General features: G+C 38.6%; 1 protein-coding gene across 1 annotated transcript; it reads left to right on the forward strand.

Moving 5' to 3' along the window:
- The first annotated feature begins 14537 nt into the window (after positions 1-14537).
- LOC149841428 (cold-regulated protein 27-like) lies at positions 14538-49344 on the forward strand. The gene is made up of 5 exons (XM_090005260.1): positions 14538-14699; positions 15373-15573; positions 15653-15962; positions 48273-48385; positions 48901-49344. The coding sequence occupies exons 1-5, from the start codon at positions 14538-14540 to the stop codon at positions 48979-48981; spliced, it is 867 nt and encodes a 288-aa protein (XP_089861386.1). The 3' UTR covers positions 48982-49344.
- The last annotated feature ends 16133 nt before the right edge of the window (positions 49345-65477 follow it).

Here is a 65477-nt window from a genome sequence, read left to right on the forward strand (position 1 = left end):
ATTTCCCCACCTGATCACCCACCAACTTTGGGATACAGATTGTCAGTTGTGGAGCCTAACATGGTGGGTGATGAGGTGTAGCGGCACGCTTAAAGTGTGCAATCACATTGCACCTGATCTCAATTCCTGCGATCAACCGCTTGAGTTCATCCAGTACAGATGACAATGGTGCTCATGTAAACATGCTTCTTTTTTGTTTTAACAATTATCACAGGGAATGTGCGATTCCTGTTGGGAAAGAGAGGAGCATTCATGGAGTTTTATACAGTAGAGACCAAACACAGCCATGGTCAACATGGCACCTCTTGGCTCATAACCACACATCCAAATTATAACTTAATAGAACGTCTAAACCAATGAGTTCTCTAACAAGCAAACCATGCCGATTGCATTTAGATCGACTAGACAAAGCTTGCATTTCTTATGTCTAACTAGATAGTAATGGCATAGTAGATAGTGGTAAAACCCTTGAAATCTCTCTCTCTCTCTCTGAAATTAAAAGCGGTTAAAACTCAGCCATCCCTTTGCCTACGTGAAAATATCAGGTGCAATATGATATTTATTTGTGCATTAAGCATGATCACCCTCCATCTTGGGGGAGTTGTGGGGCACAAGACCTGATGGAGGGCAATCAGGTGCTTAATGCACAAATTTTGTGCCATGTGATTGCACCTGAACCGGATCCTTGCCTATGACAGTGCTGCTTTGGCGTTGTGTCTAAGGGTGTCAATGGGTCGGGTTTGATCGAGTCCTAACCGGTGACAAACCTTATAGGGTTAGGGTTTGGTAATAAATAAGAGGGTCTGATTAGAATCCGTGTCAGATCCGAATGGTCTGATTAATATATATATATATATATATATATATATATATATATATATATATATATATATATATATATATTGACCCGGATATGGTTTGTGAAATTTTACACCAGACCTGGGCCTGACCAAGTTCTGACTTAGATCCGCAAATTTTCAATGTAAGAAAGATAAAAAAATATTATTTTACTCGGTATGGTTCAGGTTTGGTTCATGTAATACTTATACGATCCAGGTGTGGTTTCTCTTATGGTGGCTCCTATTGAACCCATGTCTGGATATGGTACCATCATCTCAAATCAGTTATGGGTCTGGTTCTACCTACCTGGATCAGAAATCAAACCCGAACCATTGACACCCCTACTTGAGGCTAGGGTGGGTAAACCAGTCAAACGAACCAAACCAAGCATGCTCGGGCTTGGCTCATGTACCAGTGTAAACTCGTGGCTTGGCTCATGTTTTTATTTAGCCGAGCCGACCTTGAGCTCGGCTCGTGTAAAAACATTCCATGCTATATATATATATATATATTACTCTCAAAATATATATGTTTTTTACATATTACACTTACTAGTTCATATTTTATGTCTATACTTTTCATTCATCCTTCTCTTATAGATATATTTTATGCATTATTTTTTTTTTATATTACACTTAAAACACATATTGCATAAAAATATATATTTTATCTATACGAGCTGCTCATGGCTATCTGCTATACAAACCGATCACAAATAAGTTTGTAACAAGCTGAACCGAGCGAGTCACAAGCTGTTTGGTTCATTTACCAGCCCTACTAGCTTGAGGCTAGGGCGGTCAACGGGTTAGGTAAGTGACCCATTAGGGTTTACCTGAACCAGCTGGCCAAATGATTATGTTTCAGATTCAGGTTTTGCCAGGTCACAAAAATGAAATCTAATAACCCGATCTGCCTGCATACTGAGAAGTTTACTTCTACTTAAAATACATATAGAACACTAGAATCGGGTCGGGTACTTAGAAAAAATCATATTTCAAACTTGGCCCTCGTTGGGTTGGGTCGACCTGAATATTATTTGAGTCTGTACTTTTTATGCCCATACCCGAGAATTTGGGCTCAAATCGGGTCAGGTACCCCCATGCAAACCCGACCTATAGACAGCCTTGCTTGTGGCAAGGGATCAATGCACATCCCAGTTATCAAACTCTTGTCATCCTTTTGCTTATACCCCTTGGAGAGCATTTGGTATTTCTCTATAACTTCTTATTAACTCATGTTAAAAGATGCTCATAAAATGCATAAAAATATTGTTTTTTCAACACCATAAATAGGGATGACAGTGGACCGGGGCGGGGGCAGGGGACAAGGTTTTCATCCCTGCCCTGTCTCAAAATAGTGACCTTCATCCCCGTGACGGGGGGTGGGGAGGAGATTTTGGACCTCCATGCCCCGTCTCCATCCCCACCCGTCCTGCATCTCACCAAATTTATCATCCTCGTTTCTTACCATTGTATTTGTTAGAATGAGGAGAAGGAGAGGCCGAGCCGTCGGCCTACCGAGAGGGACGAGTTGTGATGCGGAGCGGCATGAGGAGCCTTGAGAGGAGGTTGAAAGGGTCAACCGCGACAATCAAATGAAGAACCGAAGAAAACAAAAGGTTCATTTTAAGCTTTAGGGTTAGAAATTTAGTATTAAGAATATACATATATAATTTTATTAAATAACTAAGGGTACTTTAATCATTTTACTAACAGAGATTAGGGATTGGGGATGGGGTGAGGCGGGCCAGAAAAAGTGTAATTAAATCCATCCCCACCTTCATCACCGCAAGGGCTTTTATTTTCACCTTGATCCTCCATTTCCCATTTCATGTCCCATTCCCGCCACAAAAGAGCGGTTTCAAACGGATCCCCGCTTTCCCAGTCCACTGCCATCCCTACCCATAAATGAGAGGGGAAAACACCTCAAGTTTCATTTTTTTTTTTTAAATAAAATGAATCAATCAATAAGTTTGAAATGTTGCCCTAAATACAAATAAATGACCTGCCATTGAACCAACCCATTTCAGAGCTGAACCACTAAACTTAGCCTAGTTTATACCCAAACCGCTTACGGACCAGCCCAATAAACACTGATCCAGTATTTCATATGGGTCTGAAGTATATAGTATACCCAGAACCACACTGGTGACTGTATTATATTTGTTTAATTTGTAAAGCTTGATTTAGAAATCAGCCTAATAAAACCTGGCTCGTTTATGCGTGACCTGTTGTTACCCAAACCCAATGAACCACATGGTCTAAAATAAAAGGGAAATTTTCAAAAAGGCACCTAAAGTTTGGCACTAATAAAAAAACGCACTTTACTTTTAGAACTTTTTAAAAAATGCATCTAAAAAAATATCATGATTAATTAAAGAGGCCCAAGAGTTTATTACCGTCACGTCAACTTTTCTTTTTAATGTAACGTAGATTTACCATTTTACCCTGAATATTATATTTTAAAAAATGCATTTAAAAAAGAGGGAAAGAGTCTTTGAAAGGTTAACTAGAAAATTAATTCTCTTAACTCATTTTGGTTTAGTGATAACTTAGGTGAAATGGATGGAAGTTTGATTTTTATGGACGGTGCAAAAATTTAAGTAATTTTTTTAAATAAAATCAAAAAATAATTTTTATTAATGCCCAAGCTTTTTATGCCTTTTTGAAAATTTCTCCCCCCAAAAAAATCCCACGAAGCTAAACCCAGTTCATATTGGTTCAGATTTGGGTCCAATTCTCAATCCTAGTTCAAGATCTGGGCCCTCACCCACGAATTCCAAACTATTAAGGGACCAACCCTTTACCGAGTCTAATCAAGTAGGTCTGCGCCCAGACCGAAGCAATCAGCCCAACGGAGCCTTATAGATTGGACCAGCTCATCTCATGGCATGAGCCATCTGACACGACTCGGTTCGCTTTCCTTATGGCGCAAACCAAGACTAGAGCTTTGAAAAAGTGCATCCAGTGGGTAGCATTGGCGAATTAAGTCAAAATAACCACCCAAGTTTAGCCTAATTAACCCACGGGGGCTCCGCTAGCCCCCTTAACTGGCAGGAGCAGCTAGTGCATTTCCCCTTGTGTTGGGACTTTGCAGGTTCAAAACCCAATGGTATCGTTGTATAACTGGTAGAGCCCTTTCAAACAAAAAAAAAAGTTTAGCATAATTAATATAGGGAACAAACCTTTTCATTTTTCATATACTTTCAATGTTTTAACGTAAGTTAGCCGTAGGCCATGAAGTAACTATCTTTAAGCTTGTCCATTGGAGTGATTAGTATATGATCCAAGGATGCAAATGGGTCAGTTTAAGGATGGAGGTTTTGCATGTTTTGGTTGTTCGAGATCCGACTCCCCATGTATTTATTTGTTCCAGATCCAATCCGGTTGCATCCTTAAGTAGGTGATGCAAATTAATTTGTTGCATGCAAAGGAACAGTTAAGTTACGCTATCAAAACAAGATTAATGAAACATACAAAATTAATTAAAGCATAAATCAAAAGAAATATCAAGTTTCAAACATCAACCACCCTCTCAAAAATCCCATAAGGAATATTTATAGCATGAAAAGAAAACCCAAACCCTACGATGGATCTAGGATAAGATCTTATTACAAAAGCAAACCCCACAAAAAATTCAAATAGTATATTCTAATTACAGATCCAATTGGATCCTGGATCTTAATTTCTTCACCCTTTGTTCCTCTTTTTGTTATTGTTGTTTATTTGATTTTAAACTGATTTTGGATCCATGACTCCATCATCCTCCCCCGGTTGGGAAGGGTTCAAAATAATATCATCATTACCAAACATGAGGTTACATAACATATCATCTCCGTGAAAATAGATTGTCTCCTCTTCTAGCTCTGCCACCTCACCTTTCTTTGCCTCTTCTTCATCGTTTTTGTCATGTTCTGCTAACTGGACCTGCTTGTGGATCTCCGAACATTAAGCTGCCAAGTGTCCAAATCCATCACATCCGAAGCTTCTTTGTCTGCTCTCAATTACACGCATATGAGACCTGGTATTGTAGGCCAGTCCTAGATCCTCACGATGTTACCTCTGATTGATTTGATTGGAGGTATTGACATCATGTTGGTCCAAATTTGTTCATTGGGTTGAGAAAGCATGCTTAGACTAAAAGGATGACAAGGCCCATAAATCACTCTTTGACTTGGGTTTTTCCACAATAGTTTGTTTGATCCACATTTTATAACTACAAGATAGCTCATCTTATCATAAATAGCTTAATGAAAGCCTTTGATGTACCTGACAACCTCCTGATCTTCAGTTTCTTGAAGCCGACTCTAAAAGTTTAAGTGATGGAACTCCACAGTGTACTCGAGCATAGACTTAACCCTTCTGGAGTATAACTGTATAAGACATCTACGGGAGGCCTGTTGAGCATAAATTAGTAGTATAAATTTTGCTTACATGACTCTTGCATCTAGACCCATGTCTCTATAAGCCTTAGTTCTTGGCCCTCGCAAATATACTGTAGATTGATCCATCACAATAGTGGTAGTCCTCGTAAGCGGGTCGCAACATGAGCAACTCAACAATGTGTCGTACCTTGTTAAGAAGTAGAATATGTGTTCATCGCTAGCCTTCAATCCAAGAAGATATTAGCATCAAGTCATCCCTCAATTTCTGAGAGGTCTAACTTGATGCCATAGGTTTCCGCACCCTCTATCTCTCACCAAAAGGCACAACTAGTCTTAGTGGATACTCATGCCAAAAAGTTGCATGATTGTTTGGATCTATTGGATTGCCTCGAACTACGTGTTTAGGTGGAGGCCTTTATGGTGGCTAGACTAGAGGCACATCGGGTGGCCTTTGATCCCATTTTGCTACTCCTCGTATGTTGAGGTGGCACAACGAAAGGATCTCAGGTGATGGCGGCAACAGAGAGGTTGAGGTGAGGCAGTAGAGAGTGAAGAGAGAAAAGAAAGAGCAGATGATAGTTTGAAGCTTGGAGGTTTGCTTCGAAGGCTTCACGGTGTGTTGTATTGCATATCACCATAGGGGCCGAGTCCCATGGTTATATAGCCTTCAGGTTTCCTCTCTCGACTTAGTAGACGGTTGAGAGAATATCGATGAGTCTAATGTATTTGATAAATTAGAGTTTGAAATTTAAATAAAAAGATTGATTTGTAAAACGAACTTAGCTTATCCATGAGCAGACCTACTCATGGATAAGCACAACATGCAACACATGACCACACACACCAACATCTCCCACTTAGACATGAGACTGCTCAGTGTGCTCCCACCATTGTAGGCTTCCTTGAATTGGTTACAGATTTTTCGTTAAGAATTTCCTTCGTAATAATATATATCTTAATCTCATTCGGGCAACATGCTTGGTAAATAAGTCTTCTGCAATACCCTTAGTTAAGGGATCCGCTACCATATCCAATATAGGAAGGTAGTCTACAGTTATTTCATTGTTTTCAATCATATCATGTATGTAGTGGTATTTCACCATTATATGCTTGCTCTTGGAGCTATTAGCTCCACTTTTCATTAGAGCAATAGCAACTTGATTATCACAGTATATCTGTATAGGCTCACATAATATTTCTATCTTTAATTTTTTAATGAACATGTTGATTCATACTTCAAATGTCGTGGTTGCATTACACGCAATATACTCAACCTCTTGAGTATGCTGAGTCACACAACCCTGTTTCTTACAGGACCACGCAACAACTCCTCCTCAAAAGAGGAAGATATAGCCAGAAGTAGATTTGCTGTCATCTTTGCACTCTGCAAAGTCAGCATCAGAGTATCCAATTAAATCAAGGTTGTCAGCTTGAAAGCTCAGTTGCAAGCCTTTAGAACCTTTTAGGTATCAAAAAATTCTCTTTACGGCTTACTAGTGAGGCCATTCTGAATTACTTTGATATCTACTAACAAGACCTACGACGAAGCTTATGTCAGGTCTTGTGCATAGCATCACATACATTAGGCTTCTAACAACCTGAGCATAAGGAATTTCAAGATTTGGTTGGCCCTCACCAGGACAATCATTTTTTCTTAAGTTTACTTTTTTTGCAACAAGAGTTCCAATAGGTTTGGAGTCATGCATTATGTATCTCTTAAGAATATAATCAATGTACCTTTCTTGACTTAAATAGAGAGTCCTTGAATCTCTGTTTCAGGTGATTTTAATTCTCAAAATATAGGAAGCTTCACCATATCTTTCATTTCAAAGTTGGTATATAACCATTTCTTTGTATTGACTATCTTTTTATTATCATTCTCAGTCAGCAGAATGCCATCAACATATAATGACAAGATACAGAAAAGACTCTCACTTTTCTATACATATACACAGTGGTCTAACTGATTTGGTTCATATCCAATCTTTGTTATGGCTTTGTGAAAAAACAAATATCACTGTCTTGACGATTTCTTTAATCCGTACAAGGATTTTTTCAACTTGTACACTTTATCATCATTTATCGCATAACCTTCTGGCTAAGTCATATATATGTCTTCTTTTATGTCACTGTTTAGGAAGACAATCTTTACATCCATTTGCCATATGTCCAGGTTATGATGAGCAACTATGAATAATATTATCCTGATGAACGTAAATTTAGCAACTGGCTAATAGGTTTCCGTATAATCGATTTCCTCCTTTTGAGAAAAATCTTTCGCTACTAGTCTTGCTTTAAATTTATCTATAGATTCATCAGCTTTATATTTTTTCTTAAGAACCCATTTACAGCCAACTGATTTTCTTCCTTCAAGAAGATCAATTAAGTCTGAGACTTAGTTCTTTTCAATGGATTCAATTTCTTCATCCATAGCTCTTTTCCATTCTGATGCCTCTTTTGAATTAATTGCATCGGCATATGGAAAATTATCGGTCAACTCATCAAGATCTACAGAATAGCAGAGTTCCTCACATAAATACACATAGTAGTCATCCAAGTAGGATGGATGAGCTCTAGATCTTTTACGACCACTTAATCCTTGAGAGATAGAGGGTTCAAAATTAGTTGGTTCATTGCCTGACTGTTCCACAGCCGATTCATTACCTAACTGTTCATTTTGATCATCATGATCATCTAGCAAATCAAAGGGATCCTCAATTGGATCACCAGATTCATTGTTGAGATTTTTCATAAACTCAACATCTCTACCCTTTATCAGTCCCAAACTCTGATGATACAATCTATATCCTTTTGACCCTTTTGGATAACCAATAAAGATACATCTAGCTGATTTGTTATCCAATTTATCCATAGTTGGATCTAAGATTTTTACATGAGCTACAAATCTCCATCTCCTTAGATGGTTTATGTTTGGTTTCATACCAGTCCATCTTTCATATGGAGTCTTTGGGATAGCCTTACAAGGTACTCTATTTAATGTATATATAGTTGTATTTACAACTTCACCCAAAAAAACTTTGGGTAGATGAGCACCTGCTAACATGGATCTTACCATGTTCGGGAGAGTTTTGTTACACCTTTCAGCAACACCATTTTGTTGCGGTGTCCTTGGTATGATTCTTTGCCTATTAATACCAAGATCTTTGCAATAATTGCTGAACTCATTTGAGGTGTATTCACCACCTCTATCAAATCTCATAATTTTAATATTTCTACCAAGTTGTCTTTCAACTTCATTTTTTGTATTCTTTGAATTTCTCAAGTGCTTCTGATTTGTTTCTGATGAGATACAAGTATCCATATCTCAAGAAATCATCAATAAATATTATAAAATATAACTTGCCACTATGAGTTTAGATTTTAAATGATCCACAAATGTCCGTATGGATTATTTCTAACCGCTTAGTGGCTCTCATTGAAGTTAGGGATTAGTCTTTGTTGTGCCAGATTTTTTATTTTCTTTAGGCTTATATACCCAAGTCTTTTATGTCATGCATTTACATTAATCACTAAGCCACAATCAATATACGAAGAAAAGTTTTTTTTATTTTCAGATAATTTAAACATCCCGTGTTCTTTGTCAAATTTACCCTCAAACAGAATTCTACTATATTTCTCCATAGTGACATTCCCAGGGACAAACCAGACCTCAAAACCTTTCCCAGTCAAAGCTGGTACAGACATCAGGTTCCTCCTCATTGAAGGGACATAAAGTACATCTTTCAGTAACACACTAGTCCCTCCCACATTGAGTCTGTAGGACCCAACTCCTAGAACATCACTATAGGAGTTGTTGCCCATGTAGACTTTGTGCTCGCCTGGTTCTAGCTCTTTGAGATCCATAGTTCAATCGGTGGATTTGGCTATATGTCGAGTAGCTTCAGAGTCCACCCACTACCCTAAGAGTTCTTTATTCGCAAAGTGACATTCAGATACAACACATATGACTTCTTTTCAGTCATGCTTTTTGCTTGAATTGTTGTATCTCCCACCATTCCAGTTGCTCCTGTTATTGGGAAATTTTGTCCTGCAGTTCTTCTAGATGTGTCCCATCTTGTTGCACTTGAAGCACTTGACTTGTGAGCCTTTGTGGCCTTGAGGTTTGAAACCTGCATTTTGTCCTTTATGGAACTTGCCATTACCCTTCTTTTTAAAGTTATTTTGCTTAACGGCTACTTGGCTATGAGATTGTGTGTCTTGAATCACCATCAATTCAGACTTCTTCTCCTTAGCCATGTGTTCTTGTTCTATGGCTAATTGCAGGGCCAACTCAGTCAAGTTTAAATTCTTTGAATTTAATCTTAATGCAGTGGTCACCATTTTCCATGAATGTGGGAGGCTATTCAGTATGGTGGACACCTGCATTCTATCTGAAATTACATTTCTAGCAATGGCTAGGTCTTTAGCCATGACCAACATCCTATTAACGTGATCTACCACATTGTCACTCTTTTTCATCCTATATGAGTTGTATTGTTCGAGTAACAATTGAATATGGACTTTGGATGTGGTACCATACTTGGTGGCGATGGCCTCCATCATTTCCTTAGTGATTTTATAATCTTCAAAGACTCTGATCAAATCATCGTCTATGTAGGTGAGAATGATGATTCTTGCCATCAGATCATCTTTTTTAAATTTTCTGAATTTGATTATTTCTTCTTGAGATGATTCGTCATTCAATTTTTCTATAAACATACTAAGAATATATTATAGGCCTTCCAGGGTTAGAGCTAAAGGGATCCATCTTTTTTAGACAGGAAAGTTGGTCTCGTTTAGCTTGTCTGTTTTCGCTAATTTGGAGGCACAGACACGACTAGCCATTTTGTACTAACCAATTTTAATTTAATTTATTTATGATAAGTTAGCACAAAGGAACAATAAAAAACAAAAGAAAGATCTTGTCAGACTAAACATGTTTCTTTATTTTAAATATACCTAATTTTGGTCTTAAACAGAATTTAAAGGAGTTTTTTTTTTAATTTAACAAAAGCAAAGGGTTTTTTGAAAATTAAAAAATTATTCTAGGTATTAAATGGGAAATATAACTATTTTTGTTAATTTTTCAAAAATTTTAAAGTCGCAGACCCTTTTTAGCAAATACTTTTGAAAAGGTATGCGTGTTATAGAATATTTTATTTTAACCCTCTTTTTAAAATACGTAAAACATCCATGGACAAAGGTTTTTTTTACCCCTCGGGCTATTTAAGCCCCGAACAGGTTGAAACCAACTCAAAAGAGCATCAGGTTTTCTCTCTCTTCTTCGCCAGAGCTCCAGAAAAATGGGAAACCAATTTTTCTGGCCGATCTTCGGCGACGATAGCCCGACTCTGTGGTTGGGTTTGATGTTTTCGTTGCAGGCGCCCTCTCACACAGGTCCGAGGCCTCTTTCTACAGCGGAGCTTCCTTGGAAGATGAATCGATCGGAAAATTTCTCGACCGTTCTTCGGCGACGATGGCCCACTTCCTATTTGGGTTTGTTTTCCTTGACGCAGGCTTTCCCTACGCTCAAACCTGAGGCCAAATCGATTTTTTTGGTGGTTTGGGTTTTTTTCTTTTCTCTGTTTTCTGTTTTTCTGATTCTATGTTTGTGATTTTCTTTTTCAGTCAGGGCGCAATAGTAAACCAGGCGGGAGGCCTTTTACCTTTAATAGATCGGTGCTGCCGGAAAGAATGGCAGGCGAGCGATGTCTTTCCGACGACAAAACCTATATATTATTTTTTTTCTTCGGTCTGTCTATCTGTTTTCCTTCCTTTTTGTTTTCTTTTGGTGTATAGAGACAAACAGGTAAGTATCAATTTTGTTTTCTGGTTTGATTTTCAGAGATAGACAATATATAAAAATAGGAAGGTCTTTGTTTTTCTGGTTGGGGTTTTCAGAGGCTAGCAAAATAAACAAAGGTCTCTGTTTTTTCGATTGGGGTTTTCAGAGGCATGCAAAAATAAACAGAGGTCTCTGTTTTAGAGACAAAAAATGGGAAGCTTAAAGACCAGTAAGAAGAGCAATAGCTCTTACCTTTCCCTCTTTTTTTGTTTTGTTTGTTTCTTCTTTGTAGGTTGAAGGCCGCAGGTGTTGATGAGCGTCCTCGAACTTGAGCTCTGATACCACTGTTGAGGTGGTGCAGCGGAAGGTCCTCAGGTGGTGGTGGCAGCAGAGAAGTTGAGGTGCAGCAGCAGAGAGTAAAGAGAGAAAAGAAAGAGCAGAGGATAGTTGAAGCTTGGAGGTTTGCTTCAAAGGGTTCACAGTGTGCTGTATTACATATCACCATAGAGGCTAAGTCCCGTGTTTATATAGCCTTCGGATTCCCTCTCTCGGCTCAGCAGACGGTTGAGAGAATATCAGTGAGTCCAATGTATTTGATAAACTAGACTTTGAAATTTAAATAAAAAAGTTGATTTGTAAGACAGACTTAGCTTATCCATGAGCAGACCTACTCATGGATAAGCACAACGTGCGGTGCATGGCTACACGCACCAACATGGTACATGTGCATGCTGCTTAAACTAGGTGCCTTGTAATGCGAGTTGTGGATTTGAGCATTGAAGTGGACCCGAGTTCTGATAAGGCCCAATAATAGGGTTTGGGTAGGCCTAGGTAGGGATGTGTAGGATATATGGGTGGTTGTGTATGCTAGAGGTTGAATAAGCTGGTTTTGGGTTTGGATGGGGTTTGTTTTATATATTAGATTAGGGTTTGGGTGGCCAAGATAACAAGCTTGATAAGGATTCGATTGGATCGAGATAAATTGAGTCGTTAGACCTGGATTATGATAGGTCAGATACTGGATCAAGTTTTATGGATAAAAAGTCTGGTTAAGACCTGATGCAAATCTAAAATTTTATTGAGTATGGTCTTGACTCAGTTCAAATTGAAATTAGAGCTTCATCCAAGTTCAATTAGGTTCAGTTTGTTATAGTGGAACCCAACCTAATGGACCTGGATAAAGAACAAGGTCCACCAAGTCAATAATTGGTATTCCTTGGGCTTATATACAAAGAAATCGGGAGTTGGACCTGCGTACCAGCTTGGGACTCAATTTCACACACGAATCAATTTGTTCGATTCTTCGCTTAGGTGGGATCCCATTCACTTGGTGAGGGCAGTGGCACTCTCCCCAAGGAGCAGGCAGAGTTTCCCACCGACTAGACAAGCACCCGTCTGGCGCGAGGTCACCGGACGGGATCCCGCCAGTCGGGTGGTCTTGTTCCATCGAAAAATGCAGAGAGGAAGAAGGGAAGGGGCATAGAATGCCCTCCCACCCTCCCCAATGGCTTGCAGTGCGTGGGGCAAAACCGATAGGAAGGGATCCTGTAGATCCATTTGGTCTGGCTGCTGGATGGGCTAGGTAAACCGATCCTTTTCCCCTCTAGTTGGGTTGTGTGAAGGAAGGAAGATGAGAGGGCATCGGTGGGGCTACGACCATCGCCACAGTCAAGTACATGCTTCCCTCGATCAGCCTTCAGTTGTGTCTTCGCCCATGACTTCTGCATTGGGGGCAAATGTTTGTTGAAAACTGCAAAATAATCGTCTAGAAGAGATTGATTTCTGCCCACATCCGTTAATCCAACCGCATCTCTTTCTTATGTGTTGCTTTCATCACGGTGGATCTCTAGGGCATAACAATTTGGTCTCAATTGTTGCATGAGTTCTGTAATCGATCGCCCGAGCAATGCGATGTCTATATCCAACAGAGATGTTTGCAAACCTTGCATATCTACCCACAAGTCGACCACTTCTACAGGTAAATACATCACTATGTCCGTTTCTTAACCCATGATTTTTTGCACGTTCTCTTCTTGACTGCTTTTTAGCATTGGCAAAGATTGAGATCTTATTCTGATACCGGTTGATGCAAATTGGTTGCCAAATTTATAGAGAAACAACCAAGTTTATGGATCTATGCTACCAAAGCAAGATTAATAAAAATTAAGATAATTAATTAAAGCATAAATAAAAAAATATCAAGTTTTCAAAATCTCACAACAAATATATTTATAGCATGAAAAGAAAACCTAACTTTTAAGGTGGATCTTGGATAAGATCCAAATACATATGCAAACCCAAAAATAAAATCGAAATCCCATATACTAACTATAGGTCCTATTGGATCCTAAATCTCAATCTCATCACCCTTTCTTCTTCTTCTTCTTAGTTTGATTTGGATCCAATTATAGATCCACTGCTGTATCAATAGGGGTGGACATCGGGCAAGGCTAGGCTGACCCGATTAGGGCACAACAGGCTTGAACCTGACCTGACTCAATTGCAATCGAGATCGGGCTCCCAGTTAATGGGTCGAACTTGTCGGCCCTGTGTATTTTGCATATGGGTCAGGCCCGATTATCTAATCAGGTAGGGCCCAACCTGACTTAATTCGCACCCGGGCTGCAAAGTGTAGCCTAAGCCCAACCCAATTTGAACTGGGTCCTGAAGCCCGACGAACAGCCTGACCCGATGACCACCATTATCCCTACGCATATTTTCATAAAAATAATTAAAACTCTTTTTTGCTTTAACTCTTCAACTCACAATTGTCCCAATTTCTTAGTCTCGAGCAATAAAATTCTCTTAACAAGCAAATCATTTCCCTTGCTCTCGCATTTGACAATAACCATAATTTTTTTTTGGTTGAGCTAAAGGAAAATACTTCCCATTACCAACCTTACATTTGTATGCTTTAGGTTGGTAAAACCCTTGAGGTCCTCCTTGCTTATTGAAGAGTACACCTAGGTTCGACCTTGCAACAAAGGATGCCTCCAATGGGTTTCGAACTCGTAACATCTAATAACTTAATGACATTCACGATAAAACTTGTTGAAAATGAGTCAAACTATTATGGGAGAGGGAATAGGGGTATTTTCACTATTTTGCTTAAAATGTGACAAAATACAGGAGCTATTTGAAAAGTGTGAAAAGTAATATGCATATGTATTAATTATTCGATACGAAGAGTGAGTCATAAAAAGCATGGTACGGACATTATCTCGTCACCCATCCGGGAAAATATCTGGCTGAGTTTTTTTTTTTTGAGGCAAAATATCTGGCTGAGACTTAAACAAGATATAATCGCTGGTTGACGTGGCTGCAGCTGACGGTGGCAACACGTGTAAAGAGAGGGCCAGCTGGAGTTTTTTTTTTTTGCATTTTCTGGCGATCGGCTTCTCAGCCAGTACGAATGGTCCTCTCTCTCTCTCTCTGTCTGTCTGTCTGTCTCTGTGTGTGTGTGGGATTCCTGGTTGTTTTTCGTGGAGACCAATGTGCTCGAGGCGAACCGGTGACGATTCGGGTGGGATGGGAGGCGTGCCGGTTGCGGAGGGTGGTGGTGCAGTGGATCGCCGGTTTTGTGGTGGCGACTCGGAGGGAAGGGCGTCGGTTCGGACGGATTCGTCGTCGGAGGTGACGGTGGAGTTCCGTAGAGAGCTACCACCCAGATCTAGAGCACCACCAAGCATGGTATTATGGAAGATTTTGTTTTTTTTTGTTCATTTTTATTCTTTTTTGTCTTAATCTTGAGGAATCCTTCTCTTTTCTTTTGATAGGAAGTTTCTTTTTTTAATAGCTTTTGGTTTGCATGAATATTTGATTTGATGTAGGTAGCAACAACTTTTGATTTATAGAAATGCTCGCCCAAGTTGGTTTTTAGAATTTGATTTTTGGGTTTTTTCTTTTCGTTAGAAAGGAAAGGTACTAAGATGATAAATCTGGCCATTTATGCCTCTAATTTTTACTTATGCATGGATATTATGATTTTTTGAGTAATCTAGAAGTTGGGTTTTTCCCCTGATAATTTATGAAGGGTGCTGAAAAGGTTTGGTGTTTATTTCATCTGTCAAAATGGTGATTGAAGCTGTCCAATTTTGATATTGGTTTGTGGTTTCTAGTGTGTGTTAATAATCGGAGGACAAGGATGGTGACAGTTTTGGTGGTTGAACAGAAGAAATGATGTTTGTATTAGTGTAATTTTGGATATTTATTTCTGAACCTTTGCTTTTCTTCCATGATTTTGAACATCATGTTCCCAAGAACATGAAATCTGAAGTATAATCACTGGTGGAGGAGTCTTATTTTCTGTATCTCTGCATTATTTCTATTGCTGAATCTAACGAAGATAAAATTTGGAATGCAGGCAGCAGATTCCTCGGGGACTGAGTGGACGGATGAGAAGCACCGCTCATATCTCAATTCCATGGAAGCTTCTTTCGTCAGACACCTGCATAATCAGCAGTATTTTTCTACGCATTTGTTGAATTGGCACTGGAAAAGGAGAAAGCTGCAGAATCAGAGATCTGCACGGTTGGCAACCAGCAGCTCAAACTCCATTGGCCAGGTTGAAAATCTGAGCTGTATAATTCAGAGCTGTTTGTTTGCAAATTTGTTGTTGCTGAAGATTGTTCTTGCTGTTCCAGTTTAAGGTTTTGCAACAGGGTTCATGGAAGAAGCTTAATTTTGATGGTACCGGCGCCCAGGCAAACGCCCAAGACAAACCACAAGAGCTCTTCACTAATCCTTGGATCATGCATTTCACAGCGGCTTCATCTAGCAAAGGACAGAGAGTGACATCATTAAAATTGCTGGGGAAGGCTTCTTCTGTTGTTGAAGAGTCTCCCATGAAGGAATTGAATGAAGGGATCTCAGATTCATCAAAAATGCATTGCAAACAGATACCTAGTCATCATGCTCACATGCCTATACAGAAATCTTTTGGCAACAATACTGGTACCCCTTCTTGGCATTCTGAACTATATTGAAACATTTAGTGTATCAGTCATGTAGATTTATTAGTTTTAGTATTGTATGTCTAAGTACATTCCCTTTCAAATGATAAAGAAGTTATGGAAACTTTCTTTTTATGCTCATAATAATGCGTGCCATTGAATGATCATGCTGTCTTTCCTGTTGTTGCTTTGTTATGCTCTCTAGAAACTTGATTAGATCAAGTAACAGCCAATTTTTAGTTCTACCCAATTTATGAAGATGAACCTTTAGTTTTGAAACATGGGACACAAATCATGATCCAGAAGACATAATAATAACACCTCACTAGGTAAGAGAGGCTGTAGCACAAAAGATTGTTCACATGACGAATAACTATTGCTTAAGAAAAATACAATCCAACCAAGCCAAGGTTAGAGTTTCTAGAAAGATTGGCAGTTCCATACTGACAGCATAAAGCGAAGGGGCCTCGGGCTGTCTTTTTGTGAGCATGATGCAACTCAGGAACCAAGTGGGCTCAATGTATGTCTGCATCTGAGACAAGTACAATGTTGACCAACTTTATTTTAACCGGATGCAATCAGTCAGAGCTAATTTGGCCCTTAGTGAGAAGCGTGGATTTCTCATATTAAATAGTGGGTGTCACATGTGTATAGCATATTATGTTTTATGCTAGATTTGACAAAGTAGTAGTTCTTTAACTGCATCCAATGGATTATTAAGAGATGTCACTTTACTGAGCTTTGGAGCAGGTCATATAATGGTCAGGCAATCTGGGGAACAGAGATAGGGGCAGAGACTGATTTCTTTCCTTGGTTGTGGAATTTTTGGTCGCCCCAGGAACAAGGTTCAAGCATATGGAGAAGCTGCACTGAAGCCATCAGTTACCATCAAGTCACCTTGTGCCTTAGTCGTCAACAGAAACAGGGCAAATTTTTGGAGCTAGTGGGTTACTGTTGGCATCATCATTGCCTCACTACTTAATGTGTCTTTCATTTCTAAGGACACTGTACTGTGTCGTGTTGCCCATGATCTTAACATTATATACTGCTTCCAATTCCAGAATGCTTGTTAAAGTGGGAGAAATAATTTGTATGCACTAGCCCTAGGATGACTTTTGTCCATTAGTGAACAGAAGGGAAGTTTGCAGGTTTGGAAACTTAAAAAACTTTAATATTTGCTGCTGAATCATGATAAGGTTATCTATTTGGTTTGTACATAGCTTAATTTAATCTGATTATCCAGATGTGAATCACCATCTGTTTGAATTGTAGTTTTAGTGGGTTGATTTCTCTACCAAAGCTTCTCACCATTATACACATGCAAAGTCACCATCTGGTTGATTACACAATAGTAATTCGTGAATTAAATGTTAAAATGTATCTCCTAAAATCATTATTGTAAATATAAATATATATATTTATATACATAGAGATACATATACATATAATATATTATATGTACATATATCTCTCTATATATAAATATATATATTTATATCCTTTTTTATTTTTTACCCGAAAAGGGTATTCTTGTAATTTCCTATCTTACGCATATTCCATTTGGAATATGTTGTATTTTTCTTATTTATTTTTTGTAATTCTTTTTTACTTTTTTATTCTTTTTATTTTTATTATTTAAAGTGCATTGGGGGTCCCCCAATAGAGTCGTTGGGGGCTCCCCAACGACTCCTTTGGGAGCCCCCCCCTTTGCACCTTTTGGCACTTGTATAAATAGGGGTGTTCTCCCTTTGTAATACCTAAGCTTGAGAGTCTCAAGCATTTGTTCCTTTTATCAAATACATGCATTATTGCATGTTTGCTATTTCTACGCTTTTTGCGTATTTTGTTCAAGTGTTGTGAGGGTGTTTTCGTACACTTCTTTTATAAAGTATTTATGCTTGTATGCGTATTGTCTCTTCATAGAAAACTTCACATGGTATCAGAGCTTGGTTGGTGATAGAGGATTGTGGGATCCTCTTCTTTTCAAGTGCCTCGAAAAGCGTGCCTTCGGATCTTTGGAGGTTGAAGTGGTGGATCTTGCTTCTCAAATATTTTAGAAGAATCTTGCGCAAGCTAGCATTTGAAATATTGTGTTGGTACGCCATTTCTTCCTTTCTCTCTACTTCATAATGGGCGAAAAAGAGTCACTTTACTCTTGGCTTCAAATTAAATGGGTCCAATTATCATATTTGGGCCGGAAACATGGAGGCTCACATAAAAAGGAAGGGGCTATGGGGTTATGTGCAAGGCACAATTCCGGAACCGGAACCCAAAATAACCGTGGTAAACGGAAGCGAGATCAAGATTCTTGAAGGAGAAAAAAGGGTTAGAGCTCTTGAAGAGTATTTTAAGAAGCACGATGAGTGGGAAATGAAGAATTTCAAGATTCTTTCTTGGTTCTTTTCATCCGTTGAAACTAAGATTAATGCCAACATTATTAAGTTCAAAAAGGCATCGGAAGCTTGACATTATCTTGAGAAAATGTATACATCGAGGGACCTATCTCATAAGTATTATCTTCAAAAGAAAGCTCTCTCTCTTACTCAAGGTGAAATAACTATTAGGGAATATTTTGCCGATCTTTCCTCCATTTGGGATGAGCTTATCATGCTTGAACCAAAATGGAGTGGAGAAGCAATTGAACTCCGTCACAAGCAACTTGAAGAAGATCGGTTCTTCAATTTTTTGAATGGGCTAAGGCCCGAATTTGAGCAAATAAGGTCTTCTCTTCTATCCTCTTTTACTCCTCCCTCTCTTGAAGATGTACTCACCAAATTAAGTGGTGAGGAGACTCGTATGAGTTTATGTAAACAAGGATCAAGTGTTCTTGTGGTTCCTTGTAATCATGAAGAAAGTAATGAGGTCAATGCCGTATCAAGACCCGAGAACAATGTAAGAACCTATCGTCCCCCTCATTTTAAACCACAAAATCAAGGTGAAAATGGTGGGCCAAGAGGAAAAAGGGACTATAGCAAAATTATTTGTCATTTTTGTAAAGAACCCGGATATATCAAACCCATATGTCCCAAATGGAAAAAGCTTCTCGCAATGGCTACCACCGGTGTACCACAAAAGGAGGAGGTCACTCTCTTTAAATCAAATAGTGGAAGCCCTTCAACCTCTACTCAAAGGAGCTACCTCCGGTGCCGCTGTGTCTACTTCATCTCTTCCAGGTAAAGTCTCTTGGCTTTTGGACTCCGGTGCATCTTTTCATATGTCTCCAAACATGTTTTCACTTTCCGATTTCTCAAAAAATGCTTCTCTCTCTTTTGTTTCCACTGCGGATGGAACATCTCTTGAAATTAAAGGTATAGGTAATTTTGAAACTCAAGATTTTTTTATTCCAAAAATTAGATTTATACCTAAACTAAACTAAAATCTTCTCTCTGTTTCTCAACTCTCGGACCATGGTTGCGATATCAAGTTCTCTTGTGATAAATGTTTAATACAAGATCGCCGGTCCGGGAAATTGATTGGGGAAGGCTTTAGAAAAGGAGACTTATATTATATGGAATCTCTTCAAGTTCCAAAATCTTTTTGTAATGTGGCCCAAAACAAAGATATAAATGTATGGCACAAAAGACTTGGTCATCCTAATATCACCAAGTTGTCTTATTTACATTTTGCAAATGACCTATGTAAAAGTTCATTTTCTTGTAATGATTGTATTCTCGGAAAAATGCAAAGTTTACCTTTTGAGCAAAGAACTATGTTCTCTTCTAAAACTTTCGAAATTGTTCATTTGGATGTTTGAGGACCCGCACCTGTGACTTCAAAAGGAGGCTTTTCTTATTATGTCATTTTTGTGGATGATTTTTCCAGATATTCGTGGATCTATTTTCTTAAGTTCAAACATGAAGTTTTTTCATGTTTTAAAACCTTCCATTCAATGATCAAGAATCAATTCAACAATAATATAAAAATATTTAGGAGTGATTCTGGAGGGGAATATCTCTCCAATCAATTTAAAGTATATCTTGAGGATCATGGAATTGTCCATCAAAGGTCTTGTCCTAAAACTCCTCAACAGAATGGGTTGGCCGAAAGAAAACATAGGCACATCATTGAGACTACTAGGACCCTTCTTATTTCCCAAAACATTCCTAAAATTTTTTGGGCAGAAGCAGCTCTTGCTTCTGTTTATCTGATAAATCGCCTCCCATCTCGGATATTAGGAAAAATATCCCCTTTTGAGATTTTATATAAGCTTGAACCGGATTATAATAGGTTACGAGTTTTTGGGTGTAAGTGTTTTATACTTACGGATAAGAATGACAAACTATCTCCCAAGGCTATCCCTTGCACCTTTCTTGGATATTCCGAAACTCAAAAAGGTTTTCGTTGTTATGATCTTCGAGATGATAAGTTATGTCTCTAGAAATGTAACTTTTTTGGAAAATGAAAGTGGCTTTGAAAAAAATGTTTCTCAACAAGAAAATTTTGATTATTCCTTCCTATTTGATTTATTGTCTAGTAATGATGATATATCTAGTGATGATGATGTATCATCAAATCATGATGAGGAAAATGATGGTGACGTTGGTGAACATAACTCACTCAATGAACAAGAAAGTAGATTTTCAAGTGATCCAATAACCTACTATCGTAGAAACCAAGACACCTTTAGAAGTGCTATTGACCAATATAGTGAGCTTGTTCCTACTATCGATCACCGGAGATCTGAAAGGAATAGAAGACCTCCAACTCGTTTTGTTTCTTTTGATTCTTTCTCACCCCGATATAGGGCTTGTCTTAGTGTCATTCACTCTTATTTTGAACCAAGGAATTTTGAAGAAGCTAAAAAATGTATAGAATGGCAAGAAGCTATGCAAAATGAACTTAATGCCCTTAAAAGGGCTGAAACTTGGGATTTTCAAACTCTACCCATAGGAAAGAAAACTATAGGTTGTCGATGGGTTTTTAAGGTTAAAACTAAGAGCGATGGATCTTTGGAAAGGTATAAAGCTCATTTAGTTGCAAAAGGGTATGGGCAAGAGTATGAAATTGATTATGAGGAAACTTTTGCCCCTGTAGCCCGAATGGTTACAGTTAGATGTCTTATTACTATTGCATCTATTAAAAATTGGAACATTTTTCAAATGGATATGAAAAATGCTTTTTTAAATGGTGATCTTAACGAAGAACTATATATGGATGCTCTACCAGGCATGAAGATTCCTAAAGATAAAGTTCTTCGTCTTCGTAAGGCCCTCTATGGTTTGAAACAGGCCCCCAAAGTCTGGTATGACAGGTTTACCAGTGTAATGCTAGAAAATGGTTTTTCCTCATGTTATACTGACACTGCTCTATTTACTAGAAGATCTAATGCAGGAATTGCGATTCTATTACTCTATGTTGATGACATGTTAATTACAGGTGATGATGTTCAAGGAGTCAAGGGTATTAAGTCTGTCTTGACTTCAAAATTTGAGATGTCAGACTTGGGTTTTCTGACATATTTTCTTGGAATTGAGGTTGCCTATTCGCAACATGGTTATTTTCTATCTCAGTCTAAACTTGCTTGTGAGATTATTGACAGATCATGAATTTCTGATGATTAAGTATGCGAAACTCCTGAAGTAGTGGGATAAAAAATGAAGATTGACGATGGCGTTCCCTTAACCGATTCTACTCCTTACAGGCAGTTGGTAGGCTCTTTAATGTACCTTAGCATTACTCGACCCGACTTGTCACATGCTATTCACATCGCCAGTCAGTTCCAGCACGCTCCTACAACCGTTCATATGAGTGTTGTCCTTCGCATCATCAGATATTTGAAGGGAACAATGAATAAGGAAGTATTTCTATCTTCTTCCTCTGAATTAAAGTTGCTTCTTATACTGACTCAGATTGGGGAGGTGACCCTAGTAACCGTCACTCCACCACTGGTTTTTGTGTTTTCTTAGGTGAATCTTTGATCTCATGGCGATGTAAAAAGCAACAGAAGGTCTCTTTGTCATCCACTGAAGCCGAATATAGAGCCATGACATCTACCACCATGGAAATTGTATGGATTCAACGCCTTTTGGAAGATATGGGAGTGGTTGTCAAAGAACCAACAAAGCTATGCTGTGACAATAAAAGTGCAATCTATATTGCCAAGAACCACACATTTCACGAGCGAACAAAGCATATAGAGATGGACTGTCATTATGTCAGAGAAGAATACTTGAAGGTCATTGATCTACCATACGTGACGTCTGAGTATCAACTTGCCGACTTCTTCACAAAAGCTCTATGTTCGCCCAAATTTCATTTCCTTCTTGGCAAACTTGCGGTTATCACACCGTAAGTTTGAGGGGGGGTGTTAAAATGTATCTCCTAAAATCATTATTGTAAATATAAAAATATATATTTATATACATAGAGATACATATACATATAATATATTATATGTACATATATCTCTCTATATATAAATATATATATTTATATCCTTTTTTATTTTTTACCTGAAAAGGGTATTCTTGTAATTTCCTATCTTGCACATATTCCATTTGGAATATGTTGTATTTTTCTTATTTATTTTTTGTAATTCTTTTTTACTTTTTTATTCTTTTTATTTTTATTATTTAAAGTGCATTGGGGGTCCCCCAATAGAGTCGTTGGGGGCCCCCAACAGTCACAAATGTGACCGTTGGGGGCTCCCCAACGACTCCTTTGGGAGCCCCCCCTTTGCACCTTTTGGCACTTGTATAAATAGGGGTGTTCCCCCTTTGTAATACCTAAGCTTGAGAGTCTCAAGCATTTGTTCTTTTTATCAAATACATGCATTATTGCATGTTTGCTACTTTTACGCTTTTTGTGTATTTTGTTCAAGTGTTGTGAGGGTGTTTTCGTACACTTCTTTTATAAAGTATTTATGCTTGTATGCGTATTGTCTCTTCATAGACAATTTCACATTAAATGGTGTGCATTTGAGAGATTATGACAATTTATAAACACGCACCTGCTAATGCTCTTTTTCAAGTAGAATTGCTTTCTGTTTAGGCCTAGCAAGTTTATAAAACAGTTGAATGGGAAGAGAATTTCATGAATTGGGGTGATGGACTATTCAGGTTGAAATAAATTCTTGGAACTCTGCAGATATTTGAAACTTCATGGAATCTTAGTTTGATGCAGTGGTTAGAGACTCAAAGTTAGCCTGGCAGGCACTGTTAGCTGTTTGAACAAGCAGTTGGTACTTATTTTATCTTTGGATTGGACTTCTAGCAGCTACCTTTGTGTTCTTTTTTCTTAAGAAAGTTTTGCTTCTATCTGCAAATGGGTTATCTTCAAGTGATGTAATAAGTGTTAGGGAGCGACCCTTCTACCTACCGATGGATCGAAGAAACAAGCACTGAAAAAGCAAAAGGAGAAAACAATCACACATGAAAACAAGGATTTACGTAGTTCGGCAAAAATCCACGACCGCACTGAGCCTTCTTTTATTGATTGGGATACAGAATACAGAGGAGGATGCCTCCTTAAATAGGAGTCTACGAATTTTACATGGAGTCTACTGGATACAGCAAGGAGTCTAGGGTAAAATTACAGAACTACACCACAAAATTTTTCCCTTGGGGGGCTAGCACCTTCAAAACCCCACCTTACGGGTAAGGAGGTACTAGGAACTATAGAACTTGTTCTATGAAGATAGTGTAAAACATGTTAAGCAATTTTGCCTAACAATGTCTTGTGTTTACCTAGATTGCTATAGAAAAAAGGCTGATCTGGAATAGGAATTATTGTTCTAAGATTTTGATTTTGATGACTGGAACCATGATTAGTATCAACAAAGTGGAAATTTTTACAGCATTTAACTTCAATGCATTCTTCTTCTTTGTGCAGGATCCTTAAAACATTATATTTGGACATAAACAACTTTTTCTGTTTGCCAAATGACCGAGTATTAAGGCCAACTCCATGATTGATGACTTTGGACTTTTTGTGTTAGCCAACCTATATCATCCTTGGTTGAGTCTAAAACATGTATCTCCTTCTAGTTTTAATCTATGTCACATGGGTGCGAGTGCGGGTGTGCTGCACTTTAAAAAACTTGAGTGCGGGGGTGTGGCAAAAATCTAAAAAATTACATAGAATTATATATATATATATATATTATATATATATATATATAATTTTAAAGTTTTAACAGTTAACAACAGTAACACTAATGAAATAAAAAACAATTATCATAATATCATCAAATCAATTCATCATCATGCATGCAATAAATCAAATTATCAATCTAAAATTCTATTCTTCGTCATAAAAACTAACACCATAATTAAATCAACCTAAATATATTATAGAAACAATCAAATAAGTAAAACAAAAAAAAGTAAATTATATAGTATACTAACAAAAGAAGCAAAAAATACATAATTACATACCAAAAGTATATCCTACACAATGTATATGATGATGAGGTAATGAATCATAATAATTTTCTGCTTCATCATCAAATGCATCATAGGAAGGAAGATTGAGCTCGGATAAATCCATGTTTGTAATGTTGAAATCATGCTCTCCTTGTAAGTCATACTCTCCTGAGTTTACATCCCAAAATTTGGATGATCCTTGTCTGCATTATTAAAAGTTTAAAACAATTTGAAAATGTTAAATACAAGTATATTTAAATAAAAAAATTAAAAAATAATCAAATAACTAAGAGAGCAAATTAGTACATGTATTCATCATTGGTTCGCGAAAGTAGTCAAAGATTTGAATGAACATATACTAAATCCTCTGCACGCTTGCTGGTGAGTTTGTTTCTCTTCATGTTGTAGATTTGAGAATATGTGCTTCAATTTCTTTCACAACATGATGAACTAGTAGACTGGGATAGCAATCTCAATGCAATACGTTGGAGAAGAGGTGTTTCTGATCCAAACGTTGACCACCATGTAATTGGATCTATATTATCCTCTTCTCTCGCAAGTAATGCCTGTCCATATAATCTCGAAGATGCAAAATTTTCAAACTCTTGTGTGACTTGATTTAGAATATGTAATTCTGGATAAAGTCTTGTCATACACATATTTCTATGCCTTGATAGCTCTGGGTCTAAATTTAGAGGGACACGACCAATACCACATTCTTGCCACTTTTTTGCGTAATATTTTGGATTAAGAGAATGTGTCATGCAATGTAAAAGAGTATTGCTCTTATCTCATCTTCTGACTAAAATTCAATGAATATGGTTAAAAAACTCTGAATCATCCAATGCAAGTTTTTTTCCTTCATGCTTAAAAACTACTTGTATTTTTTCAATCATATTATCCCACATTTCAGAAACTTTGTGAAGCATGGACTCATTTTTATCAACTTCTCTCAACATTTCCCAAATAGGTTGCGTAAATTGAAGGAAATATATGACTATGTCCACAAACTCATTATCAACAATGAATTTCGTAATTTTTTGAGCCTTGACACCATCATCAGCACGATAGAATGTCAAATTCTCATCAGTCACCATGCTAACTAAAGCATTCTTCACTTCTTTAATCTTTTTCACCATCACAATGATTGACGCAAAACGTGTTTCAACGACCTTCAACAATTTCAATTCAGAATGCCTATTAAATATAGCATTAGCATGATGAAGGTTGACAATAAAATTTATAATGCTTTTGACCTTTTTTTCTAATTCTTCAATCCATGAACATAGAGCATATACTAGTGAATTTTCTTCTTCTTTGGGGTTGCAGATGCTCTTCATGATCAGATTCAAGTTGTGTGCTACACAGGGAGTCCAAAAATATGACCAAACTCAATGCTGCACTTTTATAAACTGAAGCGTTGTCTGTGATGATTTGTACTACTTTTTTATCCATCTCCTTCCTTCCACATGTATTGAATGCTGCTTGTATCCTTCCTCTTCCTCTAATGATACAAGGTTGATGATGAACAATCATTAAATTACACTTAAAGTGGAGAACTGTAGAGGGTCATGGTCAGATGAAAGGGTCAGGACGTTAAACACCGATCCAAGAGACGTCTTCATTCTCTCATTTGTATTGCAATGCACAAAGAGCGTTGTTTTGTTGCTTTATCTTGGAACAACCGGTTGTTTCTTTGTTCCCACATTCTCCACCAAGATGAGAAAATCCACCATTTCCAAACTTTCCTCCATCTTTTTGAGAGCTTGATGTAGAGCAGGCTGTACCGCGTGACCTTGGCACGGGCAGGGAACCCGACCCACCACAAGGAATGGACGATCAGATCCAGCAGCAAGATCCGATCACAGGTGAGGTGACTCGATGCAGGGATGTAATGCACACCTACTCCAAAAGAGGGAAGGCCCGGCTCGCCACGGATCCGGTTCCAAATTGAAGCTTTCTCGGGTTCGGATCCGGACCCGAGACCCGGATCCAGTGGTAATCTTTAAAGCCCTGTCTAGGGTTGCGTGAAGGCACTTTTTGGAAGAATAACAACCTTTTCTTTTCAGCATTGTTCCCTTTCCCCGTCGTTTTTTCCATTTTCTTATTATTGTTCAGTGTTTGTCTTTTTTCATTTATATTCAGCACATTGTTCATTGACATTGAGATTGAAATAAAAATCAAGCCTCACCGTCGTGGTGGGCATTGTTATTCCATTCTGTTCAGCGCACGACCGTGTGGGTCGTGCCTTTCACAACCACCATCAAGGATACGTGAGGGCTGAAGACTGCTTCAAGGTGGTCGTGCCTTCACCGCCATCAGCAAGAACACATGAAGGTTGCATCAAAGTGGTATCAGAGCCCAACGTGTTCTCCTTCATCAGCGACATGGTTCAAAAGGCGAGGAGTGATTCGACGAGTGGAAAAGAACGGGAAGAAACCAGTAACGAAGATCCGATGCTGCGAATGATGAAAATGATGACAAAAATGCAAGAAAGCATGCTACGTGTCAGCCGGGACGTGGCCAGCATGTCAAAACATCTAGATGGAATCGAAGGACAAGTCGTCGCCTTTGAGTCACCGGTGGAGCAACGTGTGACCTTAATATAAAGAATGGGAGCGGAGTTGGATGTCGTAGCAGATGATCGTGTGAATGACGTACTCACGGAAGCAGTCCAGCCGATGCCCCCTCAGCCCGACTGTCGTCTCGCAACCCGCCCCCCAACCCCCCCCCCCCCACCCACCCAGGTTCGACAGCAGCGGCGTCGCACACGGTTGGTACCCTCCAGCTGAACCATGAGAATATGGCAAGACAACCCCACGTCGCGGGTGCATTACTAGCCTGGCCTCGAGTCACGGGGGTTGCACCGCAGACAGGACCGAGTCTGTAGGACCCCATCGTCATGCTGGGTCCAGCCGCAGGCCTGGGTCTGTGGTTTCGACTTATGGGGGCTGCGTCGCAGGGTGGGCCAGGCCTGCAGGGCCCCAGGGTCACGCTGGGTCCAGCCGCAGGCCTGGGCTCATGGCAGCGATACGTGGGGACTGCGCCGCAGACCGGGCTGGGCCTGCAGGACCCCAGCGTCACGCTGGGTCCTACCCCAAGCCTGGGTTTGTCAACCCGACCCGGTAAGGACCCTCTCTGCTCTCCTGATCCCGCGCGAGGAGGCCCCGTGGCAACACATCCGCAAGTGGGAGCAGGTGGGCCCCTTTGGATTGGGCCGAACCCGAGGGGGTCCGAACCAGGATTCCCCTCAGTAGGGCCTAGGCCCGGTGCTCGGTGACCATCCGTTGGGTCCCAGGGAGCGGGTCCGGGCCTCGAACCCCCTTACCCCGCCTACCCAGTTGGATCCGGTTCGCGAGCTGCCCCGAACCAGATCCAACCTATCACTTTTGAACCTCAAAGTGGATCCAACGCCGACCCATACCCATATTGGACCTGAACAGAGCTCCAGTTTGAATTTGAACTGGGTCAAAACCAGACCCATAACCATATGGATCATGGATCGAGTTCAAACCAAGTCTTCTATCCCCACAACTCGATCCCCGATCCAGCCTATCCAAATCTAGGTCCGACGAGTAGCCTAGGACTAGACCCGATCCATATCCAATTGGGTGAATCATCCCATTACTATACCAACCAGATCCAATACTCGCACCAGACCCAATCCAGAACCCAGTACCATACCCAACTCACTATCCCTACCCTGACCCAAACCATAACTCACCCTTCCAATATCCCGATCCTACCCACCTAGAACCCGAGACTCGATGCCGGCCACCTCTAGCAGGACCCCTTTTCATACTGGTGCCACAACGCTGGCCACCAATGGCTCCCGCCCACGGGCCAGTCAGACCGAGGCAACATCAACAGGGACCGGCGCGACCCTATCGCATATCACATGTCGTTGGAGTTCGTCAGCACCAACATCCTGGCGAGCAGTACCGAGAAGAGGGCGATGAAGCAATGATGGATGATGATGCATTCTGGAACAAGTATCCTGCAAGAATAGTGGAGACCCGTCAGCAGAGAGCGCCAGAGCACTTCTCCACCTACGGGGTGAAGCTGGACCTTCCGGAGTTCGCAGGACGGTTCGATGCGGAGCAGTGCTTCGACTGGTCTTATGCCGTACAATTTTGCTTCGACTACCACACTGTCGTTGAGCACCGTCATGTTTCTCTAGCGTCTACTCGGCTGAGAGGCCTAGCACATACATGGTGGGCTGAGCTGTAGAGGTCGAGAGAGCGGCAGGGACTAGAGCGCGTACAGTCGTGAGAGGAGATGCAGAGGTTGATGTAGTCAAAGTTTGTGCCTTCAAGGAGTACCTGACCCTGCGTCAAGGAACCCGAACTGTGGCAGAGTACACTGCTGAGTTCCATCGTCTTTCTCTATGAGTGCAGATCGAGGAGACCGGCCGCCAGCAGGTCACGAGGTACATCTCTGGTCTCCGTCCTGCTATCTCTGATGATTTCAGTTGTGTCACAGTTGAGACATTAGATTAGGCAAGCAGCTACGCCATGAACGTTGAGGAAAAGTTGAAAAGGAGGCAGGAATTTAGGACCTCCCGTAGTGAACAGTTCAGTCGGCCTAAGTCGAGTTTCTCAACCAGGGGAGCAAGCTCCCCTAGGAAGGAGGACTCAAAACCCACCCTTCGAGCAGACCCTAGCAAACTTGATTAGTCTGGACCCGCATACAATACCAGGTCCAAAGCCAAACCTAGTGAGTCGACCATCTGTTGTTTTAGGTGTCAGGAGTTAGGACATGTCGCGTCTAAGTGTCCCACTGTGAACCAGAACACCCATCTCGTCGAGGGTATTGTGGAGTTAGCATTCGAGAGTGAGAGTGAGTCATTGGTTGGGGACGAGGATGAGAGGGAAGTCATAGAGTTCGATGGCAACGTAGAAAATTTATTGTCCATCTGTCATGTTTTGATCGCACCCCGTGAGTTGACCCCTGCAAAATGGTTGTAGAACAACATTTTTAGAACCCGGTGCAACTGTGAGGGTCATGCATGTGATGTTATTATCGACACTGGTGTGTGTGAGAATATGGTGTCCGAGAGTGTCGTATCTACCTTGAACCTGAAAACCGAGAAATTGTCCCAACCATACAAGATGGCATGGTTCAAGAAAGGAAATGAGGTTCCCATCACCCAACGTTGTTTAGTTCGGTTCTCCATGGGGGAGCATTACCACGACGAGGTGTGGTGTGATGTAGTCCCCATGAGTGCGTGTCACATTCTTTTGGGTCGTCCCTGGCAGTTTGATCGCAAAATAATTCACGATGGGCGCAAGAACACATACTCTTTTCTTTTTTAAGGGTCATAGAATAGTCCTTCTCCCTATCAAGGAGACCGTTTTTTCCACTGTGGATAAGCTTGAGCTAGTCCCCAGGCTCGCGGGCCTCTCATACCGGTCTTTCTTGAGCCATTGCCAGGAAGATGGCTATTATTATGCCCTGGTGGCTAAGCCGTTGATGAGTACGTATTTGTCCGTTCTCGCGGACGTTGCCTCTCTTATTGAGGAGTTTCGTGACATTATGCCAGATGACCTGCCTAATGGGTTGCCTTCGATGAGGGTTGTCCAACACACCATTGATTTTGTACCGGGAACGAGTCTCCCTAACCTCCCTGCATATCGCATGAACCCATCCGAGCATGCCGAGTTGTTGAGGAGTTACTGCAAAAGAGCTTTATTCGTGAGAGTGTGAGCCCTTGCGCAGTACCCGCCCTATTCACTCCTAAGAAAGATGGGTCCATGCGAATGTGTGTTGATAGTCGTGCGATCAATCACATCACGGTCAAATACCGTTTTCCCATCTCTCACTTGGACGATATGTTTGATATGTTGTCTGGTGCCTCCATTTTCTCCAAAATAGATTTAAAAAACGGGTATCACCAGATTCGTATACGGGAGGGGGATGAGTGGAAGACGATATTCAAGACACGTGATGGATTATACGAGTGGTTAGTCATGCCATTTGGGTTATCTAATGCCCCAAGTACTTTCATGAATATGATGACCCAAGTGTTGCGTCCCTGTATATGAAAGTTTGTCGTTGTGTATTTTGATGATATCTTAATTTATAGTTCGTCTTTGTCTGACCATTTGAGTCACCTGCGTCAGGTCCTAGAGATCTTAAGGAACGAAAAGTTGTACGTTAATGCCAAAAAGTGTGAATTTATGACGTCCAGTGTCGTGTTCTTAGGTTTTATTGTGTCTTCCGATGGAGTTAAGGCAAATCCTGCGAAAGTCCGTGCGATCGTAGATTGGCCTACCCCAAAGACTATCAGAGAGATCCGTAGTTTCCACGGGTTAGCCACTTTCTACCGTCGTTTTGTGCGAATTTTCAGTACCCTCGTGGCCCCTATCACAGAATGCCTAAATGGTACTAGTTTCCATTGGACGCTTGCCGCAAAAAAAACCTTTACGATCATCAAAGAAAGAATGACTAGTGCCCCTATCTTAGCCCTTCCTGATTTCAGTGCAGTCTTTGAGGTTGAGTGCGATGCCTCTAAAGTGGGAATTGGCGACGTCTTGAGTCAGAACCGTCGACCTGTTGCTTTCTTTAGTGAGAAGCTGACTCAAGCCAAGTGCCAGTATTCCACTTATGACGTTGAGTTTTATGCCGTTGTACAAGCCCTTTGTTATTGAAGGCATTATCTCATTTATAAGGAGTTTGTCCTATACACGGATCATGAGGCATTGAAGTACCTGAATAGTCAAAAGAAGTTAAGTGCTCGTCATGCCAAGTGGGTCAGCTTCTTGCAAGAGTACACCTTCACGATTCGCCATCAATCTGGTACTCTGAACAACGTGGCTGACGCTCTTAGTAGGAAGAACAACCTTCTGATGACTATGTCAGTGCAAGTCATTGGGTTCGAGCAGTGCAAGGAGTTATACCCGACGGACCCTGATTTCCAGCAAGCCTGGGAAGGGTGCCTCTCCTCAGATCGCACCGTCGACCACCGTTTTAGTATTCATAATGGTTACCTTTTTCGTGGGAACAAGTTATGTGTGCCTGATTTCTCTTTTAGGCTTCAATTGATTTTCGAATTACATGAGGGAGGGTTAGCTGAGCATTTTGGACATGATAAGACATTCGCTCTGTTAGATGAATGCTACTTTTGGCCCAAAATGCGCAAAGATGTTGTCAAGTTCGTTCAAGGTTGTCATGTGTGTTAAGTGTCTAAGGGTCATTGTCAGAATAGTGGTCTATATACTCCGTTACCCATCCCTGAGCGACCGTGGGAGCACGTGTCCATGGATTTTATCGTGGGTCTTCCCAGAACCCCACGTCGTTTTGATTCAATTTTAGTCGTTGTTGACCGGTTCTCCAAAATGACTATTTTTGTCCCGTGTAAGCGAACCACCGACGTCTCATTAATAGCTTCTTATTACTTCAAGGACGTCGCCCGCTTCCATGGTTTACCCCATACGATTACCTCCGATTGTGACACGCGTTTTATGAGCCATTTTTGGAAATCGTTATGGGCCTTATTAAAGACCAAGCTTCAGTTCAGTAGTGCGTACCACCCCCAAACCGATGGCCAAACCGAAGTTGTGAACCGCACCTTAGAAAACTTGTTACGGAGTCTAGTAGGGGAAAATATCAAAACCTGAGACCTAGTCTTGCCTCAAGCCGAGTTTGCATATTACAGTTCCATCAACAGGTCCACGGACAAGTCTCCTTTTCAAGTGGCTTATGGTCGGTCGCCCACTCATGTCGTAGATCTAGCTCCAGTGTCCAGTCTCCCCGACCCAACCCCAGACGCCTTTGATGCCATTGAATACATGCGTGATATACATAGGCAAGTCCGAGCCAAACTCGTTGAGAGTTACGAAGCGTACAAAGCTTTCGTTGACCAAGGTCGTCGCGACATCCAGTTTCAAGTTGGTCAGTTAGTTTGAGTTTACCTACGTCCTGAGCGTTTCCCAGTGGGTACTTATAGTAAACTGAGCCCTAAGAAATATGGCCCATTCAAGGTCCTCCGGCGATTGAGTCCGAATGCCTACCTCCTAGAACTGCCCGAAGATTGGAACATTTCTCCGATTTTCAATGTGTCTGATCTATATGCTTACTGTTAAGGGTGGCAAAATCTGACATGACCCGCCAACCCGCTTCTTAACCGAGTTCGGGTTTGACTTAAATGGGTTCGTGTCGTAAACGGGTCGACCCGCCTAACCCGTTTATTAAACAGGTCGGGTTCGTGTTAGGGGTATGCCAACCCGGCTGACCCGTTTAATAAACGGGTTAACCGTTTAAGTTTGTATCCTGGGGAGGCCCAGCGAGGCCGATGGCGACGACGATAGGGATTGGATCCTGGCTCCCCCTTCCATCCTCGATGAATGTCGATTTCTGCGAAGGGTACTAGTGAAGCCAGACCTTCCACCCCCTCCCCTTTTCGATTCAGAAATCAACCTCTGCAATAGGGGGGACAACGACAGTGAAAACCGCGGGTGACGATGACAGGAAAGGTCACCGCTGACGGAAAACCGGTAGACCTCGTCGGCGATGGCGATCGACATCCTCCCTTGCTTCAACCGATTTTTGCGAAGGGTACTAGTGAAGCCAGGCCTCCCACCCCCTCTCCTTTTCGATTCTTAAATCAACCTCTGCAATAGGGGGGACAACGGTAGTGAAAACCACGGGCGACGATGACTGGAAAGGTCACCGTTGACGGAAAACCGGTAGACCTCGTCGGCGATGGCGATCGACATCCTCCCTTGCTTCAACCGATTTCTGCGAAGTGTACCAGTGAAGCCAGGCCTCCCACCCCCTCCCCTTTTCGATTCAGAAATCAACCTCTCCAATAGGGGGGACAACTTAGTGAAAACCGCGGGCGACGATGAATGGAAAGGTCACCACTGACGGAAAACCGGTAGACCTCGTCGGCGATGGCGATCGACATCCTCCCTTGCTTCAACCGATTTCTGCGAAGGGTACTAGTGAATCCAGGCCTCCCACCCCCTCCCCTTTTTGATTCAGAAATCAACCTCTGCAATAGGGGGGACAACGGTAGTGAAAACCACGGGCGACGATGATTGAAAAGGTCACCGCTGACGGAAAACCGGTAGACCTCGTCGGCGATGGCGATCGGCATCCTCCCTTGCTTCAACAACTGGATGGCCGGTATACCGCTGTCGGGGCTACTGTCGTCACCGGTGGCCTGCCGTCGCCTGTCCTGCCAGCGAGGTTAGGCGATGGCTGTTAAAATGTAAAACTGTACATATATGTATATATAATAATATTATATTATTATATATATATATATAAATACATTTTTCATTTCTTTCTTTTTTGTAATTTTTTTCCTTTATTTTTATTTTTTGTCTTTATGTCATCTAGTTCAGTTTGAACTAGAATGACTGTTGCTAGTCAAGTCCTGTCCAGACTTGACTAGCAATAGAGCTGTTGGACTGACACAATCCAACAGCTCTTAATAGAGCTGTTGGACTGTGCCCAACAGCTCTATTGAGTCCTCTTTCAGCTGTGTATATAAAGGGGTGCAACCCCTCTTGTATTTTAATTCCAATGCTTCTTAAGCAATTGGTTTTTCATATCAATAAAGAATACATTTTTATTTTTATTTTGTTTCCTGTTATACCCTTTTTAAGGGTTATGCTTTAGTGTCATTCTTGACACTTGCCCTTGTTAATCTAAGCTCGTGTTTCGAAGATCCCCATTTCATTTCATGGTGTCAGAGCCGCGAAAGTACTAAATCTTGAGGAAAAGCTGCCTTGGTTTCCGTGCCCGTTTGAAAAAGTGTTCGCCACTTGAAGAGAAGTGTTTTATCACTTCATTGGAGAAGATTTCACATCTTGTTGTATTGTTTTTTTTTTCTTTCTTTTTCATTTTCCTTCTTGTTTCTCTTCTATCCCTATTCTTTCTCTCCTTGTAATCGATGGATGACAATGATAAAGTCACCATCATGCCTATGAAACTAAGCGATACGAACTATGTAACATGGGCTTCAATCATGAAGCACCATATATGGGGAAAAGGCTTATGGGGGATTGTGGATGGTTCCGATTCGGAACCTAAGCTATCTCTTACTAAAAAGGAGGGAGATAAACAGGTCCCTCTATCGGAAGAAGAGAAAATCAAGGCTATTGCCTCATACGAGAAGAAATGGAAAGAATGGAGAATATCTCATGCGAAGATAATGTCATGGCTTATCAATAGCGTTGACATTAAAAAATGCTCAAGTCTTGCCAAATTTGATCATGCCGATAAGGCATGGGAATACCTTAAGAATATGTATTCCCTTAAAGATATTGCACACGTGTGCAACCTCCAAGAAAAAGTTCGAATGATGACACAAGGAGACAAAACTATTCGTGAAGATTACAATGGGTTGTCCGAACTTTGGGAAGAACTTTCCCTTTTAGAACCAAAGTGGCATTGTGCCGAAGACATCGAGCTTCGTCAGAAACAACTCGATGCTGAACATTTTTACCAGTTTATCACTGGATTAAGGCCGGAATTTGAAACCACTAAATCGGCCCTACTTCACCGGGGAAAAATTCCTTCTATTGTTGAAACTATTGAAGAGTTAACAATGGAAGAAAATCGTCTCCGGAAAGGTTCTTTAAAAATTGAAGATGATTCCGTTTTAGCCGTGTCTAGACCAGGGAATCATGTTCGATCATATAGGCCTCCTCACTTTAACCGACAAAATGGTGACTATGATAAGAAGAAAGTTATTTGTCATCACTGTCATGAACCGGGACACTACAAGCCACAATGTCCCAAACTTAAGGAGCTGAGAGAAAAAAGAGCTGCAATTGCTGGATCGGAGCTTAAAGATCAGGATGCACCAGTTTCTCTGGCCCAACTAATGGAGATTCTTCAGCCTCTCATCAAAGGTGCCTCTTCCTTATCTGAAGCTTCAACCGGCGCAACAGCCTCATCTTTTTCTGATCTAGGTAAAATTTCTTGGCTTCTTGACTCTGGTGCATCTTTTCATATGACCCCAAATAATCAAAGTCTATCCAAATGTGTTAAAAATAAAACAAGTGTGTCAAAGGTCTTTGCTGCTGATGGGACTTCTCTTGAAATAGAAGGAATAGGAAATTTTGAAAAAATTTATAAAACAAAAAAATTTTTTATTCCAGAAATTAGACATGTTCCCAAATTAAATTTAAATCTTTTATCTGTATCTCAAATTTCTGATTATGGGTGTAATATTTCTTTTTCTTCTCATGGTTGTTGGGTACATGATCGCCAGTCAGGCAAGCTGATTGGGGAAGGCCATAGAGAAGGAGGACTCTATTACATGGATTTTTTGGAAATGCCGAAGAAAGCTTTTTGTTATAATATTCAAAAAATAGAGTTGGAACTGTGGCATAAGAGACTTGGTCACCCACATATAGCCAAAATCCAACATTTTCCAAATCTAGGGAAATTTTGTAACTCTGAATCATTTGATTGTAAAGATTGTATTGTCGGCAAAATGAAAAGATTACCATTTCAGAACAGAACCTTTTTCTCTTCAAGACCACTTGAATTAATACACTCGGATGTTTGGGGTCCTGCACCAGTAATTTCTAAAGGAGGATTTATTTACTATGTTATTTTTGTCGATGATTTCTCCCGACATACGTGGATGTACTTTCTCAAACATAAGTCTGAAGTATTTTCATACTTTCAAACTTTTAATAATATGGTTAAAAACAAGTTTCAAAATGATATTACTATTTTTCGCACAGATTCAGGAGGAGAGTTTTTATCCACAGATTTTCAAAATTATCTTAAATTGCATGGCATCACACATCAAAGATCTTGTCCTTATATGAAATGAAATGGGGATCTTCGAAACACGAGCTTTGATTAACAAGAGCAAGTGTCAAGAATGACACTAAAGCATAACCCTTAAAAAGGGTATAACTGGAAACAAAATAAAAATAAAAATGTATTCTTTATTGATATGAAAAACCAATTGCTTAAGAAGCATTGGAGTAAAATACAAGAGGGGCTGCACCCCTTTATATACACAGCTGAAAGAGGACTCAATAGAGCTGTTGGGCACAGTCCAACAGCTCTATTTAGAGCTGTTGGAATGTGTCAGTCCAACAGCTCTATTAAGAGCTGTTGGACTGTGTCAGTCCAACAACTCTATTGCTAGTCAAGTCTGGACAGGACTTGACTAGCAACAGTCATTCTAGTTCAAACTGAACTAGATGACATAAAGACAAAAAATAAAAATAAAGGAAAAAAAATACAGAAAAGAAAGAAATTAAAAATGTATTTATATATATATAATAATATAATATTATTATATATACATATATGTACGGTTTTACATTTTAACACTCCCCCTCAAACTTACGGTACAATGAGCGAAAGTTTGTCTAAGAGAAAGTGAAATCGGGGAGCAGCGAGAGGCTTTGTAAAGAGGTCTGCTAACTGATATTCTGAAGTGACATATGGCAGATCAATTATCCCGTGTAGATATTCCTCTCTGACGTAGTGACAATCCATTTCGATGTGTTTGGTGCGTTCGTGGAATGTTCTGTTACTGGCAATGTAGATTGCACTTTTGTTGTCACAACACATTTGTGAAGCCTTTGTTGCTTCAGCTCCCATGTCAGCAAGCAGTCGTCGGAGCCAAACTACTTCCATGGTCGTGGTTGCCATGGCTCTGTATTCAGCTTCGGTGGATGAGAGAGATACCTTCTGCTGCTTTTTACACCTCCACGAGATTAATGATTCCCCTAAAAAGACACAAAAGCCAGTGGTTGAGTGTCTGTTATTGGGATCATCTCCCCAATCAGCATCAGTATATGCAATTAAATCAAGAGAAGAGGAGGAAGATAAGAAAAGTCCTCGTGAAAGAGAGGACTTGATGTATCTGATAATACGCATGACTGCTCCCATATGAACAGAAGTAGGAGCATGTTGAAATTGACTTGCTGTATGAACAGCATGTGCTATATCTGGTCTGGCAATGGATAGATAGGAAAGTGCCCCAACAAGCTGTCTGTAAAGAGTAGGGTCCGCAAGAAGTTCTCTATCATCAATCTTCATTTTAACATTAACAACTTCTGGAGTGTCAACTTTCTTATCATCAGTAATACAGACCTGAAAACAATATCAAAAGCAAATTTAGTCTGAGATAATAAATATCCTCTAGGAGAATAAGCAACTTCAATGCCTAAAAAATATCTCAACAAGCCCAAATCAGTCATTTCAAAATGAGATTTAAGAAGTGTTTTGATTGTTTCAACTCCCTGTTTATCGCTTCCGGTGATGATCATATCATCCACGTAGAGAAGAAGCACAATGATCCCTGCATCAGAATTCTTAATAAACAAAGCAGTGTCAGTTAAACAGAATTGAAAACCAATATCAATCATAACACGACTAAACCTATCATACCAAGCTTTTGGTGCTTGTTTAAGTCCATAAAGAGCTTTTTCTAAGCGAAGGACTTTACCCTTAGGAATACTTAGACCAGGAGGGGGTTCCATATATACTTCTTCAACTAGCTTTCCATTTAAAAAAGCATTTTTGACATCCATTTGAAAAATAGACCATTTTTTGATAGAAGCTAAGGCAATTAAGGTTCGGACAGTAGTCATACGAGCCACCGGAGCAAAGGTTTCTTCATAATCAATCCCATATTCTTGGGCATAACCTTTGGCTACTAAACGGGCTTTATATCTTTCAAGAGTACCATCACTCTTGGTTTTAATTTTATAAACCCATCGACATCCTATAGTTTTCTTCCCTGGAGGAAGATCTTGAATATTCCATGTAGAAGCCTTTTTAAGTGCATCTAATTCAACTTTCATGGCTTCTATCCATTTGATATCATTTTTTGCTTGAAAATCTGTGGATGGTTCTTCATATGAGTGAATTAATGCAATAACTGCCCTATATGTGGGTGAGAAAGACTCGTATGATACAAACTTTTCTGGAGGCCTCGAGATTCGGGATGATTGTCTAGTTGGAATGTTAGAATATTTCTCAAGTGCACATGGAGTATTAGACTCTTGTCGCCTGGAATATTGAATACTAGTATCTCTATGAACTTCTTCATTTTCAACATTAAGATCAATAATTCTTGGATCATCATCAAAGTTACAATCAAGGTCATATTCATCAGATGTTGATGTTAGATCTAGCAAAAAGGAGTACTCAGTGACGTCTTTTAATTTTCTAAAATCAAAGAAGCTCTCCTTTTCAAGAAAGGAAACATTTCTAGACACATATAGTTTATTATTTTTGAAGTCAAAACATCTATAACCTTTCTGGTTTTCAGCATATCCTAAAAAGGCACAGGGAATCGCACGAGGGGAAAGTTTATCATTTTTGTCAGTAAATATGAAACATTTGCACCCAAATATTCTTAATCTAGAGTAGTCTGGAGAAATGTTCATAAGTTTTTCAATGGGAGTGATATTTTGTAACGAAGAAGATGGCATCCTATTAATGAGATAGGTGGCAGTTAAGGCAGCTTCTGCCCAAAAGTCTTTAGGGACTTGATTTGCTATTAATAAAGTTCTAGTGGTTTCTATAATATGGCGATGTTTTCGTTCTGCCAGTCCATTTTGTTGAGGTGTATAAGGACAAGATCTTTGATGTGTGATGCCATGCAATTTAAGATAATTTTGAAAATCTGTGGATAAAAACTCTCCCCCTGAATCTGTGCGAAAAATAGTAATATCATTTTGAAATTTGTTTTTAACCATATTATGAAAAGTTTGAAAGTATGAAAATACTTCAGACTTATGTTTGAGAAAGTACATCCACGTATGTCGGGAGAAATCATCGACAAAAATAACATAGTAAACAAATCCTCCTTTAGAAATTACTGGTGCAGGACCCCAAACATCCCAGTGTATTAATTCAAGTGGTCTTGAAGAGAAAAAGGTTCTGTTCTGAAATGGTAATCTTTTCATTTTGCCGAGAATACAATCTTTACAATCAAATGATTCAGAGTTACAAAATTTCCATAGATTTGGAAAATGTTGGATTTTGGCTATATGTGGGTGACCAAGTCTCTTATGCCACAGTTCCAACTCTATTTTTTGAATATTATAACAAAAAGCTTTCTTCGGCATTTCCAAAAAATCCATGTAATAGAGTCCTCCTTCTCTATGGCCTTCCCCAATCAGCTTGCCTGACTGGCGATCCTGTACCCAACAACCATGAGAAGAAAAAGAAATATTACACCCATAATCAGAAATTTGAGATACAGATAAAAGATTTAAATTTAATTTGGGAACATGTCTAATTTCTGGAATAAAAAATTTTTTTGTTTTATAAATTTTTTCAAAATTTCCTATTCCTTCTATTTCAAGAGAAGTCCCATCAGCAGTAAAGACCTTTGACACACTTGTTTTATTTTTAATACATTTGGATAGACTTTGATTATTTGGGGTCATATGAAAAGATGCACCAGAGTCAAGAAGCCAAGAAATTTTACCTAAATCAGAAAAAGATGAGGCTGCTGCGCCGGTTGAAGCTTCAGATGAGGAAGAGGCACCTTTGATGAGAGGCTGAAGGATCTCCATTAGTTGGGCCAGGGAAACTGGTGCATCCTGATCTTTAGGCTCCGATCCAGCAATTGCAGCTCTTTTTTCTCTCAGCTCCTTTAGTTTGGGACATTGTGGCCTGTAGTGTCCCGGTTCATGACAGTGATGACAAATAACTTTCTTCTTATCATAGTCACCATTTTGTCGGTTAAAGTGAGGAGGCCTATATGATCGAACATGATTCCCTGGTCTAGACACGGCTAAAACGGAATCATCTTCAATTTTTAAAGAACCTTTCCAGAGACGATTTTCTTCCATTGTTAACTCTTCAATAGTTTCAACAATAGAAGGAATTTTTCCCCGGTGAAGTAGGGCCGATTTAGTGGTTTCAAATTCTGGCCTTAATCCAGTGATAAACTGGTAAAAATGTTCAGCATCGAGTTGTTTCTGACGAAGCTCGATGTCTTCGGCACAATGCCACTTTGGTTCTAAAAGGGAAAGTTCTTCCCAAAGTTCGGACAACCCATTGTAATCTTCACGAATAGTTTTGTCTCCTTGTGTCATCATTCGAACTTTTTCTTGGAGGTTGCACACGTGTGCAATATCTTTAAGGGAATACATATTCTTAAGGTATTCCCATGCCTTATCGGCATGATCAAATTTGGCAAGACTTGAGCATTTTTTAATGTCAACTCTATTGATAAGCCATGACATTATCTTCGCATGAGATATTCTCCATTCTTTCCATTTCTTCTCGTATGAGGCAATAGCCTTGATTTTCTCTTCTTCCGATAGAGGGACGTCTTTATCTCCCTCCTTTTTAGTAAGAGATAGCTTAGGTTCCGAATCGGAACCATCAACAATCCCCCATAAGCCTTTTCCCCATATATGGTGCTTCATGATTGAAGCCCATGTTACATAGTTCGTATCGCTTAGTTTCATAGGCATGATGGTGACTTTATCATTGTCATCCATCGATTACAAGGAGAGAAAGAATAGGGATAGAAGAGAAACAAGAAGGAAAATGAGAAAGAAAGAAAAAAAAACAATACAACAAGATGTGAAATCTTCTCCAATGAAGTGATAAAACACTTCTCTTCAAGTGGCGAACACTTTTGCAAACGGGCACGGAAACCGAGGCAGCTTTTCCTCAAGATTTAGTACTTCCGCGGCTTTGATACCATGAAATGAAATGGGGATCTTCGAAACACGAGCTTTGATTAACAAGAGCAAGTGTCAAGAATGACACTAAAGCATAACCCTTAAAAAGGGTATAACTGGAAACAAAATAAAAATAAAAATGTATTCTTTATTGATATGAAAAACCAATTGCTTAAGAAGCATTGGAGTAAAATACAAGAGGGGCTGCACCCCTTTATATACACAGCTGAAAGAGGACTCAATAGAGCTGTTGGGCACAGTCCAACAACTCTATTTAGAGCTGTTGGAATGTGTCGGTCCAACAACTCTATTGCTAGTCAAGTCTGGACAGGACTTGACTAGCAACAGTCATTCTAGTTCAAACTGAACTAGATGACATAAAGACAAAAAATAAAAATAAAGGAAAAAAATACAGAAAAGAAAGAAATTAAAAATGTATTTATATATATATATAATAATATAATATTATTATATATACATATATGTACAGTTTTACATTTTAACATTATACACCTCAACAAAATGGACTGGCAGAACGAAAACATCGCCATATTATAGAAACCACTAGGACTTTATTAATAGCAAATCAAGTCCCGAAAGACTTTTGGGCAGAAGCTGCCTTAACTGCCACCTATCTCATTAATAGGATGCCATCTTCTTCGTTACAAAATATCACTCCCATTGAAAAACTTATGAACATTTCTCCAGACTACTCTAGACTAAGAATATTTGGGTGCAAATGTTTCATATTTACTGATAAAAATGATAAACTTTCCTCTCGTGCGATTCCCTGTGCCTTTTTAGGATATGCTGAAAACCAGAAAGGTTATAGATGTTTTGACTTCAAAAATAATAAACTATATGTGTCTAGAAATGTTTCATTTCTTGAAAAGGAGAGCTTCTTTGATTTTAGAAAATTAAAAGATGTCACTGAGTACTCCTTTTTGCTAGATCTAACATCAACATCTGATGAATATGACCTTGACTGTAACTTTGATGATGATCAAAGAATTATTGATCTTAATGTTGAAAATGAAGAAGTTCATAGAGATACTAGTATTCAATATTCCAGGCGACAAGAGTCTAATCCTCCATGTGCACTTGAGAAATATTCTAACATTCCAACTAGACAATCATCCCGAATCTCGAGGCCTCCAGGAAAGTTTGTATCATACGAGTCTTTCTCACCCACATATAGGACAGTTATTGCATTAATTCACTCATATGAAGAACCATCCACATATTTTCAAGCAAAAAATGATATCAAATGGATAGAAGCCATGAAAGCTGAATTAGATGCACTTGAAAAGGCTTCTACATGGAATATTCAAGATCTTCCTCCAGGGAAGAAAACTATAGGATGTCGATGGGTTTATAAAATTAAAACCAAGAGTGATGGTACTCTTAAAAGATATAAAGCCCGTTTAGTAGCCAAAGGTTATGCTCAAGAATATGGGATTGATTATGAAGAAACCTTTGCTCCGGTGGCTCGTATGACTACTGTCCGAACCTTAATTGCCTTAGCTTCTATAAAAAAATGGTCTATTTTTCAAATGGATGTCAAAAATGCTTTTTTAAATGGAAAGCTAGTTGAAGAAGTATATATGGAACCCCCTCCTGGTCTAAGTATTCCTAAGGGTAAAGTCCTTCGCTTAGAAAAAGCTCTTTATGGACTTAAACAAGCACCAAAAGCTTGGTATGATAGGTTTAGTCGTGTTATGATTGATATTGGTTTTCAATTCTGTTTAACTGACACTGCTTTGTTTATTAAGAATTCTGATGCAGGGATCATTGTGCTTCTTCTCTATGTGGATGATATGATCATCACCGGAGGCGATAAACAGGGAGTTGAAACAATCAAAACACTTCTTAAATCTCATTTTGAAATGACTGATTTGGGCTTGTTGAGACATTTTTTAGGCATTGAAGTTGCTTATTCTCCTAGAGGATATTTATTATCTCAGACTAAATTTGCTTTTGATATTGTTTTCAGGTCTGTATTACTGATGATAAGAAAGTTGACACTCCAGAAGTTGTTAATGTTAAAATGAAGATTGATGATAGAGAACTTCTTGCAGACCCTACTCTTTACAGACAGCTTGTTGGGGCACTTTCCTATCTATCCATTGCCAGACCAGATATAGCACATGCTGTTCATACAGCAAGTCAATTTCAACATGCTCCTACTTCTGTTCATATGGGAGCAGTCATGCGTATTATCAGATACATCAAGTCCTCTCTTTCACGAGGACTTTTCTTATCTTCCTCCTCTTCTCTTGATTTAATTGCATATACTGATGCTGATTGGGGAGATGATCCCAATAACAGACACTCAACCACTGGCTTTTGTGTCTTTTTAGGGGAATCATTAATCTCGTGGAGGTGTAAAAAGCAGCAGAAGGTATCTCTCTCATCCACCGAAGCTGAATACAGAGCCATGGCAACCACGACCATGGAAGTAGTTTGGCTCCGACGACTGCTTGCTGACATGGGAGCTGAAGCAACAAAGGCTTCACAAATGTGTTGTGACAACAAAAGTGCAATCTACATTGCCAGTAACAGAACATTCCACGAACGCACCAAACACATCGAAATGGATTGTCACTACGTCAGAGAGGAATATCTACACGGGATAATTGATCTGCCATATGTTACTTCAGAATATCAGTTAGCAGACTTCTTTACAAAGCCTCTCGCTGCTCCCCGATTTCACTTTCTCTTAGATAAACTTTCGCTTATTGTACCGTAAGTTTGAGGGGGAGTGTTAAAATGTAAAACTGTACATATATGTATATATAATAATATTATATTATTATATATATATAAATACATTTTTCATTTCTTTTTTTTCTGTAATTTTTTTCCTTTATTTTTATTTTTTGTCTTTATGTCATCTAGTTCAGTTTGAACTAGAATGACTGTTGCTAGTCAAGTCCTGTCTAGACTTGACTAGCAATAGAGCTGTTGGACTGACACATTCCAACAACTCTAAATAGAGCTGTTGGACTGTGCCCAACAGCTCTATTGAGTCCTCTTTCAGCTGTGTATATAAAGGGGTGCAGCCCCTCTTATATTTTAATTCCAATGCTTCTTAAGCAATTGGTTTTTCATATCAATAAAGAATACATTTTTATTTTTATTTTGTTTCCAGTTATACCCTTTTTAAGGGTTATGCTTTAGTGTCATTCTTGACACTTGCCCTTGTTAATCTAAGCTCGTGTTTCGAAGATCCCCATTTCATTTCAATGGCAGTGCCATCATGGCACTGGCAAACCCACGTGAAGTGCCGCAAAAAAGTTTGTATGCTTTTTAGGCTGCACCGCCAACCCATTTACCCGACCCGACCCGTCCCGACCCGTTTATTAAATGGGTTAGACAGGTCGTGTCGGGTTACCCGTTTAATAAATGGGTCGGGTTCGTGTTTGCCACAGCTGACCCGTTTAATAAACGGGTCGGGTTCGTGTTGAGGTATGCTGACCCGCCAACCCGATTGCCACCCCTACTTACTGTGGGGACAACAAGTCGTCAGAGCCGACTTCTTCCCAACCAGGGGAGAATGATGCAGAGCAGGCTGTACCGCGTGACCCTGGCACGACCAGGGAACCCGACCCACCACAACGAATGGACGATCGGATCCAGCAGGAGGATCCGATCACATGTGAGGTGACCCGATGCAGGGATGTAATGCGCACCTACTCCAAAAGGGGGAAGGCCCGGCTCGCCACCGATCCGGTTCCAAATTGAAGCTGTCTCGGGTCCGAATCCGGATCCGGACCCGGTTCGAGACCCAGATCCAGTGGTCATCTTTAAAGCCCTGTCTAGGGTTGCGTGAAGGCACTTTTGGAAGAATAACTGCAGCCTTTTCTTTTCAGCATTGTTCCCTTTCCCAGTTGTTTTTTCCATTTTCTTATTATTGTTCAGTGTTTGTCTTTTTTCATTTATATTCAGCACATTATTCATTGACATTGAGATTGAAATAAAAATCAAGCCTCACCGTCGTGGTGGGCATTGTTATTCCATTCTGTTCAGCGCACGACTGTGTGGGTCGTGCCTTTCACAGCCACCATCAAGGATACGTGAGGGCTGAAGACTGCTTCAAGGTGGTCGTGCCTTCACCGCCATCAGAAAGAACACGTGAAGGCTGCATCATAGCTTAACAAAAGGAGTGTCCAGAACAAGTTGTCTGAAACATGATGATTGGTCTGTTTTGATATTAATATCATGCCAAGCTAATATATCCTGAAAATAGGGACAAAACCATAAGAGGTGTGCTGCTGTTTCATAGTCATTTCCACACATCAAACATCGATTAGCCATTTGGCAACTCATTTTTGAATTCTATCTAATGTGTTGACTCTCCCTGCAAGTAAAATCCATGCAAAGAAACTCACTCGAGGAGAGGGGCCAGAGCTCCAAACTGCATATTTCGGTAACCAGCAAACACCAACTTCTGCTAAAGCTTTATAGCATGATGCAATAGAGAATACACCATCTTTCGAGAGGGGCCATTCAAAGTTTTCATCCTCATTGATTGTGACTAGCTGCATGAATGTGTCGAAACATTTCACAATTCCTTTCCAGATGGGGGATCCAGTCTTCCACGAATGGTTTCTCACCCATTCATGAGGGAGATCACTCAATCTGTATTTCCTCTTGATGAAATCAATCCATAGGGATTTCTCATGAGCATGACACCACCACCATAGACTTAATAATGCAGAGTTCATAGTATGAAGCCTACGGATTCCAAGCCCACCGTGCTCAGTTGAGTAGGTAACTTGTTCCCAAGAAAACCAATGACTTTGAGGGGCCCTGTCTGTTCCAAAGAAAAACTCTGAGGAGTTTATTGAGACGTCTTTCATTTTTCTTTGGAAGATAGAAGACAGAAAGTTGGTATAATGGGATGCTGTTGAGAACATGTTTTATGTGGGTTGCTCTTGCAGGTTTGGAAAGATACCGATTATTCCAAGTTTTTGTTTTAGCTTGAATCTTCTCCTCCAATTTATTCCACATTGACTCTTGCTGTCTAGCTTTTTTGATTTTGAGACCAAGGTAATCTACAGGTAAAGCAGCTTGGCGGCATCCAAATAAAATCTTTGCAAAATGTGAGATTTGTGCAGATGAATTAAGCATAATGAGATTGCATTTTTCCTTGCTTACCTTCAAACCAGAGACTGACTCAAAAGCTTTGATCAACAACCAGATTCACGCCATTTATTGCATTAAAGATGATCCAAAAATCAAAATATCATCTGTGTATTGGATCGTGGATTGATTCTCGATGCCAGTGAGACTGATCGCTTCAATAAAACTGCTTTGCACCACTTTTTTGAATAATGCATTCAGACTCTCCCCCACCATATTGAACAGAAGAGGGGAAAGAGGGATGCCTTGTCGTAAAACTCTCTCATGTGTATGAATGGTTCAGTCACACCATTAACAAGTGGACTGATTTGCGCTGTGGTGACCATCAGCCAACATATGAATTTGTTTGGGAAACTCATGTCAGTAAGACATTGTCTAAGGAAATTCCAGTTGACGGAATCAAAGGTCTTATGTAGGTCAAGTTTGAGGAAAAACATAGGGTGGATCTTATTGGATAGGGAGTTCATGATTTCATTTCCGAAAGAAACACAATCATGGATATGGCGTTTAGGGAAGAAAGCACTGTTAAATTATATTACCGAAATCTTGTAACCTTATATATTTTATATATATAAAGGGTGATACATATATGTATATGTATCTATCCATTTATATATATAAAATATATATTTCATTATTTTAGTCATAGGGGTAGTTTAGTCATTTCCTCAATTTTACGCACATTCTTTTTCGTGAATGTGATTGTATTCTTCTTTTCTTTTTTATTTTTATCTTTTGTTTTTTTATTTTGTACCAAAAGGTACCTTGGGGGGCCCACTCAATTAGACGTTGGGCCCCTCCAATGGTCACATTTGTGACTGTTGGAGGGGCTCCAACGGCTATGAGTGGAGCCCCTCCAAGGCTCCTTTTGGTGACTTATAAATAGGGGTTCTCCCCTTTGTAATTCCTAATGCTTTGGGTCAAAGCCCAAGTGATTAATAAAGTGTTTTTTATTCTTTTTATGCCTTTGTGCATTTGTGAGATTTAGTGGGTTGTGCTTTTGTGCACAAGTGTTCTAAGAGTTCTTATTGTGCATGTGTGCACTGTTTATCATCAAGAATATTAAGGTCTTGATCATAGTATCTTGTTGAAGATATTTTTACAAGCACACTGAAAAAGTGAAATAAGTGGCGGGAGTACCGATGTAGCTTTGCAAGGATTTTGTAAGGGCTTCCCAAAAGTGAGATGGGTCTGAAACGAGTGATATCCTCCACCTGATTATCCTTGGGTACAAGAATTATGATAGATTATTCAGCTCTCTAATAAGAACGCCATTTGAGTGGAACTCGAAAACCATCTCGCAAATATCTTTTTTACAATCCTGCCAAAAGTCTTTAAAGAAATGTGACAGAAAACCGTCAAGGTAGGGAGCTTTCCCAGATGGCAGCGACCATAATACCTTCTTGATTTCATCTTCAGTGAAAGGCAGCTCCAAGGCTACTACCTCTTCAGGGCTGATCTTTTAAAAAGGCAGGTGTCAGAGACATCCTTGCATATGACTGCTGTTTGAGAATATGGACCTGAAGTTATCAGAGATTGCAGGGAGAAGTTCAGGTCCGCTTTTATGTAAACCATCAATTCGAATGAATGAGATTCGGTTCAGATGCCTTCTATGAGAAGCTTTTATATGAAAATATTTTGTATTTTGGTCACTGAGTTTGAGTCATTGGATATGTCATCATTGCTGCCATCTTATTTCATCTTGTATCCTCCATTCATAGATCCGTCTCTTTAACTGTGAAATATCAGACAAAATCCAATCCTTATCTTGCAAGTGTTGATCATCCATCGAGTTAAGGTGGGTTTGAAGAGACATCAGATCTGATTCGCATCTTTGAACTTCAGTAAACCTATTGGCCCCTTTCAGCTTTAGCCATTGCTTGATGTGTTTTTTAATATGCCGCAGTTTGGAAGCTAATCGGAAAGCCACCCACTTCCATTGTACAGGCTGTTGCTACCATTTGGAAATTTCATCATTGAAACCAGGAATACGTTTCCTTGATTTTTTAAACAGCAGTTGTCTTGCCTAGTTTTTGTGTAATTATAGGCTTCCCACAAGAAGAATCTTTAATTTGGCTGATTGTTGTAGATACAAAAGCTTCCTTTTTTCTTTGCATATGCCTTGTATCTGACATCCCATATTTTCTGGTGATTATTGGACAGAGGTGTCGGATCAAAATTTCTCGGATGAAGATGGTGAAGATAAGAATTTTGTTAAAGAAGTTCAGATGGAAAAGCCTAGGAGCAGGATCAATGAAGCTTCAGCTGTTGACCAGGTAATGGGTGCATAAGTGCATATTTTAATTTTACAATGTTTGTTTACATGTCTTCTAACACTCAATTTTGACATAGGATCATCGTTTGAACATCAGTCTGGTCTGGTTGCCAGGCTTACATGTTGATGGTGATATAGCATGCATGTTCTTGTGAGCTACCATGCATGGTGCAGCCAAAGTACACTAACCTTGCATGACCTCCTCAGTTGAGACTGAGGATTGTGGTTCATGATGCAAAATCATCATGAGATTCTGCCTCCATGATAGTCTTGTGCTGAAACTTGCATACAAGTGACTTGCATCTTATAAAAACTTGAGCCGACTTGGTGAAAGTTTACAACTCGGGTAATTAGACTCCAAGTTGGTGATGGTTTCGTATCTGTCTGCTTCGTGTGGTTTGACAGTGGCACTAGAAAATATGTTCACCCTGCGGAACACACTTGCATGCCATATGCTGAAACATCCCATGCTGCCATAATTCTAAACTTCAGTTTATTCTGTTAATTGTTTTGCAGGTTGTTCCTTATGGTTGGTCGGTGAATTCTGATGAGAACCTTGCATCTGTCATCACAAAACATGGAGAATCTGGAGACTGATCAGAAGTTTTGTTTTGAACTATGGGAGGCTGCGTGACTGACTGAATTGAAGTTCAGAAAAGAATCTATATGCAAATTAAGCAGACTTACCAGTGGAGCATGTTATGTATATTAATGGAAGAGTTTTAAATGGCTAATTGGACGCTGGTGTGAATCTTATCAGTAAATTGTATATCAATTCTGACATTGAAGGAAACAATACAAGAGGCATCAACTGCTGTCCTCTGTACATATATGAGCAGTTGGCCCTGCTAACCATGGTATGTCTTTCACAGCATCCAAGTTTATTTCAACTTTTAGTTTATTAGTGATCCTTAATTTTTGAGTTTGTAAACTGGCGTTAAAAAGTTATTTTCTGCAACATCTCAACCACTCATCGGGTCTGTATGCTGTGGGTTTAGGTTTATTTTTGTCTAATCAGTTGGCAAAGATGATGGGTTTTGATGAGATCTCGTCTCCCTTGATGGCATTGTTGTAGTAGTGCTCTCTCTCTCTGACCATGCTTTAGATTAAATCAAATTTAAGAATTCTCAATTTTGAGTTCATCAAGTTTTTGGTATAATACGAACCATTATTTTTTTTATTGAGCTAAAAACACATCTAAACATGAAAATTGTTTCACCTAATGCATGTTTCTACTAAATAAAGTATAGAAATCATATGTGGGTTTAGATTAAGCAAAAAACATATGCAAGTGCGTTTTTTAAAATGGTTCAAGAGATAAATGGTTTGCAAGCTACACGTCTCTCTCTCTCTCTCTCTCTCTCTCTCTCTATCTATCTATCTATATATATATATATATATATATATATATATATATATATATATATATATATATATATATATATATATTGGCTACACTCTGGAGTATTAAAGTCTCTAGCTTACACTCATGTGACGGTTTTATTTCATCAATTTGAGTCTATAGATGCGTTCAACATGGTCCATTTACTAGGAATTGCATTTTTAATTAAGTAGTTTAGATGTAAAAACATAGTTTTTTCAATTGTGATATTTTTACTTATTATGGACAATTGAATGTTGAAGCTTTTAAAAGACATGCTTCTACAATTTGATCAGACAATCTAAAGCATGTTTTACCAAACAAAACATAGACATCATATTGGTGGGGGTTTGATCAACAAAAACTCAAGAAAATGTGATAGAACAGGCTCTTTTTCCTAGAGGGCATGGTACACTAGAGGGTAGTGTATTTATACGGTGATTTGTTCCTCCTAACGGTAGGAGGGTGTATACAGTCTTATTTCAGTTTTTACTCTTTTTTTTTTTTTTTGGGGGGGGGGGGGATGGTTTATTTAGTATGAATAGGCTTCCGGACCATCCGATTATGACATGTGCTGGTTTTTATAAGACCTCAAAATGTATGATTCAAATTTTTTATAAATTTACGGGCTCATAAAATCATATTTTTACATTAAGAAAACATAATTCAATAGCTGATTCCTAGCAAATGTATCATGTTAACATATCTGTGGGTTTCTATTTGCCAAACAAGACTAGAAACATAAAAATCAGCACTGTCCACGTCATATGGACAGGCAGAAGCAACCAAATTCTCTCTCTCTCTCTCTTTATATATATATATATATATATATATATATATATATATATATATATATATATATATATATATATATAAAGAGTGAGAGAGAGAGAGAGAGAGTAATGGGTCCTTGCTAAACTGTGTGCTAAATGGGGTTTTCAACTTCTCCGGTGCTTTTTATGTGGTTCCAACCCCATAAATGTGTTGGCCATGGTTGATTTACAAGAAATCCACACCTGGATCATGTGTTTCCGATGAAAAAAATGATATTTGGAGCCTAAAAAATTTACAAAGATTTTGAACCAATGAATTTTTGAACCTTATAAAAACCCACCCATGTGTCGGAATCAAATACTTCAAGAGCTGTTCCCTATAAAATCAAGTACATAGATCACTTCTGCACGGTCAGGATTTAAAAATAAAATGAAAAAAGCCCGAAAAACCTATTTAGCATGCCGTTTAGCACCAAATGGGTTTAACACAGACCCATTACTATATATATATATATATATATATATATATATATATATATATATATATATATATAGAGAGAGAGAGAGAGAGAGAGAGAGAGAGAGAGAGAGAGAGAGAGAGAGAGAGGTAACGGCCTACCACTCACTTGGCTAGGCAGCAGTGGATGCACACTGAGCATCCATTGCGGGCACTAGGCATTAAACAGGGCTTTAGTTGAAGCACCGCTAAAAGTGTTTTTTTAAAGCATATATATGACAACTGAACATATTACCCTATGGGTTTTAAGTGTTTTATGATAGATCTGAACCATTAGATGTGTTTAGTATGATCGGTTTAGTGGAAATCGAAACATGTTTTTGTGAGCAAGAAAAAACAGGCACCTTCATAGCCATTGATTTTGGATACCTGTATACAAGTCAGATTCCAGCTATCAAAAAACTCCTTCCCACTAAACAAAACCTATAGATCACATCTAGGGTGCTAGACATAAGAAAACATACTTAAAACTACGATTTTTGAAGGGGCCTAATAAGGCTTAAGAAAAAAGAGGCCTAAGGAACGCATTACTTTCTCTCTCTCTCTCTACATATATATATATATATATATATATATATATATATATATATATATATATATATATATATATATATATATATATATATATATATATATCTTGGGCATTTTGAGAGATGATATTTGAGGCATGAGTCAAGGTTAGAGGGGACAGGTTCGCGTTGAATCAAACTATTCTGTCAATGGTTTTGAAATCAGGAAATAACAAGGAATTTGTGGAACCAGGGAGGTAGTAGCAGTGTTTGCCAATTTGAGCAAGAGCTTTCACTCTTCTGATTCCACGCCCATAGCTCCCAAGCAGAACGAGTAAAAGCTTGAGTGTTTCACCTGATCATTGAGAGGTTGTCCATTTCTTTTCCAAGTCCAAGGGTGTGCTTGTGTAACGTGGAAGGAAGGAGTCTCTGCACCGAAATCATCTGCGCGGAGCCTCCTTCCATGGTAAGAAAGTCTAACTGCGACCTGCCTCCTCCCCTTGCAGGAAAGCTTACAACGCAAAGTGGAAAAGAGGGGAAGGGGTTCTAGTCAGTGGCGGAGCCAAGAATCTAAGCTAGGGTGGGCACAGATGCATAGTAACATTTCGTGCATTTGGTGCATGTGTGTGTGTGAATCCAAAACTGGTTGGTCAGATCTGGTAAAGAAAGAAGCATCCAATTGATAATCAGATTCAGATTCAGTTTGAGGTTTCGCATCTGAATCCAAATATATGTAGGAAACATATACAATTAGCTATCTTATGCTAATCGGATCCACATCCAATGCTATATTTTTTTCCATTTGAATCTGAAATCTAAATATAACTCTGAATCTGACTAGGCCAGATTAAATAAAGGCTACATTCGAACTGAATCTGTGCCCTTTACATGTGTCTAGATTTGTAGAACAAGGTTGCCAATGGGTTGGATCTGGTGTTGACCTCAATTTTCGATAAGTGGGTGCAATCCCATACATGGATCTTATTCCAAACAAATGATAGCATTCTGGATCCAAATATGATCCAACCCCTCTAACACTGGATCTACAGAAAACGGATTAAGAATACTGATTTTCTAAACTTGATTAAGTATTTCATTTTAAGAACTAAGATTAAGGCAGCCTTTGGATGACGAAAGGCAAGATCAGGTTTTTCGGTAACCTGGTTTGCTAATTAACCTAGCTTTTGGCAAACCTGATTTGCCAAAAATCAGGTTTTATTTGTGTTTGGATGACCCAAACCCTTAAAAACCAAGTTTTGCCATTTACAAAACTCAAAAGTTAACAAAAAATAAAACAAAATATTGGCCAGTCACTTTCTGACTAGACACTAACAAAAAAATGGCTGGGCTGGTGCCACCCTAGGAAGGTTGTACCAGCCCAGCCATTTTTCAGGCAGCGGATGGATGGAAAATGGTTGGAAAACAAAAAAAAAACAAAAAAAAAACTGGACAACCATTTTTTTTGCCAGCCACTGACCGGAAAATGGCTGGACTAGTACCACTCTACAAGGGCAGTATGGCCGGAAAATGGCCAGAAAGAAAAATCCAAAAAAATTCAAAAAATAAGAAAATTAAAAAAATTGGACAGCCATTTTGCAGCCAGACACTGACGGAAAAATGTCCAGACTGGTACTACTCTACAGGGGCAGTACCAGCCCAGCTTTTTTCCTGCGTTGGATTCCTGGAAAGAAAATAATGCAAGAAAAGACTAAAAATGGAGAAAATAAAAAAATGGATGGCCATTTTCTGGCCAGCCACTGACCGGAAAATGGTTGAACTGGTACCACTCAACAAGGGCAGTACCAGCCTGGCCATTTTCCGGTTGGTGGATGGATATTTTCCAGCTTGACACTGACCGAAAATTGGCCGGACTGGTACCACTCTACAAGAGCAGTTTCTGCCTGGCCATTTTCCGATAGATGGATGATCGGAAAGAAAAAAATGCAAAAAAAAAGGAGAAAATAAAAAAAATTTGGAAGGCCATTTTCCGGCCAGCTACTGAACAGAAAATGGCCGGATTGGTACCACTCTACAGTGGCAGTACTAGCCAAGCCATTTTCCGGTCGGTGGATGGCCACATTATGAAATTTTCGAAAACAAAAACAAAGATTTTTCAGCCATTTTTCATCGGCTGCAGGCAAGAAAATGGCCGAGGTGGTACCGTCCAACTATTTTCCGACCATTGGCTGGACGGTGGTCGGTTTACAAGAGCTATGGAGGAGGGTTGAGGAGAGATGGTGGTCTCTCCTCCCCTCGACCACCCCATCCGATAAACCAGTTTTTTTGGTGAAAAAGGAGGGTGGGGGTGATTTTTCAAAACTGGTTTTTGACCCCGTTTTAAGCAAAACTAGTTTTGATGGCACCCAAACAACGACCAAACCAGGTTTGACGAGTAAGACCTGGTTTTAACTAGGTTTTAGGTGTCATCAAAACACAACCTAAGATATGAAAGCATCCTCATGATTCTATAGAAACCAACTTGCGAACTTCTGATTATGTAATATTGTAGCTTCCTAAACATTGTTGCACAAAATGTGGATTATCTGTCTGTGTTTCCTTAGATACGGCTCATATTCAATGCAGTTGTTGAGTACATACCGATGAGCTCTCTCATACTTTGAATATGAAAGTACAAGTAATAAATCAGGTCCAGCTTTCACACGAATGTCATATAAAAATATAGACAAACCGGGTGTCCTTGCCGTGTTGGGTCTATTATCATGCCGGTCTCGACGGTTAAATCTAATATCAATATCACTAAAATACATTTAGCAAAAGATAACACATTTTGTTAAAATATATGCCTCAACAATAGAAGCTTTCACTCGTGCTTTGTTCCTTACAATTCACTTTAATTTCTCAAAAAAAACTCTCGATCACATATATCCAACGATATTGTACTGGTTCAGCAAGTTCAACCTCACGTGGTGGATGAATATCTAGGTGTACCTTGATGAAAAAAAAAATACGGGTGAAAATATCTTCTTCAAAGTCCATAAAATTACTGAAATATTTTTCTTTATCTTTGTTAAAGCATTTGAAAATAAGATGCGAGAGAATCGTTTACGGTGGTTTGGACATATTCGGCGAAGGCCTAATGATGCTCCAGTTAGAAGGTTGGAGAAATGGGAAAATATATTAGTTAAAAGAGGTCGGGGTAGGCCTAGGAAGACTTGGATGGAGATGATAGGAAAGGATATGAATGCTTTGAACCTCACCGAGGACATGGCGTTGGATAGAAATGATTGGAGGAAAATGATTCATGTGGAAGACCCAAAATGAATTTCTTTTTTGGTTCATATCGCTGACCCCAATTGTTTTGGGATGAAGGCGTAGTTGTTGTTGTTGTTTGTTGTTTGTTTGTTTGTTAAAGCATTTCTTCTTAATGTTCTTGCACACAACCATCTGCACATATCGATAAGACAAATTAGAGACATATCAATCGATCATCTTCTTTAGATATCCATGAACTGCAATAGGAAGTAGGTGTTAGAAGAAGACAATGCTATCATGACTCTTCATTCTAAAAAATTTAGCATTGTTTATGTTTACACATCGCCCAATGTTAGATGCGTAGCCGTCGAAAAACTTCACATCTTTTAACCAATTAAGAAACTCCTTATGCATACTAAAAAATGTGTACTGTGCATGTGATTTCTTCGATGTTGCACCGCTTATGCCTAAGTATAGGTGGCAATGTATCTTTCCGAGTCTTAAATTTTTCTGTGCAATTTCGTTATCCTTTGTTTTTTCCTTCACATCGAACGATATATATAAGATATTGTCACATATGTTCTTCTCAATATGCATCCTATCTAATTTATGTCTTAGCTTCAGTGATGACCAATATGATAGTCAGAAAAATATATAGTTTTTGTCCAATTTAGATACCGCTTGTTGCCAGCACGTTCTTTTCTTTTTCTACCAACCCATACTCTTTCGAAATCAACAATAACAATACTTAACTGTACCTCTAGTTCACCTCCAGATAATTCATTTGGCGGCCTTCTAAGCTCTACTTTACTGTCAAATTCCTTCTTTTGGCGACACCATGTATGATTTTCTGATAAGAATCGAAGGTATGTCATGTAATATATTTTTTTAATGAACTTTAATCTATCTGACTCTATATCAATGTTGCAAACTGAATACATAAACTTTCATTTCATAGACCACCCTGATAATTTGACATATGCGAGAAAATCATTGATAGTTCACATTACCGCCGCTTGCATATGAAATATATTTTTAGTTGATGCGTCGTACGTGCTAATGCCTTTATCTCATAATTCTTGCAAATCTTTGATTAACGACTACATGTAAACATCTATTTCATTTTCAGGTACCTTTAGTCCAAGGATGTGTAGGAAAAGTTGTATGAAAGGATCTTTCATACACATCTATAAAGGTAGATTATATGTCAATAATACTACAAGCCACATGCTATACGACAAACTCATATTTTCGAATGGACTGAAACCCTTGGTTGCCAAGCCGAAACAAACATTTTTTTGCCTTTGTGTGGCTTTCATCTTAAATAATTGCACTTTGAACACATTTCTTTCTTCTTATGCTCCTCTCAGAAAAGCACACAGTCATTCACGCATGCATCTATCTTCATATAACCAAAGCCGGTGCAATTCGCAAATTTATTTGCCTGACAATCTTTTCTACTTGAGCAACGCCTCATTCAACAAATCAATCAGCAGGTCGAACAATTTATTGCTCAAATTGTTCATAGATTTGATATGTAACACTTTTAGAATGAAAGCTAGTTTTGTTAACTTTGTACAACCTAGATATAGATCGCTCCAAGCATCACTCATTAAGTCTTAAAGGGGCATGCATTCGCTATCATCGTCTGCAGCTGAATCCAATGTTGTCTTCATAATAACGCCGTTCAACATTTCTTCGACCTAATCATGAACTTATGTTGTATCATTGCTCTTATCATGATGTATATGCACTGCATCTACGTGGGTTTGGGCCACACTCACATGGGATTGAATATATTTTATGGTAGAATCATATCCAATTAAGTGTAGTTTTATCAGTGAAATAACTTTAAATTTTTTATTCTTAAGGTCTTGACATAGGCATTGCATTCTACTAGTGAAATCGACATGAGCACGTGACACTTCAATGAATCGATCAATTTTAGATGTATAAGGTTCAAAACTTTTGTCGTGAATATATATCTACGATTGATCCATATTCACAAACGGTGAACCCACCATATTCAACAAGAGAATCTTTGATAAGTGACATTTACAAATAAAAATATAATTTTTTAAAATTATAAAAAATACCATAAAATTATCTGAAGTTGAGAAAAGGCATCAATATATATATATACACACACACATACTAATGAGTGACTAAAATATGAGAACTATAATATTGTAAACTCATTTGTATTACATTATAAAGGAGTGACAATTTGCTAAGCAATCATACAATGCACTCAAATGGGCTAATATTGTAAACATAATAAGTTTACTCTAGATCGTCTTATAATTTATGCATACAGATTTACACGTCCCATTTTTTAACCATTGACAATTTGCTTCTATGTAATGAGGTAATGCCGTAGACATGGGGATATTCATTTTTATGAAGTTGTTCAATATAACTAACATGTCTCAACTTCTAAGTCAACTTGAATGTAGCAATAAGCAAACCCTTTATAACCCCTTCATAACTTGCATGTGTTAGCATAGATACAACTATACACACGAAGATACATCCATTTTCATGATGTTTTTCAATATGCATTGTATACAAGGGAATACCAAGCAACAATGGAGTATGTGTGACCTACATTTTCATTAATCATTATGCATATGGACCCTAAAGAACCATGAATATAATTGAAAAGTAAATAAAATAATATATGAAATGTGTGACATACATGTTTTCATGATATTTACAAAAAAGTAAATAACAAAATAAATCCTAAGCTCTAACAAACATCATTCATAATTTCATATATATGCTAATTGAAAAAAACACCCAAAAATTATAAGTTTCTAACTAAAATCAAGTATATGTTTAATATTCATTGAAAAAAAAAACACAAAAATAAACATTCATTTCATTTAAAAAACAAGAACCAATTGTTAATTAAAAAATTTACACCCAGACCAGGTTCATTAAGAGAATTCAGTGCTGAAATGCCACCCACTTCCAAACACCTCAGGCTCCTCAACTGCTCTAGGTTATCCGACAAAAAGTTCAGGTTGTGAAGAAGGTCAAGTATCAAATGAGAGAGGTTCTACAACCCATTTGGAATCGAAATGATGGAGAGACAATTGTAGACCCTGAGTAATTCTGGTTTATGAGGATTCTGCAATTCATGCCATAAAGTGTTCAACTTGCTGCAGTTGTTGATATAAACACTATTGAGGACAGGCATATATGGTAGTATAAGCAATTCTTGACATCCATTAATTTCCAAAGTTTTTAGCACAGAGAAGGTAGGCAGTGACTCAGTAGAGAACGCCCCAACAAAATTCTCGTATTGGTTCATATTCAGAGGGTGTGACCAAGTTTTTATGTTGGCTGTCACTGGCCTACCGCAACCCTCCTCCTTTATCCGGGCTTGGGACCGACAGTGTATAACTAAACAATTATACACAAGCGGAGTTGCTAGGTCATCACCCAGAAGCGACGCGTCACACCGGCGCCTGGGTGTGGTGTCAAATAGGCAAGGGTTCCCTCACTTTGTTGGATGGGTGGGGGTAAAAAAGATAGTTCAAGACCATAAAATTAGGTTAGCCACTTGAAACATAGGGTCTTTAACTGGTAAGTTGGTAGAGTTAGTAGATGTTATGTGTAGGAGAAAGATGAATATTTTATGTCTACAAGAGACCAAATGGGTATGTGAGAAAGCAAAAGTGATAGAACCTTGGGGATATAAGATTTGGTATACATGAATAAATAGGAATAGGAATGAGAATGGAGTAGGGATTGTTATTAGTCGTGAGTTTATAAATAATGTAGTTGAGGTCTGTAGGAAGGGTGATAGGATTTTACTTATTAAATTAGTATTAGGTACGAATATGATTAATATTATTAGTTTTTATGCACTTCAAATAGGTTTAGATGATTCAATTAAGCATCAATTTTGGAAAGATTTAGATGAAGTAGTACAAGGGATATCTTATGGAGAAAAGCTTTTCATCGACGGTAACCTTAATGGACATGTAGGCATTAGTAGGGATGGATTTGAGAGTATCCATGGATGCTATGGTATAGGAGAAAGAAACGAAAGTGGAGAAAGGATTTTAGATTTTGGTTTGTCCTATGATACGATCTTAGCAAACACTTGGTTTAGGAAGATGGAGTCCCACCTAGTAACATTTAAAAGTGGGGTTAATACGAGTCAGATAGATTTTTTCCTACTTAGAAAGAGAGATAGGGGTTGTTGCATCGATTATAATGTTATACCAGAAGAAAGTGTAGCTACACAACATAGAGTCTTAATTTTAGATCTTAGAATTAGAAAATGTCGCAAAAGGGATAAACATAGGATAGATCCTAGAATTAAGTGGTTGGCATTGAAAGGAGTTAAACAAGGAATGTTTGTAGAGCAGGTAGTTAAGGAAGCTTATTGGTGTCTCGAGGAGGATTCAAAATCAATGTGGAATAAGATAGCGAGTGTCATGAGAAAGGTGGCTAAGAAGGTATTGGGTGAGTCTAAAGGCGGTGCACCGCTAGGTAAGGATACATCATGGTGGAACGAGGATGTCAAATTAGCTATTAAGGTTAAAAGAGAGTGTTATAGAAATCTAAGTAAGAGTCGTGATAATGAAAATTTAGAAAAGTATATGATAGCAAAGAATGAAGCTAAAAAATTAGTTCGAAACGCGATGGATAAGGTATATACGGAGGTTTATGACAAGTTGGATACCAAAGAGGGCGAGAAGGATATTTATAGGCTTGCAAAGACGAAAGATAGAAAATCGAGGGATCTGGGTATCGTTAGATGTATCAAAGATGAAACACAAAGGGTTTTAGTCAAAGATGATGAGATTAAGGAGAGATGAAAAGATTATTTTGATAAGCTATTTAATGGAAGTCATGCTCAGAATCTTGGAAACTTCTCCATTCCTTTTCATGAGATGAATCATGACTTCATGCACAAGATTCAAAAGAAAGAAATTGCAGAGGCTTTGAAGAAAATAAAATTAAGAAGGGTAGTTGGCCCAGATGGTATACCTATCAAGGCTTGGAAATGCTTGGGTGAGAAAGGTTTAGAATGGTTGACAAATCTTTTTAACAAGATTTAGCAGACAAATAAGATGTCTAATGAGTGGAGGAAGAGTACTTTGGTGCCTCTATATAAGAATAAGGGTGATATACAAGATTGCACAAACTATCGTGGTATAAAACTCATGGGTCATACTATGAAACTTTGGGAGAGGGTGATTGAGTATAAGTTTAGGAAGGTTGTCATGATATCAGAGAATCAATTTGGTTTTATGCCTGAAAGATCTAGTATGGAAGCTATACATCTTCTTAGACAACTTATTAAGAGATATAAAGAGAGGAACAAAGATTTGCATATGTTTTTTATTGATTTAGAGAAGGCATACGATAGAGTACCTAGGGATGTTCTATTGTGGACAATAATGAAGAAAAGTGTTTATCTCAAGTACATTAGTATAATTAAAGATATGTAAACCAATGCCCGCACTTGTGGAGGAGTGACAACCAATTTTCCTATAACGGTTGGGTTACATCAAGGATTTGCATTAAGCCCTTTTCTATTTGCTATAGTGATGGATGAGCTTACCAGATCAATTCAAGAAAATGTGTCATGGTGTATGCTGTTTGCTGATGATATTGTTTTGATTGATGAGTCTAGAGCTGGGGTTAATGCTAAGTTAGAATTATAGAGACAGACATTGGAAGCAAGAGGTTTTAAGTTGAGTAAGAGTAAGACAGAATATATGGAATGTCAGTTTAGTAAGCAACAAAGTAGTGATGGGAGTGTAGTGAAGCTTGGCGAGCAAGAAATATCGGTGGATGACTGTTTCAAATATTTGGGGTCTATCATTCAAAAGTAGGGAGAAATTGATGGAGATGTAAATCATAGGACAAAGGTTGAGTGGATGAAATAGAAAAGTGCAACTGGAGTGTTGTGCGATCGTAGAATGCCATTGCGGTTGAAGGAAAAGTTTTATAGGACGACAATTAGGCCCACTTTACTATATGGTACGAAATGTTGGGCTGCCAAGAGACATCATATTCAAAAAATGAGTGTAGCTGAGATGCATATGCTTAGATGAATGTGTAGAAATACAATAAAAGATAAGATTTGAAACAAGGAGATACGTAAGAAGGTAGGCATTGCATCCATTGAAAATAAGATGGGAGAGAATCGTTTACGATGGTTTGGACATATTCGGCGAAGGCCTAATGATGCTCCAGTTAGAAGGATGGAGAAATGAAAAAATATATTAGTTAAAAGAGGTCGGGGTAGGCCTAAGAAGACTTGGATGGAGATGATAGGAAAGGATATGAATGCTTTGAACCTCACCGAGAACATGACATTGGATAAAAATGATTGGAGGAGAAGGATTCATGTGAAAGACCCAGAATGATTTTCTTTTTTTGGTTCATATCGCCGACCCCAATTGTTTTAGGATGAAGGCATAGTTGTTGTTGTTGAAGGTAGGCAGTGGCTCCAACATTGGACAATTCTCGATGCTTAGGCTTTAGAGGCATTACATTTCTGTAGACTCTGTCCTTGGCCATCCTTTCCAACTAGTTGAATGGTAGATCTTGAAATGCTAGAGGACGGGGATACATGGCAATTCTTGCAAATTATTGCAATTGCACTCCTCAAATTGTGCATATGAGAAGAAAGTGCAAGTAGTTTTTGGCAACCATCGAGAGTCAAGTTCTTTAACGAACCAAAAAGAGCTTGAGAAAGCCTTAATATACTTGGGCAGTTGCTGATCTCCAGTTGTCAAGATTTGGCATGGCAATGTCAACATCCTCAACTGACCATTCCTTCCATTTTTGCATGTAATAAAACATGGGGCTGGGTTTGACACCTGTGACAACGAGGGGAAAAGAAGAGAGAGAGAGAGAGAGAGAGAGAGAGATTTCAAAAGGGCCCAATTCTAATTATAGACTCAATAACTGTAACATATATGTCATCGTTATAGAGTAAAACCTTATAACAATGACATTTATATATTTTTGTTAAGTGGTTTTAACAACAATATTTGACATCCAGATAATATCGTCATTAAGGATGTATCTTTAACGATGATAATTACGTCGTTGTTATAGAAATGCTTATAACAACATGTCTGCCATAGTTTATCAGTAACGACATTTTTTATTATCATTGTTAAAGCATCGCCGATATTGACCCTCATCCTCGTAGTGGCCATATAATGTCACCGTTATAGACATACATATAACGACGATATATAAGGTCACCGACATAGGTCTCATTGTAAAGGTGACATAATTAACAACCATATAACATTGTCATTACAAACATGCCTATAACAACAATATCTTAAGGCATCGTTATTGATATGTTCATAAATGGAAAATTCTAAAGCCATCGTTATTGCTCAGTCAATAGAGGTAACTTTTTATGTTGTTATTAAAAAGTCGTCGCTATTGACCCTCATCCTTGTAGTGAGTGGTGGGCATCGGGCCAACTCGGTCTAAGCCCGTTTAGAGCTTGGCCGGTCAGGCTTTAAGTGCAGCCCGACCCAGAGATGACCCGACCCATTTACTAATGGGTCAGGCTTTGGCCCGGTTCTTAACTATCTCGAGTCATGACCCTGCCCATTGCCCCAATGAGCCAATGTGAAGCGGGTTGGGTCGGGTCTTGGCTGGCCCAAACCCAATTAATTAGGTAAATAATAAATAATTAACAAGTTCTCATGTACTCAACTAATTATCATTTTACTTTTAATTAGGTAAATAATAATAGTGACCAAGTTACTATGCATCTAATTATAAATTTTATTTTTTATATTATTAAAAATTAATAAATAACTCAAGCCCATCGAGGCAGCCCGATAACCCATGGCCCAACCCAAACTCAGCCCACTTATATAACAGGCTAGGTTTTGGCCCAGTAACTAACAGGCTCATATCTAAAACCTTGCCATCTCCCGTTGCCCACCCCTACTGAAAACATTGCAACCACGTAGACTGGTCCACATGTTTGGTCGCCACTTATACATTTGTCTGGTGGGTCAGCCAGAGTGCTTCTAGAAGGAACATGCTCATCTAAATTATTTGCAATAATTAAAAAATATCTTACCATCCCATATTGGTTTCACCAAGAATCATGACTTGAGGGTAATAACGAAGACATCCCATGTGTCTTTGGCTTTCCTTTTCAAAGGGTGGCCCTCCATTTACGGGTCACATCCTTATTCCCTTACACATCACACCAGCTATCCGTGTGTCTTTCTTCGTCAATCAAGTGTGATTTCTTTTGATGGAGAATTAAAAAAGGAACTTGCCAATCATGGACCCCTTGCATCACATACCATCAAAGTAGGAATATATATATGAATATTTCAAAAGAGGGAAAATAAAAATAAAAAATTGAAAACAAAACAAGAAAACCAAAGGTGATTCAAAAGGTCTTTATTTACTGAAAGTTGGGGAAGGCAAAGAGACTTTTTTGGTTGCGTCTCTCAGCAGCAAAGACTGTTCAACCATTCCAAGTTGCTCTACAACAACCACAGTCTCTTGAGAAATTGAAAATATCAAGTAAATAAATCAAAATCATGAATATATATATATATATATATATATGAAAAATATTTGGTATTATTGAAGGTAAAGAACTAATGAGCTAAAAATCATATGAGCAAGTTATATAAACTCAATCTAACGACATATATATGTTTTGCATATATTGTTCGCTACATATCAAACCTTGGATCTTGCATTTTTTATCTTTTGAGTTATGAAATTTTGACACATTATGGGTGGTTGATTTTTGAACCCTTTTAAAAACTTAATTTTGTCAAAATCACATGATTCAAAAAGTTTTTTACTAAATAAACCATGACTGTAACATTTGATCTAGAAAAAACTGATTTTTTTTAAGAAAAAAATAATTTCTATTCATTAGTTCCTTACCTTCATTATTAGCCAATATTTCTCTCTCTCTCTCTCTCTCTCTCTATATATATATATATATATATATATACATATATGATAACTAAAATATGTTTACCTATCAAATATGTTTATTGGTATGAACCAAGTTTTTCATAGTTTTTTTTCTACTTTTTTTTTTTTAAAATTTTATCCTACGGATGTGATCTATCGCTTGATTTTATAGAAACAGACTCTTGGATCATCTACGATGTATAAAAAGGATATTGTAAGGGTTGAAAATCAATAGCTTAGAATTTTTATAAATATTCTAGCATAAAAAATTGCATTTCTTGATCCAATTATGATGATCCAACAATCAATTCCTAGCAAAATGGATCACGCCGAATACATCCGTAGGGTTAGATTTGCAAAAAAAAAAAAACTATAAAAATCTCAAATCATACCAGAAAACATATTTGGTTGGTAAACATATTCCAGTTTCCCTATATATATATATATATAGTAATGGGTACTAAATTGAGTTTTTAAAGTTGTTTTTGTTTTATTTTTAAATTCTGACCATACACATGTGATCTATGTACTTTATCTTATAGGGATCAACTCTTGAAGTTTCGATTCCCACACATGGGTGGGTTTTTATAACATTAAAAAAATCAACGGTCCAGTATCTTTGTAAAATTTTGAAGCTCTATATCATTTTTTCATCAAAAACACATGATCCAGGTGTGGATTCTTCTTAAATCAACCATGCCCAACACATTTATGAGGTTGAAACTACCAAAAAAATACCAAAAGAGCAGAAAAACCCATTTAACACGTTTCATTTAGCATATTTAATTTAGCATGGACCCATTACTCTCTCTCTCTCTCTCCCTATTTATATATATAGAGAGAAAGAGAACAACAATAAATAATATGAAAGGACGGTTTTTTCCAATATACTTCAGAAAAATTATTGATATTTTCATATTTTAAAAAGGGAGAAAAAATATCATGATATTTTTATTGTTTAAAATAGCTGGGAAAATATCGTCAGATTTTCACCGTATATTTTGAAAAATCTCATAATATTTGTCACCGTCCGACCAAACACGGTTTGTAGGTAACAAAATTCAATATTACTTCGTGATTGGGCAGAGGGACCAACATTTTGACAACGTCCCCATAACAATCATACAATAAAAGGAATGGTTCAACAAATTTCATATTGACCCGAAAATTTCACCTTTTTTCTAGAATGTTTTTTTTTCTTAATTTTTTGCTTTTTTCAGGTTTAAAGAAACCCCATTTCTTGACATCTTTCTTCATAAGCAAAAGCCAAAATTGAATCTTTTGTTTTCAGATATGGATCCCAAAAGAATCTATATGCACTACGATTGGGTTTATGTTACAATATACATATGAATTCTCTTATATTTACTAATGTTCAATACCTAGGGGGTTGCAAGGAGCCTATCAGATCCAGAACCTGATCTAGGTTGCATTGTAAAATGGATTCAGGAATCAGGTCTAAGTTAATGCATCCTTCAGGATCTGAACCACAAACTACTTCATTTGTGGTTACACCTTACAGTGTCACAAATCTTGCTATCAAGATTTTATGTAAAAGAGTAAATCTCGAAATAAATTAAAGATCTTGTTTTAAGGAAAATATTGGTGTATATAAGATTTGAAAGTTTCGAACACAAAAACATCAAAAAATGATAAATAACTAATGGAAACATGTTAATAACCTGATAAAAAAGAATTATTTTATGAATGTCATGATTTTATCAAGTTTTTTTTTCATTTTCACA

This window comes from Nuphar pumila, chromosome 4 (genome assembly GCF_984573655.1).
Source record: "Nuphar pumila chromosome 4, dmNupPumi1.hap1.1, whole genome shotgun sequence".
NCBI classification, from domain to species: domain Eukaryota; kingdom Viridiplantae; phylum Streptophyta; class Magnoliopsida; order Nymphaeales; family Nymphaeaceae; genus Nuphar; species Nuphar pumila.

Bases quoted from the DNA above. Each gene is read 5' to 3' on its own strand.
- LOC149841428 (XM_090005260.1), top strand. From the start codon at position 14,538: ATGGGAGGCGTGCCGGTTGCGGAGGGTGGTGGTGCAGTGGATCGCCGG. The intron at 14,700-15,372 runs GTATTATGGAAG...TTTGGAATGCAG, and splicing joins CTAGAGCACCACCAAGCATG to GCAGCAGATTCCTCGGGGAC. The intron at 48,386-48,900 runs GTAATGGGTGCA...ATTGTTTTGCAG, and splicing joins AAGCTTCAGCTGTTGACCAG to GTTGTTCCTTATGGTTGGTC.